At 41.6% G+C, this 72,089-nt stretch overlaps 1 protein-coding gene across 1 annotated transcript; it reads right to left on the bottom strand.

Moving 5' to 3' along the window:
• Positions 1–28,037: 28,037 nt before the first annotated feature.
• atox1 (antioxidant 1 copper chaperone) lies at positions 28,038–56,299 on the bottom strand. The gene is made up of 4 exons (XM_059990505.1): positions 56,189–56,299; positions 55,423–55,498; positions 49,350–49,505; positions 28,038–28,374 (listed from the first exon to the last, which is right to left on the bottom strand). The coding sequence occupies exons 1-3, from the start codon at positions 56,192–56,194 to the stop codon at positions 49,381–49,383; spliced, it is 207 nt and encodes a 68-aa protein (XP_059846488.1). The 5' UTR covers positions 56,195–56,299; the 3' UTR covers positions 28,038–28,374; positions 49,350–49,380.
• Positions 56,300–72,089: the final 15,790 nt, after the last annotated feature.

Below are 72,089 nucleotides of genomic sequence, written 5' to 3'. Positions count from 1 at the left end.
CCCCTCTACTTCAATGTCAGTATTTCAAAAAACACAGAACACAGAAGAGTACAGGCCCCTCAGCCCATGAAGTTGGGCTGACCTTTTAACGTATTTCATAATCAATCTAACCCCTCCCTCCCTTCCTCCCTCCCACAAAGTCCTCCATTTTCCTTTCAAAGTTCAAAGTTCAAACTAAATTTATGATTAAGCTGCATATGTGTCACCATATACTACTGTGAGATATATTTTCTTGTGGGCATTTATAGAAAATACAAAGAAACACAATAGATTCAATGAAAACCCACACTCAACAAAATGGACATACACCCAGTGTGCAAAAGACAAATTGTGCAAATACAAAAGAGAAAAATGCACAATAAATAAATAACTAGATAGATAGATAGATAGATTAATAAATCAATGTAGAGACCATGAGTTTTAGAATCCTTGAAATTGATTCCATAGGTTGTGGAATCAGTTCAGTGTTTAGGTAAGTGAAGTTATCCACCTTGGTTCAAGAGCCTGGTGGTTGAGGGATAATAACTGTTCCTGAACCTGGTGGTGTGGAATCAGAGGCTCCTGTCCTTCCTTCCTGATAGCACAAGTGTGAAGACAGCATAGCTTGGGTGGTGGGGATCCTTGATGATGGATGCCGCTTTCTTGCAGCAGCACTCCTCATAGATTTGCTCAATGGCGGGAAGGACTTTACTTGTGATGGACTGGGCTGTATCCATTACTTTTGTTAGGTTTCTTGTTCAAGAGCATTGATGTTTCCGTACCAGGTCATGATGCAACTAGTCAGGATACTCTCCACTGTGCATCTATAGTAGTTTGAGAAAAGTTTTAGATGAAATGCTGAAACTTCGCAAACTTCTAAGAAAGTAAAAGTGCTTTAGTGCCTTCTTTGTAGTGGCACTTATGTACCTGACCTAGGACAGTTCCTCAGAAATGATAACACCAAGGAATTCAAAGTTGCTGACCCTCTCCACCTCTGATCCTCTGAGGAGGACTGGCTCATCGATGTCCGGTTTCGTCCTCTTGTAGTCAGTTGGTTTTGCTGTGAGAGGTTGTTTTTGTGGCATCCATGTGTCAATCTAAAGGTCTCCTAATGTCCCTAATGTAGCTGCATCTACTCCACCCTTGGCAGTGTGTCCCATGCACTTGCCACTCTCTGTATATTAAAAAAAACCTGCCTCTAACATTCCCCCCCCCCACACTTCCACCACTCACCGTAAAAGTACATCCTCTCATATTTGCTGTTGCCACCCTTTGCAAAATGACACTGGCTGTCTACGCTATTTATGCCTCTTACTAGCTTATGCACCTCTTTCAAATATCCTCTCAACTTCTTCCGTCCAGAGGGAAAAAACCCTAGATTGTTCAACCTTTCCTCAGAAGACAGGTTCTAGAAAGGACTAGAGTGGATGTGGAGAGGATATTTCCTATGGTGGGGGTCAATCACCAGAGGGCACAGCCTCAGAATAGAAAAACGTCCATTTAGAACTGAGATGAGGAGGAATTTCTTTAGCCAGAGGGTAGTGAATCTGTGGAATTCATTGCCACAGACAGCTGTGGAGGTGAAGTCATTGGTTATATTTAAAGTAGAGACTGATAAGTTCTTGATTAGTAAAGGTGTCAAAGGTTGCAGGGGGCAAGCAAATGGGCTTGGAGGAACAATAAATCGACCATGATGGAATGGCGGAGGAGACTCAATCGGCCGAATGGCCCGATCCTTTTCCTATGACTTACGGTTTCATATTCTCTAATCAAGACAGGATCTTGGTAAATCTCCTCTGCACCCTCTCTGAAGCTTCTACATCCTTCCTATGATGAAGTGACCAGAATGTTCCATTCATGACTTTCTAGTCTATTCCACCATCCCCACCAACCACTCCCCTTCTGACAGCAATTTCCCGTGTAACTGCAGGAGATGTGACAAGCCTCATTTGACCTCTTCCCATCCCACCATTCAATATCCCAAAGAGTCCTTCCATGTAAAACATCGATTCATATGCTCTGCTTCCAATCAAGTGCACTGTATTTCGCCCTCATTTATCACACTCTAGCTTCACTCCATCAGTGATATTCCCTTTGTCCTATTTGATACTAACTTTCCCAAATTCCTCCGTGACTTAAAAAGACTTGTTTTCTAGTTCTGACATGTTAACTCTGTCTGGATGCTGTAAGATCTGTTGAACGCTTCCAGCATTTTATGTTTTTATTCAGAGCAGTAATTGATGTTGCAGGGTGTGCGTGTGGGCAGATAAAGAACCATGAATCGGAAACATCGTGGATATAGAGTGAGAGGAAGCTAGAAAAATACGGAGAGTGAGGCCAGTGGAGGGATTTGAGAACAAGGATGAGAATTTTAAAATCAGAATTTGGCAGACCTCTAGCTAACTGCCACAGTATTAAGACTATAAGTTAGGGCAGCTGTCTTTTAGAAAGCATAAATTTATAGAGAGCAGCAGATTGGAGATTGATTCAAAAAGCATTGGAAGAGTGGATCCTGCAAGTAACAAAGACCCAGATGTAGGTTTAATCACAGAGTCAAGCAGAGCAAAGAATGGTTGAGGAAGGAACTTTTGATTAAAATCAGAGGTTATGGATGTGATAACTTGTATTCAACCTCAAAGAGTTGACCATAGCATTGTCCTTTTCAGTTGGAATTAACTCAGAAGTTCCATAATTAAGTGCTTTGAGAAACCAGCAATAGCCCTCTCAGAACTACACCAGCCCCCTGAACAATCTAGACTCCCCTTCAATTTGCGTACAAGAAACAGGATCTACAGAGACCACCACCTCTCTAACAGTAGACTTAGCTCTCGATCTCTTTAATAATAAGAATGCATATGTTAAACACAAGAGATTCCGTAGGTGTGGAACATCCAGAGCAACCCACAAAATCCTGTGGAACCAGCAGGTCAGGCAGTATCTATGACGGGGAATAAATAGTTGACGCTTTGGAGAGAGATCTTTCATTAGGATATGCCAACATACAGTATATCAGCAAGATATTCATTGAATATAGCTCAATTTCAACACCATAATTTCTATTATTTCCATTTCTAAACTCTGGAATCTTTGAAGCCCCCATTTGCAACTGTCTTCTAGATTTTCTGACCAGCAGACTTCAGTCAATTAGAATTGATTAAAATTAGTCATAACATTTCAATCGCAACTCGATCTCTAAGTTTGCTGATGGCACCACTGTTATGGATTGGATCAACAACAAAGATGAGACAGTGTGCAGAAAAGGGATCATTGACCTTGTCTCACGGTAGCATAGCTGTTAGTGTAATGTTGTAACAGTGCCAGCAACCCAGGTTCAATCCTGTCACTGTCTATAAAGGGTTTGTATCTTCTCCCCCGACTGCATGGACTTTCTCCAGATGCTCTGGATCCCTCCCATATCCCAAAGAAGTATGTTAGTAGGTTAACTGGTCATATGCTTGTAATTGTGTGGTATGGGCTTGTTGTGCTAGAAGAATTATCACCATGCTGTATCCCTAAATAAAATAATAAAAAAAAGTGTCAGAACAACAACCTAGCATTTAACGTCACCAAGATGAAAGAAGTGGTTCTTGACCTAAGGAAGTGGGGGTGCAGGTTCATTTGGAGTGGGGAGTGACATTGAGCACAACCCTGTCCTCTACAATGGAGATGTTCAACATCTTTAAGCTCCCAAATATCAATATCACTAGCAATCTCACCTGGTCCTTTTGAACTGGTGTATGGATCAAGACCATACATCAGTGTATGTATTTTTTTAGGCATCTGAAAAGGTTTGGCTTATCCATGAGGATTCAGTCCAACTTCTACCGACGTGTCAGAGATATTGCATCTCAGCCTGGTATGGCAACTGCACTACTCTGGACTGGAAGGTGTTGTAAACTCTGCCCAATCCACACAAGTTCATCACTTCTTCCCATCCCGTCTATAACTAAGACCAATATATCATCAAGGATGCCTGCCAATCTGGCCATTTCCTTTGTTCTTTTTTACCTTCTGGGAGAAGCTTCAGGAGTTTGAAATTTCAGATGACCAGTCTCAAGAAGAACATCTTCCTCCACTGCTGTCAGACTCCCACAGACGCTGTTAAACTTCTCCAGCAGATTGTTTCTTGCTTGAGTTTCAATCATCCACACTCCCAAATGAAAGAAGGACACATTTAGACAGAGACATAAAGATTTTCACTCCTCACGAATATGAAGGATGTAAGTAATAAAGTCAATTCAATTCAACTCATTTATCCATGCATTACAGTTCAATAACTTTACTTCAGTATAGATATCACAACTTCCAGCTGCTATTTAAGAGTGACAAGATTGAAATTATTATTGAGTAAAGTGGATGGTGGATAATTGACTGTAAATTTTAAACTTCATTGAAAAGAAACTCAGACAGAGTAAAGATAGGTATCTCTTTATGATTTTCCATTTTGCTTCACTGCTGAACAACTTTGTGCCTTGACCTTTATTTTATACAGTTGATGCATCAGCTGGTAGTAATTGGCAATAGTTCAAGTGCAGTACAGTCATCGGCAACATAAGGAGCACAAGCTGTGTTCAAAATTCGCAGTGCCAGCTGTAGCTCAGAAGGTACTTTCTCTGCCTTCGGCTGAGAAGGTTACACGTTTGAGTCTCGCTCCTGAGATGAGGAGCGTAAAATTAAGACTGATACTCCAGTGTAATACTATTATTTGCCTTCTCACAGGAATGTAAAACAAAACATGGTCACAATAGATTCTGCAGATCCTAGAAATCTTAAGAACACAAACAAAGTAGTGGAGGAACTCGGGCAGAATGTATGGAGAAGAATAAACAGTCAATGTTTTAGGGCCAAGGTTCTTCAGCAGGGCTGGGAAGGAAGGGGGAAGAAAGTAGAATAAGAAGTTGTGGGGAGGGATAGGAGTGCAGGCTTGGAGGTGACAGATGAAGCCGGGTGAAGGGGGGAGATGGGTGGGTAAAGGATGGAGATTTAAAGTAAGAAGCTGGGAGGTGATAAGCGTAACAGGCTGAAGAAGAAGGAGTCTGAAAGGAGAGGACAGTGGACTATGGGAGAAAGTTAAGGAGGAGGGAGGTAATGGCTGGTAAGGAAGTGAGAACGGGTAAAAGGGAAGACAGAATAGGGAATAGAAAAATAGAGAAGGGGAAAGGGGAGAATTGGAAATTATAGAAATCGATGTTCATGCTATCAGGTTGGAGGATATCCAGATTTAATACGAAGTGTTGCTTCTCTGGTGTGAGTGTGGCCTCATCGTGGCAGTAGAGGAGGCCATTAACTGCGATGTTGGAAAGGGAATGCGAAATAAAATTGAAATTGGTGGCCACTCAAAACTGTGGCAGATGGAGTGAAGGTGCTTAACAAATCAGACCCCCAAACTAGATCATATCTCACTGATGCACTAGGGTACAAAACATGGTATTATTTTGAGTAGGCGTGGGGAGATGCAGAGGTGGCAAAGGAACTGCATGCACATTTTGCATCAGTCTTCACAGTGGAAGATATCTGCATTATACTGGATATTCAAGAGTGTCAGGGAAGTGAAGTACGTGCAGTGAAAATTACGACTGAGAAGGTGCTCAGGAAGCTTAATGGTCTGAGGGTGGATAAATCTCCTGGACCTGATGGAATTCACCCTTGGGTTCTGAAGGAAGTAGCTGGAGAGACTGCAGAGGCCTTAACAATGATCTTTCAAGAATCGATAGATTCTGGTTGTACCGGATGACTGGAATATTGCAAATGTTACTCTGCTATTTAAGAAGGGTGGGAGGCAGCAAAAAGGAAACAATAGACCTGTTAGTTTGACAACAGTGGTTCGGAAGTTGTTGGAATCGATTGTTAGGGATGAGATTACAGAGTACTTGAAGGCACATGACAAGACAGGCCTGAAAGAAAGGTTTCCTGAAAGGAAGATCATGCCTGACTAACCTACTGCAAGTACAACAGGTTATTAAGAAGGCAAACGGAATGCTGGCCTTCATTGCTAGAGGGATTGAACTCAAGAGCAGGGAGGTCATGTTGCAACTATACAGGGTACTGGTGAGGCCGCACCTGGAATACTGTGTGCAGTTCTGGTCTCCATACTTGTGGAAGGATATACTGGCTTTGGAGGCAGTGCAGAGGAGGCTTACCAGGTTGATTTCAGAGATGAAGGGGTTAACCTATGAGGAGAGATTGAGTCGCCTGGGACTATACTCTCTGAAATTCCAAAGAATGAGGAGAGATCTTAGAGAAACCTACAAAATTTTGAAAGGGATAGATAAGATAGAAGTAGGAAAGTTGTTTCCATTGGTGGGTGAGAATAGAACTAGGGGACATTACCTCAAGATTCAGGGGAAAAGATTTAGGACAGAGATGAGGAGAAACTGTTTTTCCCAGAGAGTGGTGTATCTGTGGAATTCTCTGCCCAGGGTAGCAGTTGAGGCTTCTTCACTAAATATACTTAAGATACGGTTAGATAGATTTTTACATAGCAGGGGAATTAAGGGTTATGGGGAAAAGACAGGTAGATGGAGCTGAGTTTACGGACAGATTAGCCATGATCTTATTAAATGGCGGGTTAGGCTCGATGGGCCTACTCTTGCTTTTATTTCTTATGTTCTTATGTTACTGCAATTTTTTGAGGAAATTACAAGCAGGGTAGAGAAAGGAGATGCAGTAGATGTGGTGTACTTGGATTTTCAGAAGACAAGATGCTGCACATGAGGCTGCTTAGCAAGATAAAATTCCATAGAATAACGGGGTAGTTACTAGCATGGGTGGAGCATTGGCTGATCGGCAGAAAACAGAGAGTGGGAATAAAGGAATCCTATTCTGTCTGGTTGCCAGTTACCAGTGGAGTTACACAGGGGTTGGTGATGCAACTGCTGCTTTTTACGATATATTACAATGATTTGGACTATGGGATTACTGATTCAAGGCTAAATTTGCTGATAATACAAAGATAGGTGGAGGAGTGGGTAGTGTTGATGAAACAGAGAGGCTTAGATAGTTTAGGTGAAAGGGCAAAGAAGTGGCAATGAAATACAACGTTGGAAAGTGTCTGGTCATGCACTTTGGTGGAAGAGAAATAAACGGGCAGACTACTACATAGGTGGGGAGAGAATTCAAAATGCGGAGTTGTAAAGGAACATGGGAGTCCTTGTTCAGGATACCTTAAAGGTTAACCTCCAGGTTGAGTCGGTGGTGAAGAAGGCAAATGCAATGTTAGCAATGATCTCTAGAGTAATAGAATATAAGAGTAGGGATGTGATGTTGAGCATGAGGCACTCGTGTGACCACACTTGGAGTATGGTGTACAACTTTGGGCTCCTTATTTTAGAAAGGATATACTGACATTGGAGAGGGATCAGAAAAGATTCACGAGAATGATTCCAGCAATGAAAGGATTACCTTATGAGGAACGTCTTGCAGCTTTTGGGCTGTATTCCCTGGAGATCATGAGAAAGAGTTGGGGATCTCATAGAAACATTACAAATGTTAAAAGGCCTGAACAGAATAGAAATGGCAAAGTTATTTCCCACGGTGGTGCGGACTAAGACAAGAGGGCACGACTTCAGGATTGAAGGACGTCCATTTAGAACACAGATGCAGAGAAATTACTTTAGTCAGAGGGTGGTAAATCTGTGGAATTTGTTGCCAAGAGTGGCTGTGGAGGCCAAGTCAATGGTTGCATTTGGGGCAGATTAGCCAGGGCATCAAAGGGTATGGGGTGAAGGCAGGGGAGTGGAGATGAGTGGAAGAATTGGATCAGCACATGATTGAATGGTGGAGCATACTCGGGCCAAATGGCCTACTTTTGCTCCTATGTCTTATGGTTTTAAGGTCTTTTGATCTGAAACCTGGTTGCCAATGGAGATAATCTGTAAACAAGTATTTCAGGGTATTCTGAAAGGAACATGTAAGGTTGAATTCAACTTCTCTCACTGAGAAGTTTCATTAATAAAAACATTTGACTTTATTTTGACTTGCAATTCTCTCGAGCTTTTGTAATTCCATGACCTGAGGTGAGCCAGCTACTGCACACTCAAACCTGCCTGCTCTTTAAATCAGCTTTGATTGGAATTGTTCATTGAATTACAACATGTCAAATCAAGTGAATCTCTGTCAGCAAAGAACATTTTGGATTTAATCATAGAATGATGCACCCTCTAGTGGATGGAGACTTCCATAACAGAAGATGATAATATTTACAGTACAGTATCTGGTTAATTACAACATTTCTGATGCTCTTTTACAAAGCTGTCGTTATTCGGTACATTGGCCTCTGGCAGAATTTATTTTAATGATTAATTAATAACCTATCAATCTGACTGAATTATAACTGTATCTCCAATTATTGATAACCAACTATAACAAATGACTTTAATTTGTCATATTTTTATGATACAGCATGGTAACAGGCTGCTCTGGCCTGACAAGCTCAACATGCCCAATTATACCCATGTGACCAATTAACCTGCTAAATCATACACCTTTGGAATGTGGGAAGAAACTGGAGTGTCCAGAGGAATCCCATGCAGTCACCAGGAGAACGTACAAACTCGTTTCAGACAGTGCTGGGGATTGAACTTGTGTCACTGTAAAGCATTGTGCTACTTTACTGTGCTGCCCATCTGCACCTTTTGCTTTCACTTCAGTACTATATACATGCTTTCTTACTGCAACAAAGTCAGAGCCTTTTGTCCGTGCAAGGGAGATGGTGTTAATGACTAGCTGTATCACATTGTGCCCTCAACGAGAAAATCCCTAAGGGACTTACAAAAGATGAAGGGGCTCTCTGAAATATGAGTTATTAAAAAGGGTAACTGAAAGACATATTACATTGTAGAAGAAAGAAAATTTGTCATACATTAAGTAAGATATATTACATTCTGTATAATGTTGAATCCTTTAACTTCAGATAACTTGATTTCACTGTGTATCAGTCATCCATCTTTGATATTGGTTCATATTGTCTATTATTCTCTCCTTTTCTTTTTTTCCTCTCTGGAACTGGAGGACATGCCCAACCTGACCTGCCAGGCATGTCTCCTTGCTCTGCAATTTGCAGCCCCTTTATTCTTTCACCTATGTTCATTATGTTCTCGAGCTGCTACCATTCAGTTATTGGGCCGATAACCTTGTTTACTGCTCATCTCCCTGGTCATCTTCATTTCAGCTCTATTAGTGATGTCCCACTCCATCACTCTTCCTGTAGCTTCTTAGTCTCTTTCCCAGGTCCAGTGAAGGGTCATAAACCTGAAGCATTAACTCTGTTTTTCCTCCCACAGATGCACCCTGAACTGTTGAGTACATATGTTTTCCAGCTTCTGTAGTTTCTTCACGATACATTAAAGAGATAGATAGAAGGTAAGTTTTAAAGGAAAGTGTTAGTCTTTAGAGAAGGAATTCCAGTCTGTCTGCTCCAAGTGGGGCATGAAAGTGAAAGGAACTTGCATTTCTAGGGAAGTCCTGATGAAGAGTCTCAGCTCAAAATGCTGAATGTTTATTCCTCTCCATAGATGCTGACTGTCCTGCTGAGTTCCTCCAGCATTTTGTGCATATTACAGTCTAGTTCAGGGGTCGGTAACCCACGGCTCTGGAGCCGCATGCGACTCTTTCATCTCTGTGCTGCGGCTCCCTATGGCTTTGGAAAATAAATGATGATTATTTAATTAAAATGTATTTTATGTTAGTTTGTTAGTTTTTGAAATGTAATTCTAAATTTGAAGATTATGGTGATCTTGTACAATTTAAATAAAACGTGTTTTTTGTCGCTATTAATATACGTCACCACGGCCAATGCCTGACACCCGCCAGTGCGCGATTTCTTTAATTTTTCGATCCAAGGTAGGCTAACTATGGAGAATTCTAAAAAAAAAGTGACTGAAGAAAACAGAACGTTTAATGATACGTGGGCAGATTCATTTGCTTTCACTGCTGACGAGACTGGTTTACCGGTATGCTTAATATGCAATGAGAAACTAGCAAACAACAAAAAGTCAAAAGTCGCAAGACATTTCCAGAATAAACACGCAGCCTTTGCTCAAAAATATCTGGATGGAGATGAGAGAAAAAAAGCCATTTCGGAACTGATGCGGAAGGTTGATCTGAGCAAAAATCATTTCAAGAAGTGGATGATGTCTGGAAAATCAACAACATATGCTAGTTTTGTTGCCGCTCAGGAAATAGTCAGGCACGGGAAGCAGTTTACAGATGGTGAATATATATAAGAATCTTTCATTAAGATTTCAGAACATCTATTCACGGACTTTAAAAACAAGAGTGAAATTGTGCAGAAAATCAGGGAGATGCCCCTCTCTGCAAAGACTGTCAAAGACAGAACCATAAAAATGGCAGAAGACATCAGAAGACAGTAAATTAAAGACATCAATTTAGCTGTGGCCTACTCGATTGCCTGTGACGAGTCTAAAGACAAAGGTGATATTGAACAAATAGCGCTGTTCTGCTGGTATGTAAACTCTGCCGGGCCACAGGAAGAAATGATTGAGTTGATACCTCTAAAAGGCCAAACACAGGGGGAGGACATCTGTGAGGCTGTCTTGAATTGTTTAAGAGCCAAAATAATAAAGACTACCCACCTGGTGTCAGTAGCTACTGATGGGGCACCAAGTATGACAGGAGCGCACAAGGGATTTGTGGCTTTACTGCAGAAGTTGCTGGACAGAAAGCTACTGACTTTTCACTGCATCTTGCACCGAGGCACTGTGCGCTCAAACATTTCCTCTGGAATGCACAGAAGTAATGGATGTTGTCATTCAGATTGTCAATAAAATAATGGCAAAAAGTTTAAATCACCATCAATTCTGATTGTTACTGGACGAGCTGGAAAGCGCATATTCTGATCTCCCGCTGCACAACAAAGTCTGGTGGCTGTCAAGAGGGGAGGTGCTGAAACGCTTTGTCGCGTGTCTGGAAGAAGTGAAAACTTCCCTGGGCAGCAAAGGGCTCACCTTTCCTGAGCTGGAACAGCCAGAGTGGCTGGAAAAGCTACACTTCATGGTAGACATGACAGCGCACGTGAACACGCTGAACACAGCTCTTCAGGGGAAAGGACGCACAGCCCTGCACATGTTGGAGGATGTTTTGGCATTCCAGCGCAAGTTGACAGTGCTTGCCAGAGATTTACAGAAAGGCACATTGTCTCACTTCCCCAATTTGAGAGAGTTCAAACAAGCTCACGACATGATAAATTCGGAGTATTTACATTCTGTAATCATCGCAATGCAAACATTGTTTGGGAAACGCTTCTGTGAGTTCAAAGAGGTAAAAAACACATTATCCTTCCCGGTCACTCCCCTAAGCATCGATCCATCCCTACTGAATACGACTGCATTGGCAGCTGTGAGTCAACCTGATCTTGAGATGGAACTGGCCGACATAGCCGACAAAGACATACGGGTGTCCAAGTTTAGATGCTTGACAGCAGACCTTGAAGATGTTGCCCGTCAGAAGGCCGTTCTTGCTCAGAATCACAAATGGAGTGATATTGAAAACCTCCTTAAACCGGACAAACGTGTTCGAAACATGGAATGCTATCCCCGACATTTATGTAAACATTAAAAAGTATGCGCTTGGAGTCCTGTCAATCTTTGGATCCACATATGTGTGTGAGCAAGTGTTCTCCAACATGAATTTTATTAAAAACAAACATCGTGCACACCTCACAGATGACAGCTTGCGATCCTGTGTAAAGATGAAGGTGATGTCATACAGCCCTGATGTGCAGACGCTGAGCACTGAGGTCCAGGAGCAGAAATCCCATTAACCAAGTATGATATATATTTTAATTGCCTATTATTTTTCAGGTTGACAGCTGGCTGACGTTATTTTTGGTTTGCTGCTGGCAGACAATTTAAGTTCGGCGTTTTTCATAAATACAAGAAGGACTCAAATAGACATTGATTATTTTACTTAAAAGTAAACTTCAACCCACTGTCTTTTTTTCGGAGTTCAAAATGTTTTTGTTGCATGCAGAAATGTAATTTCGTCTTCTCTGCAGGAGTTCATCGATTTCATAAATGCAACACATTATAGTTTGTTTATACATAGCATAAAGGCAAAAAAATGTTGTACGCAGTGTTATTTTATTTTAAATGTCAAACGGGTTTTGTGGCTCCCAGTGTTTTCTTTTCTGTGGGAGACGGGTCCAAATGGCTCTTTCAGTGGTAAAGGTTGCCGACCCCTGGTCTAGGTAATGTTGCTGAAGAAGTGATTGGACAAATACACATATTCACATGGATGAATGTTTGATCTGTTGGATGTTGCAACTTATCTTTTAGCTGTTCATCCTTTACCGATTACATTCCTTATCACAAATTGTAGCTTCTTGACATGTCATGCTCTAAGTTAACTTCAGAACTATCTGTACAACTTCAATTTATGCATATTTATTTCAATGTGGGAGATTTGATAGAGGTATACAAAATGATAATGGGTATAGATAGGGTAAACATAAGCAGGCTTTTTCCACTGAGGTTGGGTGGGGCTACAATTAGAGGTCATGGTTTAAGGGTGAAAGGTGAAATGTTTAATGGGAACTTCTTCACTCTGAGGGTGGTGAGAGCTTCCTGCACAAGTGAAAGATGCTGAGTCAGTTTCAACATTTAAGAGAAATTTGGATAGGTACATGGATGGGAGGGTATTGAGTGCTATTGTCCAGGTGCAGGTTGATGGGACTAGGCAAGTTAACTCTAACCCTACCCTTAGATCAGGGGTCCGCAACGTTTACCACTGAAAGAGCCAATATGGACCCATTTCTCACAGAAAAGAAAACGCTGGGAGCCACAAAACCCGTTTGACATTTAAAATGAAATAACACTGCATACAACGGTTTTTTTGCCTTTATGCTATGTATAAACAAACTATAATGTGTTGCATTTATGAAATTGATGAACTCCTACAGAGAAAACAAAATTACATTTCTGCATGCAACAAAAACATTTTGAACTCCAAAAAAAAGACGTTGGGTTGAAGGTTACTCCATAGTTAACCTACCTTGGATCGAAGAATTAAAAGAAAGCGCGCACTGGCGGGTGTCAGGCATTGGCAGTGGTGATGTATATTAATAGCGATAAAAAACACGTTGTAGCAGTGTAGCGCTACACGCAGCGCTAAAATAAAGACACTGCAGTCAAAGGTAACTTTATTCGAACTAAACAGCCTTGATTTAAAGCCTCCCTCAACCCGTCACCGTGGGCGCGGATGCTCCAAAAGACACGTATTCACAACCCCCCGTAGGCTATCTCCCTTAGCCGGAACGGTGGCTAATTGTGAGCCAGTTCGGATGTGCCAGGAAATGGGGTCTCCACAACGTTTTTAGATTGTACAAGATCACCATAATCTTCAAATTTCGAATTACATTTCAAAAACTAACAAACTACGGGGAGCAGCAGCACAGAGATGAAAGATTCGCATGCGGCTCCGGAGCCGCGGGTTGCCGACCCTTGCCTTAGATGGTCCAAAGGGCCTGTTTCTGTGCTGTCATGCTGTATGACTCTAATGTATTTTTGTGTGCCTTTTATGTCATACTCATATTTTAACCTGTCTTATTTTTAAATAATTCTTGGTTCTTTAGAATTATTAAAAGTTGTGTTTTTTTGTTGTCATGTTGTGCCAACACAACACGGTGAATTCCTAACATGTGTAAATGTATATGGCGAATAAAGTTGTGTTTTCTCTGTTCTGACTACACCCTGTGACCCAGGAAAGCTCCGTACTCAGTTGCAGAGCTGGCACGTTAGTAATGAGCAGAATGGAAAATGTGTGTTTCTTAGTATTTCAATAAATAAATTAACATGCACAAGCAATCCTAGTTTATTCTATTTGTTACAATCAACCTCAGATCTAACAACATATCTACTTCAGCTTCAAGTCAACAAAATGATTTACTTAACAATGAATTCACTCAAATCTACATACATCACACTTCATTGTGAAGTCTCTCAGTTCTGCTTTCTTTCTTGGCAACACAGTGATTGATGATACCATCTCAAATAGCTGCTCTCTGCCTGTGCTGCTGTCAGTCCCAGTTGCTGGACTGCAATAATAAGTTCATATTCTCTTCAAGTGCAGCAAAACTGCTTACTTTGCCTTTCTACCGTTCTTCAGTTTTTTTTCTTTTTCTCTCTCTGGTTCCTCATTTTCAGCTTAGATTCACAATCATGATGCAGATATACTGTCAGAATATATTTCATAATTTTTATTGCAACTACGGCATACTCTATGTTTAAAGTTTTCAGTATTGCTGCTACAAGTCACACTGCTCTTAGGCTGATATCCATCCAAATACCAGTGCTGTGAAAAATTACATTGAATTATTAAAGAAGGTAATGCTGAAAATACTCAGCCGGCCAATCACCATTTATGGAGAGAGAAAAGTTAGAAGAAAGAGAAAAGTTGCAAGAGAATGGAGTAATGGAGAGATCGATTAAATATTCACAGTGGAAGACACTAGCAGTATGGTGGAAGTTCCAGGTGTCGGGGGCATGAAGTGTGTTGTCATAAGTAGAGGGAAGATTCTTAGGAAACTGAAAGGTCTGAAGGTAAAGTCACCTGGACCAGATGGTGTACCCCCAGAGTTCTGAAACGAGTGGATGAAGAGATCATAGAGACATTAGTAATTATCTTTCATTCTGGAATGAAAAATTGCAAATGTTGCTCCACTCTTCAAGGGAAAGAGACAGAAGAAAGGAAATTATAGGCCAGTTAGTCTGACTTCAGTTGTTGGGAAGATGTTGGAGTCAATTATTAAGGATGGGGTCTCAGGGTACTTGAAGGCACATGATAAAATAGGCCACAGTCAACATGGTTTCCTCAAGGGAAAATCTTGCCTGACAAAGCTGTTGGAATGCTTTGAAGAAGTTACAAGTGGGATAGACAAAGGAAAATTGTGTACTTTGATTTTCAGAAGGCCTTTGACAATGTGCCACACATGAGGATGCTTAACAAGCTACAAGGCCATGGCATTACAGGAAAGATTCTAACATGGATAAAGCAGTGGCTGATAGGCAGGAGGCAAAGAGTGGGAAAAAAGGGAGCCTTTTCTGACTGTTGGTCAGTAACCATGGTACTCCAAAATGGTTTGTGCTGGGACTGATTCTTTTTACATTATATGTCAATGATTTGAATGATGGAATTGATAGCTTTGTTGCAAAGTTTGCATATGATATAAAGATAGATGGAGGGCCAGGTAGTTTTGAGGAAGGAGGAGGGGCTACAGGAGGACTTAGACAGATTGGGATAATGGGCAAAGAAATGGCACATGGAATACAGTGCCAGTAAGTGTACAGTCATGTACTTTGGAAGAAGAAATGAAAGGGTTGACTATTTTCTAAATGGAGAGAAAATACAAAAAAAGTGTGGAGCAAAGAGACTTGGGGGTTCTTATGTAGGATTTCCCAAAGGTTAATTTGCAGGTTGATTCTGTTAGCATTCATTTCAAGAGTACTAGAGAATAAAAGCAAGAATGTCATTTTGGAAATTTATAAGGCACTGGAGTACTATGAGCAATTTTGGGCTCCTTATAGAAACATATAACATATTAAACCTATAGCATAATACAGGCCCTTTGGCCCACAATGCTGTGCCAAACATGTCCATCTTGAAAAGGATGTGCTGAACCTCGAGAGGGTTTAAAGTAGATTCACAAAAATGATTCCAGGATTGAATGGCTTGTCATATGAAGAGCACCTGATGGCTCTGGGCTGTATTCACTAGAATTCAGAAAAATGAGGGGTGACCTCATTGAAACCTACCAAATGGTAAAAGGCTTTGATAAAGAGGATATGGGGAGGATATTTCCTATGGTGGGTGAGTCTAAGACCAGAGTACACAGCCTCAGAGCAGAGGAGCATCCTTTTAGAATGGAGATTAGGAGAAATTTCTTTAGCCAGGGAGTGGTGAATTTATGGAATTCTTTGCCACAGGCATCTATAGAGGCCAAGTCTTTAGGTATATTTAAGGGAAAGGTTGAAAGATTCTTGATTGGTCTGGGCATGAAAGGATACGGGGAGAAGGCAAGAGACTGGGGCTGAGAGGAAAATTGGATCAGCCAAGATGAAATGGCAGAGCAGACTCAATGGGCCAAATGGCCTAATTCTGCTCCTATATCTTATGGTCTTATATTTAAAGCCCAAGATAGATTGGACATGGAGGGGATGTTTCCTATAGTAAAGGAGTCTAGGACCAGAGGATACAGCCTCAGTAATGAAGGATGACCCTTTAGAACAGAAATGAGGTTACTCTTTAGCCAGCGTATGGTGAATCTGTGGAATTCATAACCACAAATGGCTATGGAGGCCAAGTCATTGGGTATATTTAAAGCAGAGGCCAATATGTTCTTGATTAGTCACAGCATCAAAAGTTACTGGAAGAAGCCTGGAGAATGGGGTTGAGAGGAAAATAAATCAGTCATGATGGAATGGTGTAGTAGATTTGATGGACCAAGTGGCCTATTTTTAATCCAATCTCTTATGGTCATATGATCAGAGTCAATGTCTGTAAGAGGCTGCAAACACAAATGGAGGTGATGCTGTTGAGAGAGGGTGGTGAATGTTCATTAGTGGCAATTGATCTCTCTGGAGGAGAAGCAGAAAGGAGATGAATGAAAATAAAGAGGGGAGCCAAAAAGCAGTGCAGGATCTGTGAGAGACTAACTGGAGGATCAAACATGTGGATGCTGTCATGGTTTCTCCTGCCCCACAAATGACCAGGAGGCGCAGAAGATTCTTCAAGAAGGGTTAAACTTTAATTTGCAAATCAAAGCTAGTCATTGAGCTAGTCGCTGATTGCCCACTGATCCTTGGACATAGCATGTTTTATAGCAATCTCCTGGTTTAGTTGTATTAGCATATCCAATTGGTCTACAGTTGAGTGTCACACATACATCCGCCACTATTGTTTCTACCCATTGACTTAATCATGTTCTAATCTACATCTCTTAGCTACCTCTCATTAACACACCATTGTCTTCTACATTCTCTTAGCTACCTCTCATTAACATACCATTGCCTTCTACATTCTTAAGATTTCATTCCCCTACTAAATTGGGTACATGCATAGCAAATAGCAAGTTTCAAAGCTGACTAGTTTTGGTTACACAACAAACAATCTCAACTTTCATACTTCAATAATGCCCAGCAAGATTTAATATACTTTGCCACAATTAAGTCTGCTTCTTTTAATCCCGCATTTTGAATTCCACATGCTATCCTGTCATGGATAAAACAAGTGAAAGTAAAGGTACATTTATTATCAAAGTAAATGTATAGAGTATATAACCCTGAGATTCGTCTTCCTGCAGACATGCATGAAACAAAGAAACACCATGGAACCTGTTTAAAGAAAACATTGAAAACCCAATGCACAAATGACAAAAAAGTCTTTCATATCTCTGTTACCATTTGCAGTCAGCATAGAAGATAGATTACAGCACATTATCAGCCCTTCAGTCCACGATGTAATGCAGACACTCTAACCTACTCCAAGATCAGTCTAACCCTTCCCTTCCACAAAGCCCTTTTTTATATCATCCAAATGCCTGTTTCTTAAATGTACCGAATGCTCCTGCCTCTATCAACACTCATGATATGCTCCATGCACCCACATCTCTGTGTAAAAAAAACCTACCTTTGACATCCCCCTATACTTTCCTCCAAAAGAAAGACATAAAAGAAGAGAAAGTAATAGTTACTGAACTGTTTGAAGGATGCTGCCCGTCACATTGTTCACTGACACCATCTTCTTCCAGATCATACTGCAAGTAATCCAGGACCTATTTTTGTCAAATTTCACCAGTCATCTTTTTCCTCCTGCAGTCCTTGCAGAATTTCTCAAAGGTAAGTCAATGTCCCAATCAACTGAAGTCTATATATCATGTCCTTAAAACAATATATTATGCTTGGCAATACCAGCTCTTGCTTTAAAAAATTGTATGCTTTATTATTTCTTCAGGGCTCTTGGTGAGTCATCTGTTTATTTTATTTCAGAGCTGTTTACTAGCCTGCAATGTGATTTCTTCATCTTGACCCAGAAATGTTTGATACTCATTTGGGATAAACCGTGGATAAACTAGTGGATTTTTTTTTGTTAGCCATTTGTGCACAGGATGTGGGTGTCGCTGGCAAGACTATCACTTAATCATTCCCTAACTGCCTGGTCCCTGTGTAACACAAACATTACCTGCTATTTGTCAGCTGATGGCTGGATGTTGTCAGGGCTTCACTGCATGAAGGCAAACTAATCCATTTGCAAATTGAACTTAAGTGTATAATTATAGATGAACATCTCCACCGCTCACCTTAAGATGTAAGTCACTCATAAGGCAACTGGTTGGGCTTATGCACTGCCTTGAGGAACTCCTTTTAGTGATGTCTCAAAACATAAATTAGCACAGGTCCTTTGGCCCCCAGTGTCTGTGTCGATCATGATGCCACATAAATTAATCCCATCTCCCTGTGCATGATCCATATCCCTCCATAGTCATATGCCTGCCTAAATGCCTCTTTTGAGTCTGCTGTACCATCAGTTTGGGCTATGATGATCAACCACTGACATCACAGCCACTCCTGTGTGAGATATGACTCTATCAGGGAGAAAGTCATCTTTCCTGATTGCAAATGACTTCAAACTTGCTGCAAGTCCTTAATGTCACATTCAATCAAATAGTGCATAGGCACTGAGGGAGCTCAGGCTGTCTCACTCCTAGAATTCAGATTTGTTTCAGTAAATTTAGTTCAAGGTTGGAATGAGTTTTAGAGCCAAAAAACATTGGCAGAACCTATCCACAAATAGGCTGCACAGACTTAAGTGATGCAATGGAGCTGGAGGTAAGCGATCTTTCTAATGGAGAAAATAGGAGTTGGAAGCTCAGCTTGGCAGTAGAAAGGGCACCAAGTTCCAAAGAGTATCATTTAATTGAAAACAGTGATTGATGAGCAGTACAGAAATGGTATAAAGAATACAGTTTATGATGGGTCTACAGTTATAGAGATACTTTTAAGGTAATATTTTTGAAATGCTACACAAAATTGTAATTAACTGAAGAGCCACTGTATGAAATGATTGGGTAATTATAAGCTGTTCCAAATGTCATATAGTAGAGAACTACTATTAGAAGTGATTATGATTACCACTTCATACTTTAGTTTTTTCATAAAAGAAGTGGAAATGATCAGGTTTGACAAAAATCATGGTTTAATATACTTGCACAGCATCTCAGCTACAATTGACATGATGGTCAGGGAATCTGCTGGTTGCATTTGAACACCTCAGTGGTAAACATGAGAAGTTCTGCAGATGTTGGAAATCCAAAGCAACACACACACACAAATGCTGGAGGAACTCAGCAAGTCAGGCAGCATCTGTGGAAACAAATAAAGAGTTGACATTTTGGGCCGAGACCCTACTTCAGGACTAGAAAAGGAGGAGGAAGATGCCAGAATGAAAAGGTGCAGGGAGGGGAAGGAGGATAGCTAGAAGGTGACAGTTGAAGCTAGGTGGGTGGAAAGGTAAGGGCAGGAGAGGAAGGAACATGATAGCAGAGAGTGGACTATAGGAGCAAGGGAAGGAAGAGGGGACCTAGGGTAAGATGATAGGCAGGTGAGAAGAGTTATGAAGCCAGAGTGGGGAATATAAGTGGGGAAGGGAAGGGAATTTGTTTTTACTTAAAGGAGAAATTAATATTCATACCATGAGGTTGGAGGCTACTCAGACGAAATATAATGTGTTGTTCCTCCACCCTGATGGTGACCTCATTGTGGCATGCGAGGAGTCTATGGACTGACATGTCATCTCAATGGTATACCACTTACTTAAAGGGAATGTAAGAACATTCAAATATAGTGGATGCAATATTCAAATAAACTGTGAATGGATATTTGAAAATCAATGGGGAATAGAAGCTAATACCAGTAGCTAAGACCTGTACATCAGTATTTGGCCGGGGAAAAATTGTAACAGGAATTAGCCAGCAGGGGAGAAATTTCGTAGACATTGACTCATGGAGAACTAAGGTCCTTGGCAAGAACACATGTTATCCTTACTTTAGCCAGTAAAGAATTTCTTTATTCTCGTTTGATATTAGTCCAAGTACATTTTTTCAGTACCATTTTCAGTTACAGGCACTTCCATATTATTTCATATTCCAGATGATTGTTGCTTGATCCCTTGGCATTGGAAGTTTTATTCACAACAAAATGATTTTCTGTTAATAACATCTAAACATTACTGAGTGACACTTATTCTGCTGTGTCCAGATGTGATTTCTGGCTAATAATTGTAATATGTCATAAATGTGAGTTCAGTCAAGGATAACTTGATGTTAGATCATAAGACATAAGAGCAGAATTAGACCATCTGGCTCATTCCATCACAGCTAAGTTATTATCCCTCTCAACCCCATTCTCTTACCTTTGGCACTTACTACTCAGGAACCTGTCAACCTCCGCTGTAAAAGGATTTACAAGGATGTTGCCTGGATTGAAGGGCGTGCCTTCTGAGAATAGGTTGAGTGAACTTAGCCATTTCTCCTTGGGGTGACAGAGGATGAGCAGTGACCTGATAGAGATGCATAAGATAATGAGAGGTATTGATCATGTGGATAGCCAGAGGCTTCTTTCCCCAGAGCTGAAATGGCTAACACAAGGGGGCATAGTTTTATGGTAATCGGAAGTAGGTACAGGGGGATTTGCGAAGCAAGTTTTTCACACAGAGAGTGGTGGGGTGTAGAACGCACTGCAAGTGACAGTGGTAGAGGTGAATACAATAGGGTCTTTTAAAAGACTCTTAGATAGGTACGGGAGGCTTAGAAATAAAAAAGGGCTTAAAAAAGGGCTATGTGGTAGGGAAATTCTAGGCAGTTTCTAGAGTAGGTTACATGGTTGGCACAACATTGTGAGCCAAGAAGCCTGTAATGTGTTGTAGATTTCTATGTTCTGTGTTCTAAATATACCCAATGACTTGGCCTCCACTCTGTCTTTGACAGATGCACCACTCTGGCAAAAGAAATTCCTCCCCATCTCTGTTCTAAAGGGATATTTTTCTATTCTGGTGATTGATTCTTCCACTATGGGAAGCATCCTCTCCACATCCATTCTATCTAGGCCTTTCAATATTTGATAGATTTCCATGAGATTCCCTATCACAGTTATAAATTCCATCAAGTACGGGCCCACATCCATCCAACACTCCTCATAAATTAATTATTTCATTCTTGTGAACTTCCTCTGGAAACTGCCCATTGTCAGCATATTCTTTCTTAGATAAGGGGCTCAAAACTTCTCACATTACCTGAAGTGTGGTCTGACCAATGTCTTATAAAGCCTCAGCATTACACTTTATTCTTCTTAAACCCATCACCCCTACTGGCCCATAGGCCACTGCCAGCAGCTCACCAGAATGCTCTCTCCTGGGCCAGCCTGTCAAGTTTTTCCAGGTGTAGCCATATTCTTGTTGTAGCCTTTCTCTCCCTGCAATTAAATCTTTGGAGCTTCTCTTTGTTTTTCTGTAGCACTGGTTTTTTATGAGATGCAGTAGTTAGCTCCATGCTCTTTTTGCAGCTGGGCTTGGGACTGTCAATGTTCAACATAACATCGCTGCTTTAAAATTTTAGTCCTTTTGAAATGCATCTGCCTTCCTCACCAGTGACTCAACCTTCAAGTTAATCTTTAAGGAATCCTGCACAAGGACACCCAAATCCCTTTGCACCCTTGATTTCTGAATTTGCTCCTTTTAGAGAAGTCTACCCATTTATTCCTTCTATCGAAGTGCATGACCATACACTTCACTATGCTATATTCCATCTGTCATTTCTTTGCCCATTTTTCCAATCTGTCCAAGTCCTTCTACAGACTCTTTGCTTCCTCAACACTACCTGCCGATCCACCCATCTTCATATCAAACACAAATTTGGCCACAAACCCCATCATCATATTCCAAATGCTACCTGCAATTCATTAATTCTGGATGAATGGAAACAGGAAATGCAGTGTCGCTGAAGCATGCTACTAGTAAAAATAATTCTGCTTAAATTTTAGTTGAATGTGATTTCAATTAGTTCAAACGAATGAGGTTAGTGAGCATTGCATATGCAGGAATCCCTGTAAATAATGTCAGCATTTCATAAAATAGATTCACATTACTGAGAATCTTAAAAGGGAAGGCTTTTATACATTTTTACTGAACTCCATATGTAAACACAAGCATGCTGTTGCTGGTACATTGATTATTGTGTGCAATTAATATTATGCTGTAAGTATACAAAAAGTAATTGAATTCCTGCTTGCATGTAATATCAAGCTGGACACGGTTCCTCTTTGAATTATTTTCACTAGCTGGAGTACACCAATCCCTGTAAACCAATAGCAGGTGAACCTCATGACTCTGACTGCTTCAATTACCAACAGATATTTTTTGATAAAGGATCTTCATCTGGCAATGCGTGCACTAACGACGTTCAGTGCAGATCATTTCCGTCAAATACATCAAAATTTGTGCTTTCGACAACATTGCTGAGCCAGGCATTGATGAAATCAGTTAACTGCTTGAAGAAATGTTTCACATGAACGTCAGTAACAACTTATTTTTCTCACCAACTCATAATTTGATTTACTTCCATTATCCTTTATTTCTCCAAAATTGTCATACCAAATTGCACAGCTCTCAGGAAGATGATTCAAGGAAAGAAAAACTTGAAGGCTGGGAAGGGTTGGTAGTGGGTTTGAGGAATGGTATAATGGAAGGTCAGTGAACGTGCAGTGGACCTCTGTAAATCTGAATTTACTACTGACTGGGTTCTGACTTTCCTTGGAAGATCTGCTCGAGCACATTTTCTTCAGCTGAAGAATCTTCCTTGTGGAATCCAGAAAAAAAATGCAGAGTCAAGAAAGACTGGAATTTATGTTGGATTGTTTGAGATCTAAATATCATCTAAACTAATTAGAATTGCCTTCAGCTACAATTTAAGTCTGATTTCCTAAAGCATCTCTCACAGTCAATGAAATGAAAATCAAAAAAGAAAACTGTAGATGCTGGAAATCTTAAGCAAAATAAAAATGCAGATCAGGTCACATCCATGAGAAGATAAACAGAGTCAATGTTTCAGAACTGATGAAGGGTTGACGATGTGTCACATTTGGTCTCCACAACCCTTCCCCCACCCCTTACCACCCCCGGTACAGAATTCAATAAGATTGTGGCTGAATGTCTTACTTAACCTTATGTTCTCACCCTATTCCAATTCCCTTGATTCTACTAAATCTACCCAGTTTTGAAAATACTCAATGATTGAATAATATCAAACCGCTGAGATAAACAAAAATGCCATGGTTTCCTTTGAGGCAATTCCTTAGTTCAATATAAAATATCCAGCCCGTATACTGAGGACTGGTTCCTGCTTTTCCAGTCAGGGGGACACCACCTCTCAATGTTTACCCTATTCAAGTCCTTTAAGAATTTTGTGCTTCTTGGAGCTAACTTTCTAAATCCTACAGATTACACATAGGTTCTACATGAACTACTAGAAAGAACTCATAATGTGTCTTTTTTTAAAATTTTGTGCAATAAATAATATTGTAGTTGGGTTTCAGTTATTCATATTCATAAAATTAAAAATTGAGTCAGTTCACAAAAATTTATGATGCTTAAAAAAGCTTTTGGATATGTACATGGATAAGAAATGTTTAGAGGAATACGGGCCAAACACAGGCAAATTGGATCTTGGTCTGCATGGAAAAGTTGGGTCATAAGGCCCTGTTCTGTACTGTATCATTCAATTAATCTAGAAATAGACAATGATTATAACCAAGGGGGAGGAGATATAGAAGACTGAAGACTCACAGTTATAATTCAGGAACAGGATCTTACTATTTGGCATCAAATTTCTGAATGGCCATAAGCTATAGGAGCAGAATTAGCCCATTTAGCCGATTTGACCCATTGAATCTGCTCTTCCATTTCGTCATGACCGATCTATTTCCCTCTCAGCTCCAATCTCTTGCCTTCTCCCCGTATCCCTTCATGCCTTGACTAATCAAGAATCTACTAACCTCTGCCTTAAATATACCCAATGAATTGGCCTCCACAGCCACCTGTGGCAACAAATACCACAGATTCACCACTCTCTGGCTAAAGAAATTCCTCATCTTAGTTATAATCAAGTCAAGTCAAGTCAACTTTTATTGTCATTTTGACCATAACTGCTGGTACAGTGCATAGTAAAAATGAGACAATGTTTTTCAGGACCATGGTGTTACATGACACAGTACAAAAAACTAGACTGAACTATATAATAAAAAAAACAGAGAAGGCTACACTAGACTACAGCCCTACACTGGACTGCATAAAGTGCACAAAAAAGTGCAGGCATTTACAATAAATAATAAACAGGACAGTAGGGCAAGGCGTCAGTCCAGGCTTCGGGTATTGAGGAGTCTGATAGCTTGGGGAAAGAAACTGTTACATAGTTTGGTTGTGAAAGCCTGAATGCTTCAGCGCATTTTCCCAGACGGCAGGAGGGAGAAGAGATTGTATGAGGGGTGCATGGGGTCCTTCATAATGCTGTTTCCTTTGTGGATGCAGCGTGTAGTGTAAATGTCCGTGATGGTGGGAAGAGAGACCCCGATGATCTTCTCAGCTGACCTCACTATCCGCTACAGGGTCTTGCGATCCAAGATGGTGCAATTTCTGAACCAGGCAGTGATGCAGTTGCTCAGGATGCTCTCAATACAACCTCTGTAGAATGTGATGAGGATGGGGGGTGGGAGATGGACTTTCCTCAGCCTTCACAAAAAGTAGACGCTGCTGGGCTTTCTTTACTATGGAGCTGGTGTTGAGGGACCAGGTGAGATTCTCCATCAGGTGAACACCAAGAAATTTGGTGATCTTTACGATCTCTACCGAGGAGCAGTCGATGTTCAGCGGGGAGTGATCGCTCCGTGCCCTCCTGAAGTCAACAACCATCTCTTTTGTTTTATTCACATTAAGAGACAGGTTGTTGGCTCTGCACCAGTCCGTTAGCTGCTGCACCTCCTCTCTATAAGCTGACTCATTGTTCTTGCTAATGAGACCCACCACAGTCATGTCATCGGCGAGCTGTGTGTTAAAGCACAGTCGTGGGTCAGCAGAGTGAACAGCAGTGGACTCAGCACGCAACCCTGGACATTCCTCTATTCTGAGGCTATGTCCTCTATTCTTAGACTCCCACCACAGGAAACATAGTCTCCTCATCCCCTCTGTCAAGGCCTTTCAACACTGAATAGGTTTCAAAAAGATCCCTCCTCATTCCTCTGAATTCCAGTGAGTACAGGCCCAGAGGCATCAACACTCTTCATATGATAAGCCTTTCAATCCTAGAATCATTTTCGTGAACGTCCTTTCAACCCTCTCCAATGTCAGCACATCCATTCTTAGATAAAGGGCTAAAAACTACTCACAACACTCTGTGAGGCCTCACTAGTGCGTATTAAAGCCTCAACATTACATCCTTGCTTCTATGTTCTAGTCCTCTTGAAATGAAGGCTAATGTCACATTTGTCTTCCTCACCACTGACTCAACCTGCAAATTAACCTTCAGGGAATCCTGCACAAGGACTCCCAAGTCCCTTTGCACCTTTGATCTTCCAATTTAGAAAACAGTCTACTATGCTTATATTTCATTTACTGAAGTGCACAACCTTATGCTTCCCGACACGGTACTCAAAACTCATGAAAACTATCTCATTATTCCTTTTGTGTTTCAATGATTTATTTTGAAATTTATAGTAACTTTACATTTTTACACTCTGCAAAACAACATACTTCATGTCATCTAAGTCAGTAATAAATTTGAATCTGATTCTAAATAAATTGAATGCAGTAGAACAGACAGGCCTTCATGACAGCCATATAACTAAAAGCTGCTGCACCAGCACAAACAGCTTAACAATATTTTTATTTGACTGTTATGTTATTTTTCTGATTAACCTTCCTGTTTTTTTTTTACTTCACTCTGACAGGTATTGCCAAGCTTTAGGACTTCATGGCTGGTAAAATAGAACAAGCTTCTATACATTCAGAGAACAGAGACTGTTTCACGAATTAGAAACTACATTATAATCAATTCCCAATCAAAATCTGTGTGGCATAATGCAGGAGCTTCACCAGAAAACTGCACCTAATTGTGAAAACTGTCTAAATATTCATTCTCAATGGAACACAACAAAATCCAAAAATTGCATTTAACAGACGCTTGCTTCTTTGAGTCTTAATACAAAGTTTCAATATATTTAATCAATCCTGCACATCAGGCAGTCTTTTAGTCATAGATACCATAGATTTTGTTTCTCTCTCCACAGATCCATCCTGACCTGTTCAATACTTGCAGCAGTTGTAGCTTCAATTGAGTATTTTCAGAAACTGCAATGAACTTAAGTTTTGCAACTTTTATGATAACATATTTTGCTTTGCACAGTACATAAACACTTCTCCAAGGATCGTTACCTTGTCTGAGATTCCAAGATAGATGCTGTCTGGAGTTTAGCCACTGGTAAATCTTCAATGGTGGAGTTAGAGGAAATGATGACACATCACAATGACAATGAGGGATCTCAGTTTTCTTTTATCCCGTGCCACTGGACCCTGACCCCGATCTGTCAAGGATGGTGGTGGCTGCTCATGCATCAGCCTCCCCACATTAAACAGCCATGCACAGGCATTCTCCATTAAAAGACAATCCACTAGGAGATTATACTCTACTCCAATGATCGCACTACTACTATACAAACAGGACACGGCATAAATTGAATTAGACGTGTATGTGACAAGGGCAAACAATAACTAAGGAGGTCTTTAGTCTGTGTACAAGCATCGTAGTAGTCAAAAAGTGAATGAATATGGTGTATAAGAAGTAGCTTCTAAATCTTTAAATTGAGGGATTATTTTTGGTACCCCCACTCTGCTGGAATAACAGGGGTAAATTTAATGCAATTTGTATGATTAAAAGGGCAAAAGAAAAAAACTTGCTGCAAGATCTAGGTGTCAGTCCAAATTCCTACACGAGAAGAAGCAGAAACTCTCATGAGAGGGAGACAAGTGCTTGGGTGATTATTTGAATTGCTGCAATCTACAAGGCTATGGATCAAGAGCAAAAGATCGGACAGTTCTTTCATGACCATAATCAGAACAATCAGCAGAGTGACATCCTCCTCTGTTGTAAATTGCTATAGATTATGAGATCCAGACTTATTATCATTAACTCCCTCAGCACACTGCTGCTCAAATGTCTGCAATTTTTTATGTGATGAATCTTGTTTACACACAGATTATAATACAAACACTGCAGTATTCCAATTAATGATATCAACTCCTTCACATTAGCACCTGAGCTGCATTTTTAATTAACGCAGGGGATCTTGAAGTCTTGATTAGTTTTTCTGCCAAAGTTGCATTATCAGATTAGATTTAGGTGCAATTTTCCAAAAGGCAAATGACAAAACTGAAATACAGCCAAATGCACATTTCAGCATCGGTACACTGACACTGACACTCAATGGACACTTTATTAGGTACACTTTGCTCGTTAATGCAAATATCTAACCAGCCAATCATGTAGCAACAACTCAATGCATAAAAGCACAAAGACATGGTCAAGAGTCTCAGTTGTTTAAATTCAAATGACTTTGACTGTAGAATGATTGTTGTTGCCCTTAGGGTGGTTGAGTGTCTCAGGAACTCCAGATCTCCAAGGATCTCATGCATAACATTCTCTAGAGCTTACAGAGAATGGTGAGAAAAAACAGCACATCCTGTGAGCAGCAGTTCTGCGGGTGAAAACGCCTTGCTAAAGAGAGTGGTCAAAGGAGAATGGCCAGACTGGTTCAAGCTGACAGGAAGGTGACAGTAATTCAAACAGTGGTACGCAGAAGGCAGAATATGTTGAACCTTAAAGTGGATGGCTACAGCAGCAGAAGTGCACACTGGGTTCCATTCCCGTACCTAATAAAGCAGCCACTGAGTTTAAGTACAAAGCTGCTGTCGTCATTGGGAAGGCAAAACAAAGAACAAATGCCAAGTCACTGAAATCTTCAGCAATTTTAATAATTAATGTAGTGATTAAGACAAAGGCAAGAGGCAAAGTCACAGCAGATACTTTATCAATTACTAAGACAATTATTTATTGTGGGAATGCAAAAGAAAAATTATAGATCTATTCAAACAAATTATAAATGAAGGCATTTTCAGCAATGTAACAGCCCAAACAGCACTTTGCTTTCCATTCAATTAATAATTATTGGAGTTAAAGCTTTTAATTACGTTCACAAAGAATCCAGCTGCTGTTGCCCTGTAATTTGGTTCTATTGAATCTGCTGCCAGAAGAATTCTTCCATTTCACCTGTATGGCTGGTATTTCTGAAAAGAAGAGAAATACAATCCACATTACAAAGTTCACCAACTGCTGTACCAATTCCAATTACCTTGAGAATAACACAGACGGGAGCACTTTACAGGAAAGGAGAACTGGAGGTGGTGGGGGTGAGTGAAGAATGGATAATTAGAGGACGGGGAATCAGAATGGGCAGGAGGGTGGCAGGGTTTGGAACTGGACAGCAACAGAATGTGGGGGGGGAAGGGGAGGAGAAGAGGATAATGGGAACGTCTACAATAAAAGGTGGAGAAAGCCCTCCTCACCATTGAGCACATTTACAAAGAGCATCCATCATCAAGGACCCCCATCATCCAGGTCATGCTCTCTTCTTTCTACTACCATCAGGTGGGAAATACAGGAGCCTTATGTTCCATACCACCAGTTAATAACCTACAACCATTATGTCCCTGGACTGCTGTGGATAAGTTCACTCATCACAACTGATTCCATAACCTACATATGCTTTCAATTTGCATATTTTTTTTACAAAAATGATCCTCTTTTGCACTTTTTTGTCAGTCCTTTATGTATGGTTTTTCATAAATTCTATTGTATTTCTTTATTTTCTTGTAAATGCTTGCAAGAAAATGAATCTCAAGGTAGCATATTGTAACATGTGTACTTTGTAATAGATTGAACAGAGGAATGGACAGGTAAAGAGGGTCGGTAACAGACTGGTAGGGGGTAGAGGACTGGAGGAAAGAAGCTAAAGGCAATAAAAGACAGATCAGTTGGCAAAGAACAGGCAAGGTATGTGGGTGAGGGGTTGAAACTGGGAGGGGAGAATAGATTTGGGCATGGGAGGCAAGAAAAGAAAAAGCTAATACTTTCAGTTGGGCGTTCACTTACCCCACAATCCCACTTACCCCTTGTGCAGCTCTTGCACCATTCACAATGCAGAACATTCCATCACAGTGCAGTGAGGTTATTCTGGTGTTGTACTATAAATGCTGCCTGAATGGGACTTATATTTCTGTAATTCTGTTCACTTGGAAAAGCAGCATGTTACTCAGTCCATCAAGCTACTCAATAACTGACCTAATCTTGATCTCAGCACCCACTTCTTACTCTCTCCCCACTGTGGCTCATCTCTTTGTGGTTTAATCTTTTAATATTTGCCTAGATTATAGTCAATGACTCCACATTCACAGGTCTTAATTAATTAGATACAGCACAGTAGTAACAAGCCATCCAGCCCAACAAGCCTGCACCACCCAATTACCCCATGTGATTAACTAATTTACTAATCCCTATGTTTTTGGAATTTGAGAGGAAACCAGATGCTTGGAGGAAACCCACAAGGTCACCAGCAGAACATTCAAACTCCTTCCATTCAGCAGCAGAATTGAACCTGGGTCACCGGCGCTGTAACAACACTACGCTACCGTGCTGCCCATGGTAAAAAACTTCACCGATTCACAACTCTGAAAGAAGTAATTCTGCATCTTGAGTGGGTGAGCTCTTATTTGAAAACACCGCTCCTCCATTCCCTGGGGAAACATCCTTCTCAAAATCCTTTATTTCAAATGCTGTCAGTCAATGGTTTTCACTGGAGGAAACAGACGCAGTTACAAGTTGACATGGTCCGCTATGCGTTTATCTCTTTCTCCCACAATACCTACTCTATGGAAAGGCTTAATGAAGTAATTGTCTACACATTATAAACACACACTGGTATTGATCATCATGTGCTTCAATCCTGTGATCCGTTAAATTTTCTAGGTAACTTAAACCCAGCTGTGGAGCCCCAGCTATTTACATTTTTTAAAATTAACTAAATCTGGGTCAAATATTATGAAGTGGACACTGTACGAAAACACTGTGCGCTTACTGAATACAGGGTGACTGAATACTGTACATTTACTAAGAATGTACCACAACTACCATAACAAATAATTGCTCTCCGGGTCTTTCTATTTGCTCATTCCATTGTTTACTCTCTGTTCCTTCCAGCAGCTGCAGTATATGATTAGAAAGCTTCCTGATTTCATTCCTATCACAAAGGTCTGAATTACTCAGATAACATCTTCTGTTTATTTCAGGTTTTTTAAAATTTTTAAACTTTGTCAATGCTGATATTTCTCAATTACTAAAAAGTTTTGTTGGGTAAAAGCATCAACTTTTGGTTTCAATATTAGACTGCAACTAAATTAACAGAGGAAATGAAAATACTTGCATATTTAAAACATCAAGTGAATGATTCCAGGGTCTTCACCAACCTCCAGCAACCATCAAGTTAAAGGCAGTCCCCAGGTTACAAACGAGATCCATTCCTAAGTCTGTCTTTAAGTCGAATTTGTAGGTGGTAAGTCGGAACAGGTACATACGGTTCTTATTTAGCGTCAGTTAATCATATGACTGTCTTACTATATAGTACATATTTTACCTTTCTATGCAGAGCTTTTCTTTTCCTCAGCATAAATGGCCTTGTAGCAGCTGAGGCCCTCAGTAATTGTACGGTATACTCCGGTGAACCTCTCTGTATTGGGATCTTGCTCCTCTAACTTTGCCATCCCTGCTTCAATGAGATGAAAGGCTTCAGCTAACTCTTTTGTCAAATACTTTTTCGGTTTTGGAGTTTTTAGGTCCCAGTGTACTTCCTCAAATGCTATCATCACTTTATCCTTTAAAATTGTACCGATTGTTGACCGGTTGTAGCCTAATGCTTTTCCAATAACCGATGGCGTTTCACCTCTTTCCGATCGCTTTATTATTTCTACTTTATTTTCAATTGTGATCATTTTCCTTTTCTTTGATGCATCACCAGCATTTGCATCAGATTTACACATTGGAGACAGTTACAAGGGTAAATAAAAGAAAAATTTAAGCCAAATACAAAGTTACACACTCAACACAGTGTTAACAGCAACGTGATCCGACTTAAAATGGCAGACGGCGTTCTCCTTCCTCAAGCCGACGAACCGCTGAAGCTGCACAATGTTTTCATGAGTGTCACAAAGTAGTGCGTGCGTTCGTTATTTTGAACCATTGTACTTAACTCAAACTTTATAATATAATAGGCTTTATGGCAGTCCGTTCGTAAGTATGAGTTGTCCGTTAAGTCAGACGTTTGTAACCCGGGGACTGCTTGTATTAGAATCACAAACTGATTACCTCATTTTAATATGTCCACAAATAAATGTAACTAATTATTATTCCAGGAGCAAATATTCACTTTTTGAGAGCCACATTATTACACCAAAACTCCTGGTTTAAAGTAAATAAACATGAAATTACAAAGATGTTCTGAAATGTTTATTCTGTTACATCTTAATTTTTTTTTTAATTGAATAAGATTTTAAATCTTAATCTAACCTAAAGTCAAAAACAGAAAAGAAACTGACTGCAGGAGTTTAACATTACATTTTAGCGGTGTGCTACACGCAGCGCTAAAATAACGACACGGAGTCGGTAAACTACAGTCAAAGATAACTTTATTCGAACTAAACAACCTTGCTTTTAAGCCTCCCTCAACCCGCCCCCCGTGGGCACGGATGCTCCAAAAGACTCGTACTCACAAACCCCCGTAGGCTACCTCCTTTAGCCGGAACGATGGCTAATTGTGAGCCGGTTCAGATGTGCCAGGAAATGGGTGCCCACAACATGCTATTTTAGAAGGACTGATAAACAAAATTATCCATCACTCATCTTTCATTGGGGAGAAAAATATAAACTTAGAATTGTTTCCAATTTGTCAGACGAGCATTTAGTCTCTTATCACTGATAATTAAAAAAACTGTAGATGACTCTCCTCCACAAATCAGAGAAAATGTGTTTAAAATATCCACCAGTCTAGTCCAAATCAGGTCACAACATCCTCTGTGCTAAATAGTGAAGTACCACAACCAACAAGCCACATTGAGCTTGTATGTGGTAGAAACAGAAGGAAGAGCTTTGTTGACGTGTGACTGGCTGAGGCAAGTACTATTTGATTGGAGATCCATCCACAATTTGCATGCCATACTGCCTGTAATGAAGCCAACTGAAAGCAAATTAAAGAGGCACTAGATAATGCCAAAACTGTCTCCATGCTGTACATTATGAACCGTTGCCAAACAGTGGAAAAACAGGTGTTGGTGCAAACTTCTGTGTCTCTGACTGGAAAGCACGTTGGACTAAGGAAAGACCTTGCTGCTCAGAGGAATGGTGAAAGTGACGAAATCAGTAGTCCGGCTACAACAGATTTTGTAGGCAACATATCCGAGAAAGCTTCTGATATGTTAATCAGACAGTTAATTGCAAAATGTGGATTGGTTTTAAACTGGTGTTCAGGGAGCTTCAGGAAAGTTGCAAGCTTTCAACTGTTATGAGTACAAAGAACCAGATTCTACTCCGTGTGCATTATCATTAATACATGAACTTCAAGTGGAAGACAAAAGGCTGCTTATACAAATAAATACAATGACCAATACCCAGCTAGATGAACTGAAGGCCAAACAGAAAGGAGTCAATGAAAATATGAAAAGCATTTGTCAGATGATGTTTGGATGAGGAAGTCAAGAGGAGAGATCAGATTGGAAAGGGAGCAATAGAAGGATTAATAAAATAAGCTCAATGGACCTTCCCTTGATCAAGAAACACAAACCAGGAAAAGAAAAAGGAAAGAAGAGATGAGGAGAAAGAATGTGAACCCAGAAAGTGAATGGTGTGAAAGAGAGCAGGAACGTGAGAAAGAAGATTCAGAGGGAGAAAAGGAGAAGAAAATTTTCAAGAGCTGTCAAAACCACTTCCTACAGTCTCAGAGTCAACTCATAAACCACTACAGAGGAGGCTCCAGAAACTGAGATTGTTTTCGCAGCCACAAATGTCACCTGACAAGCAGAGGCATCCTCCTTGTCATGAAAGACATTATCCCACAAGAGTAAAAAAGCCTCAACTACGATGAAATCTTTTGTCATGAATGGGTCAATTTAAAATTTACTACGCTGTGGATGTCTATATATAGTAGTTATATTATATGCCGTACTGTGTAAATAGTTGAGATACGTTCTCTATTGAGTTGATTATAGCTAAATCTTTGAAACTTTACTGTCAAAGTTCACCCTAAATAGTAGTAATCTGTAAAAGCTTCAAAATGAGACATGTTCAAAGTATGTATAAATTATTCAACCTTGAGATTTGAGTAGGCCCAAAGCCTCAGGGTCAGTTCATCATGAATCATGGCAAATTGCTGCGAAGCTCACAGACATGGGGTGCATAGCACCCAGGGCAGTCTCATAGCCTCAGCACCACTGAGAGAGGAATAAACATCGTAGAACAGTGAGTGAAATTCACAGGGATAAATAGTAAAACCAAGTATCTTGCGTCTCACCAACACTAGTTTCCTCCCACAGTCCAGGATGTACTGGTCAGTATGTTAATTGGTCATTGTAAATGGCCAGAATCAATGAAGGATGCTTGACCATTGTGGCAGGGCTTGAAGAACTCTTATAGTTAAACCTGGAACTGACTCCCTGGTGACATAGGAGACACCAGGGTATCAGTTCCAGATGAGCTCAATGCTTTCTGTGCTCGCTTTGACAGTCAAAACATGGAGGAACCTCAAACTCCCACATTCCCAATGATCCTATGAATTCAGACTCTGAAACCGACCTACGAGCAGCCTTCAGGAGGGTGAACTCATGAAACGCATCCAGCCCAGATGGGGGATCTGGCCAAGTATTGAAGACCTGGCTGGTGTGTATACTAAGATCTTTAACCTTTTGCTTTAGCAGTGTGGGATACCCATCTGCTTCAAGCAGTCTTCAATTATACCAAAGCCCAAGAAGAGGGTGGTGTCCTGCCTCAATGACTTCCACAGTGATGAAGTGTTTTGAGATGTTGGTGATGAAGCATATCAACTCCTGCCAAAGAAGCGACTTAGATCCGCTCCAATTTGCCTAACAGTGTAAAAGGTTCACAGCAGATACCATCTCATTGGCACTTCACTCTACTTTGGAAAATTTGGACAGCAAAGATGCACACATCACAATGCTCTTTAATCAACTACAGCTCAGCAATCAATACCATCATACCCTCAAAATAATCAATAAAGCTTCAAAGCCTTGGCCTCAGAACAACCCGGTGCAATTGGATCCTTAATTTCCTCACCTGCAAACCCCAGTCAGTCCAGAGTGGCAACGTCATTTCCATGATCTCCATCAGCATAGATGCACCAGAACGTTGCTTGTTTAGTCCCCTGCTCTACTCACCTTACACTTATGACTGTGTGGCTAAGCACAGATCCAATGACATATTCAAACTTGCTGATGGCACCATTGTTGTAAGCCAAATCAGACGTGATGAGGAGTCAGCATATGGGACTGAGATTAAATATCTGACTGAATAGTGTCAACACAACAACCTTTTCCTCAATGTCAGCAAGACCAAGGAGATGATTATAGAATTCAGGAGAGGGAAACCAAGGGTCCATTAGCCATTCCTCATCGGAGGATCAGAGGTGGAGAAGGCTAGCAAATTCCTAGGTATTACTATTTCAAAGGATCTGTTCTATGTCCAGCAAGCAAGGGCAATTATGAAGAAAGCTTGGAAAAATTATGAAGAAAATCCCTCTACTTTCCTAGGAGTTTTGTGGAGAGTCAGTATGACATCTAAAGCTTTGCCAAACTTCTGTAGGTATGAAATGGAGAGTATATTGACTGGATGCATCACAGGCTGGTATAGAACAAACAAAGCCTCTTAATAGAAAATCCTTCAAGAAGTAGTGGATACAGCCCAGTCCATCATGTGTAAACCCCTCCCAACCGCTGAGCACATCTTCATTATATAATGTTTAGGATAGCAGTAACCATCATCAGGGACCACCCACCCCACCACAACCACTACCCAGAACATGTTCTTTTCTCACTGCTGCCATCAGGAAGAAGGTACGAGAGCCTCAGGACTCACATCACCAGGTTCAAGAACAGTTACTACCCCTCAACCATCAGGCTCTTGAACCAAATGCCATAACTTCACTCAATTTCATTTGCCCCATCAATGAAATGTTCCCACAAATAAATGGACTCACTTTCAAGTACTCTTTATCTCATGTTATTGATTTTTATTCCTCATTTATTATTATCATAATTCCTTTATTTTTGTATTTGCACTGTGTGTTGTCTTCCACACCCTTGAAGAATGCCCCAAGTTGGGAGGTCTTTCACTGATTCTGTTATGCTTATGAAATCCACCCAGGTTCCTCGGGCTGTATAAGTCTAGGGAACGTACACTCCGATCCCGCCAAACCTATGAGATTGGGATGGCTCTCCCACGCCAAACCCTGGTTTATGTGGATGCTGTGTAATTTGCGACCCTTTTACAACTTAGTGCCAAGAAATAGCAGATAGCACAATGTATACGATGAAAGGAATTATATTTAGGAATTGTAACTTAATTAAAGGGTTAGTACAGAAAGAAAAAAAGGGGCACAGTATAATTAAACAGCCAAATGTGCACAAGTTGGAGCTCAACTCTTCCAAAAGTCATATTCTCTGATCCTCCATAGCCTCAGCACCTTGCTCCATCGAATCACAGTCCCCCACTGGGCCAAATCTTACAACTAGGTCTCTCCAGCGACATCTCTCTGCATCTCCCGCCGAACTGACTCCAGCTCACACCAGTGTCAGGCACAAAAACCCACTCCCCTGATTGGACGGCTCACATTCCAAAGCACCCATCATCTCTAACCATAACCGAAACACTGCTTCTACAGAAAGAGCATTACGTTAGCAGTGAAACCTTTTCCAGGGTGTTACACAGTCACCCCAACAAAATTAGTCATGTCCTCATGACTTTGAGACAATTCATGACCCCTTCATAAATAGCAAAGTCTCACGAAAACTTTGTGATATCAGCTCCTCAAACTCAGGTTTAAATGGCAGTGACTTATCTCACCAAGGACATAGGTGCCACACTGTTCCCCGGGTGCAACATGAGTTAGTTTGTCAGAGGGTTTCCTGTCTTTTGAGACCTCCTTACCCCATCATTTACTTCTTCAGCTTCAGACACTCCATGGGCCCTTTCCTGTCTCCCTGGGGAGGCTCATGCCTCCCGACAACTCAGGTCCCCTCGGTACTTGGCTGAGCTCGGCTTCAGGCTGCAGAGTCCTCTTACTAGGTGTAGGGTCCGTATCAAGCTCTGAGTCACCAGCCCCTGAGGTGAAGATGGTTCTGATGGAGAACCATGATAGGTCCAACCCCATCCTCTGGTTTCACCCAAATAACTGGTACATTTGGCATCTGACTCTCCAGTACATAGGGTGTAACAACCCAGCAGTCAACTAACTTATGCTTTTCAGGTAGCCCCAAATTCTTTATGAGGACTTGATCTCTAGGCATTATTGAGAGAACCTAACCTTTTGATCCTACCTCCTCTTATTTCCTTGATTCTGCTTGGTAGCAGAGACTTCAGCCAGTTCATAAGCCCTTTGCAGCTTCAGATACTTCAGATAGGTCTTCTGTTGTAGATCTGCCATGCCAGTCCCAAAACAGATCAACGGGCACTCTCGCTTCACACCTGAACATCAGATAATATGGCAAGTACCTGGTATCTTCATTCTGTGTATAGTTGTAGCAGTGGACCAGTTGCCCAATATGTGGATTCCACTTGTTCCTCTTACTGATCTCCAAGGTTCCGAGCATGTCTAGCAAGGTCTGGTTAAACCTCTCAGGCTGGGGAACACCTTGCAGGTGATAAGGCGTAGTCCTCTACTTCAACTCCAAGCATGCTCAGTAACTCATATGAGCCTACTCTTGAAATTTCGTCCCTGATTACTATGTATCTGCCTGGGGAGGCCAGAATAAACAAAATACTTCTCCCATAACACTTTGGCCACTGTGGATGCCCTCTGATCCTTGGTAGGAAAGACTCGTGCATATCTGGTGTAGTGATCCATAATAACAAAGACATTCGCCATGTTGCTGGCATCAGGCTCTATTGATAAGAAATCCAGCCACACCCCATCAAGTGGCTCCGCACTCTACGAGTGGGATAACAGAGCAGCCCTCGTAGGCAACATCTTCCTCCGTATACATCGAATGCACGACTTGTAGTACTCTTCCACCTCCGGCTTCATTCGGGGCCAGCAGAACCAATCTCCGAGTCTTGTCAACCCTCAAATGACTGGAATCATCATGAAGTGACTTCAGCACAATCCTCTGATACTTCTCACACAGAACCAGCTGGACCACCAAGGCCTGTCTGGAGGCAACATGACCCGCTATAGAGTCAGGTTCCTCAACTCCAACCTGGGCCACTCTCTCAGTAGTAGAGACACTGCAGAGAGTTTCATCTTGTCTGCCTGGGGTCACATCTCCTTTTGTAACCGCCGACCAAACAATATCTATGCACAGGTCATCTCGTTGCTGAGTGGCTGCCACATCCTCGGACTCAATTCTAGCAACTGCTTTGTCTTCAGAGCAGTCAGGTTGCAGCAAGCTTATGGATGGCATTATCAGAAGCTCCCAAATGATCAGCATCAATGTTCCAACTCCTTGACCATACTTCAGGCTGAAATCACATCAGACAATGCCACCAACCACCGATGGCCTGTGGCATCCAATTTCGCCACGGTCACAAGTTAATTGGTTGTTGTCTTCACCTCAAACTTGGCACCATATAGTCATTTAGCTTATCTACCACAGCCCATTTCAATGCCAAGAACTCCAATTTATGTGTGAGGTAGTTTCGCTCAGAGGGTGACAGACTCCGAATGACAAACGTGACAGATTTCGACCCTGTGCTCTGATCCAGAACACCCCCTAAACCAGGGGTGGGCAAACTTTTTGACTTGTGGGCCACAAAGGGTTCTAAAATTTGACAGGGGGGCCGGACCACGAGCAGATGGACGGAGTGTTTTGGTAATACACCTCATAAGAGAAAATAAAATATCATGGGATATGTAGAAAACATGTGCTTTAATTTCAATTGAAAATGAACAAATGCATTACAACAAAATATCTGTCTTTGAAGTCCCATGGTATTTAGCTATTTATTGAAATGACTTTTAAAACACTGAAAATTAAATGAATAAAATACAGCTTTTTTTAATAGTAAGTTATTATTTTAAAGCACTGAAAATTCTGTTATCCTTCCTGTAGAAGTAGTAGAAGCCAGTTCAGTTGTGTCATTTAAGGTAAAATTGGATAGGTATATGGACAGGAAAGGAGTGGAGGGTTATGGGCAGAGTGCGGGTAGGTGGGACTAGGTGAGATTAAGGGTTCGGCACGGACTAGGAGGGCCAAGATGGCCTGTTTCCGTGCTGTGATTGTTATATGGTTATATGGTTAAGATATTATCATCATCACTCTCCTCCTGACTGTCTTTATTTCAAAAACGGTAGGAGATGCAGGTCTACTTGTCCTGCTCCTTCTTATTCAATTGTCCCGTGCCAAAACTCAACAACGACCAGCACAAGGACAGAACAGTGACAGTGCGCCAATATGCGGAGCGCGTTATTTGATCTGGAGCGCATTTTTTATTTTGAGAACGTACGTGCACCTGCGCACTACTCATGTCCATCACTTAACAGAAATGACATGTAACATGTAAGGCTTATTGAAAAAAATATTTTCAAATGCATTTTTTACATAACACAACGAAGAAACTTATTTTTAATTTCAGTGGGAACAGTGTTGTTGGTCTCCCTTTTTAACCAGCGCATCAAAGTCTGGATTTAGTTTTGTTGTGGCGATTTTCAGGATGGATCTGAGGTGTTGGTTAGTTAACTTGGATCTGTGGCTGGCTTTGTTGATGTTCATGATGCTGAACGCCTGTTCACACAAATAGGTCGAGCCGAACAAAGAGTAAAGCGCAAATGTGGAGTAATACGCTGCACCTCAACAAAGGTCAATGTATATAGAGTGCGTCATCTATTGGGAAAACGCCAGAATTGCGGGGAAAAAACGTTAACAAGGTTTATTAATATAATTTCATCAAGTTCTGTGGGCCGGATTAAAAAGCTTAACGGGCCACATATGGACCCCGGGCCGTAGTTTGCCCATGCCTGCCCTAAACCCTCTCTGCTGGCATCCATATGCAGTACATATGACAATCGAGGGTCTGCAAGAGCCAGCAGAGGCGTTTTCACCAGCAACTCCTGAGAGGCCTCTTCACATTTCACATCCCATCTCACTCCAAAAGGCTCCAAAGGGCTAAGATTATCTTTACCATCCTCTCTTTCCATCCTCCTCCCTTTCTTCCCCAAGGGAGGGTAACCGCACAGAAGCTGATTTAAAGGGTAACTCATTTTAGTGTAGTGCTTTACAAACCTCTGATAGTATCAACAGAGTCCAAGGAACAAGTGCAGGGCACTCACAGTCTGGGGCCCTGGTCATGTGGTCACCGCATCTTAGACAGATCTGTAGCAACTCCATCACTTGTTCAGGGAAATCTTTAACCCTTTAGCTCTCAGGCGCACAGCACCTTCAGTCGCCTTGCTTCTTGTTCCTCCAAGGTGGACCACTCGAACACTATGAGATTATCCAGGTATACCAAGCAAATTCATATCCCCCACAGCTTTCTCCATGACACACTGGAAAGTTGCCGGGTCTCCTGATACGACCTGGGGCATCCTTTCTAACTGGAAGAATCTCAGTGGGCATACAAATGCAGTCTTCTCTTTGTCAGCCTCACTCATGGGTCAAACATTTACTCCTCAAGTCCAACATACTGAACCACTTTGTACCACTCAGGCAGGCCAAGGCATCCTCAACCCTCAGGACCATATACTGGTCAGGGACTGTACACCTGTTCAGAGTCACACACATCCGTACCTTCCCATTCTTCTTCCTGACCACTACTATTGGAGACACATAGGGGCTTCTGGACTCAGTCACGATCCCAGCTTCCTTCAGCTTCTGCAGATGCTGCTGATCGTCTTCCACCTCTACGAGCGCCAATCACCTTTGACCCTTCTCTGAACAGCGTGAACTCTTGCCACCTAGATGGTGTGGCGAGTGCTCTTGGAACAACCCACATCAAACTCTACGTACACAACGCTGGAAGAACTCAACAGGTCAGGCAGCATCCGTGAGAAAAGAGTAGCCAATGTTTCGGGCCGAGACCCTTCATCAGGAATGGGGGGGGGGGGGTGGGGAAGAGAGGGCCGAAGCCCAGTAATAGAGATAGGGGAGGGAGAAGGGCTAGAGGCGCCAGGTGGAGAACCAATCAGAGGAAGGATAAAGGGGGGGAGGGGATAAGCATGAAAGAACCACAACAAACTCATCAGTAGAAGACATCTTCCAGCTTCTCTATCAACCTCCTCTTCTAATCTCCTAGGGGGAGTTCCCAAAGTTGAATGACTCGGCAGTCAACTTTCCCTTTTTCATAGAGAGTTTCTTCCTGGCTTGTCTCAAAGGGACACTAGACATTACCATCACTGGAAAGAGGTCCACGATTGGCATCCCCCCTTCCCAAGTTACAATGGCAAGAGAGGGGAACTGGCCAAGGTTGACTGGAAAGAGACACTAGCAGGAAGGACAGCAAAGCAGCAATGGCTGGAGTTTCTGGAAAAAATGAGGGAAGTGCAAGACAGATATATTCCAAAGAAGAAGAAATTTTCCATTGGAAGAGGACACTACTGTAGTTGACAGGTCAGAGCCAAAGTAAAAGAAAAGAAGAGGGCATACAAGGAAGCCAAAGCTAGTGAGAAGTTAGAGGAAGCTTTTATAAACTTGCAGAAGAGAACTAAGAAGGTCATTAAGGAGGAAAAGATGAATTATGGAAGAAAGCTGGCGAGTAATATCAAAGAAGATTTTTTAAGTATCTAAAGGGTAAAAGAGAGCCAAGGGTAGATATAGGACTAATAAAAAACTGTTGCTGGAGATATTGCAATTAGAGACACAGAGATGACAGAGCAACTGAATGCGTATTTTACATCAGTCTTCACAGTAGAAGACATCTGAAGTATACCAGACATTCAAGAGTGTCAGGGAAGTAAAATATGTGCAGTGAAAATTATGACTGAGAAAATACTCAGGAGGCTTAATGATCTGAGGGTGGATAAATCTCCTGGACCTGATGGAATGGATCCTTGGGTTCTGAAGGAAGTAGCTGGAGAGATTGCGGAGGCATTAACACTGGAAAATTGCAAATGTTATTTTGCTATTTAAGAAGGGTGGGAGGCAGCAGAAAGAAACATTATATGCAGGGTAGACAAAGGAGATGTGGTGTACTTGAATTTTCAGAAGGCCTTTGACAAGGTGCCACACATGAATGCTTGTGGTGTTGATTATTTTGTTTTATATTTGTAACTAATGTTGCCTTTCTAAGTATTTGGTTTCATTTTTTAATCAACAGAGCCACACCATCCCTTCTGTCTACCTGCCTGTCCTTTTAATAATAGCAAAGCAAAGATATGATGTTGAGACTTTATAAAGCAATGTTGAAGCCCCACTTGGAATATCATGAGTGCAAGGATGTTGCCTGGATTGGGGAACATACCTTATGAAAATAGGTTGAGTGAACTCGGCCTTTTCTCCTTTGAGAGATGGAGAAAGAGGTGTATAAGATGATGAGAGGAATTGATCGTGTGGATAGTCAGTGACTTAATCCCAGGGCTGAAATGGTTGCCACAAGAGAACACAGGTTTAAAGTGCTGGGGAGTAGGTGCAGAGGAGATGTTAGGGGTAAGGTTTTTTACTCAGAGTGGTGAATGCGTGGAATGTGCTGCTGGCAATGGTGGTAGAGGCAGATACGATAGGGTCTTTTAAGAGACTTTTGGATAGGTACATGGAGCTTAGAAAAACAGAGGGCTATGGGTAAGCCTAGTAATTTCTAAGGTAGGGACATGTTCAGCACAACTTTGTGGGCCAAAGGACCTGTATTGCGCTGTAGGTTTTCTATGTTTCTATGAGGCCGCTTAGCAAGGTAAGAGCCCATGGAATTACAGGGCAGTTACTAGCATGGGTGGAGCATTGGCTGATCGGCAGAAAACAGAGAGTGGAAATAAAGCGATCCTATTCTGGTTGGCTAGTGGTTATCAGTGAAGTTCCACAAGGGTTGGTGTTGGAACTGCTGCTTTTTATGATGTATATCAATGATAAGGACTATGGGATTAATGGATTTGTGGCTAAGTATGCTGATTATACAAAGACAGGTGGAGGAGTGGGTAGTGTTGAGGAAACAGAGCCTGCACAGAGACTTAGATAGTTTACGTGAAAGGGCAAAGAAGTGGCAAATGAAATACAATGTTGGAAAGTGTATGATCATGCACTTTGGTGGAAGAAATAATTGGGAAGAGAATTCAAAATGCAGAGATGCAAAGGGGCCTGGGAGTCCTTGTACAGGCTACCCTAAAGGTTAACCTCCAGGTTGAGTCAATGGTGAAGAAGGTGAATGCAATGTTGGCATTCATTTCTACAGGTACAGAATATAAGAGCAGGGATGTGATGCTGAGGCTCGATAGACCACACTTGGAGCACTGTGTGCAGTTTTGGGCTCCTTATTTTAGAAAGGATATACTGATATTGGAGAGAGTTCAGAGAATATTCACGAGAATGATTCCAGGAATTAAAGGGTTATAGTATGAGGAACATCTGGTAGATTTTGGCTGTGTTCCCTGGAGTTCAGGAGAATGAGGGGAGGATCTCATAGAAACATTCTGAATGTTAAAAGGCCTGAACAGATTAGATGTGGCAGTTATTTCCCATGGTAGAGGAGTCCAGGACAAAAGGGCATGATTTCAGGATTGAAGGACATCCATTTAGAACAGAGATGCGGAAAAATTACTTTTGTCAGAGAGTGGTAAATCTGTGGAATTTGTTGCCACAAATGGCTGTGCATTTAAGGCAGAGATAGATAGGTTCTTGATTAGCCAGGGCATCAAAGGGTATGGGGAGAAGGCAGGGGAGTGGGGATGACTGGAAGAATTTGATCAGCCCATGATTGAATGGCAGAGCAGACTCAATGGGCTGAATGGCCAACTTCTGCTCCTACATCTTACAGTCTGAAGTGTTCCTGACAATCACTGTCATCCTGTTCATGTGTACAACCAAGGGCTTCTGCTGTTCGGGCCTCACCAGTACCCCAGCAGGTAAGCATGACTTCTCTTTGTGGTCTTCTGGAACATACACCGTAAAGGGCCTCGGCATCGAGCATTCCGGGAAACTTGGGGTTTCCCATCACTGTAGCTACTTCCCCAGGCTGTAACTGGTTTGGACTGGGTGTACCTTGTTTACGCTCATCATCTAGCCCAGTGAGGTCACACACTTCCTCAAAAGCAGCTCAGAACACAGAGTAAATGGAAAATGTTTTCAGAAAGCTCTCTCCAACTTTCTCCTTGCAGGCTTCCACTGGCCTCCACACAATAGGAGTATTTCTCCCCAGAAGATATGAAGCTTTGCCCTTCTCAACCAGGTCTGAACAAACCAACACTAATGTACCAAACCTCAGCTACTTTTACTTCTATCTCTGAAAACACCAGCTTCGACAAATAACTATCATACAGATAGTCATCTGTACTAAGACCCCAGATCTCTAGCGCACTGAGTGGCATCAATAGTAAATGCTTTAAATACTGGTTACGAAACGAATGGTACAGCAGACTAATTTGAGAGCCTGTGTCAAATACAGCTTGCATAAATACCCTCGTTCCATAGCGATACACTGGAGCTTGGCCTACTTAGCCTTCAGGAATAGGGTTATGCGCTTTAGGCTGTTTCTTGATATATTCATGGAAGTATGTTCCCCCCCCCCCCCAGACGCCACGCTGTTCACTCACTGGATCTCTTCTAAGTTTCCCGACATCTCTCTCTGCTTAGGTGCCATAGGCTCACTCTCCGAAGGCTTTCCTGGCCTTCACACACCCATCTGCAGTGTCCCTCTTCCCCACAGTTGAAGCAGACAATACCGGTTGTTCCCCTTCTCGCAGAACCCCGTTCAGCAGCAGCTCTCTGCTTAGTCCAACTCCTTGTCGGCTTTGCTGTTTGGGGTGGCTGCACCCGCCGATAACAACTGGAACATCTCAGTTCTAAACTCTGCCACAAACTCCTTTATCACGCCACCCCCCCCCCCCCCGAGGGTGGGCTATCAGGGATCACTTCAGCAAAGGGGGCTTCTACAGAGGACTGTACCCTGCAGACGGAGGCCTCCCTTGCCTCTGTCGCATTCTCCTCCTCTCTTACTTCTCTGATCAGCTTGACAAATGAGGGAGGGGGGCACGTCTTATGAGACATTCGGAGAACCTAAGAGATCATGTACTGTGACTGTGCATGTACACCACTTGGTCCATTTTTAACTGATTCACCTCAGCTGTTTGAATGGCCCCCTTACGCTGCAAGAAACTCAGCTGCCTTTCTAGCTGAAAAATGTAGGCGGAAAGTTTCTCCCCTTTCTCCTGAAACATGTTGTGAACTCCTACCATAGGCTCCACTGGGCTTCCCATCACACCCAAAACATTTTTTAGTGTTTGCATGTAGCCTGCAGAAGTAACCAAAGAGTCCTGTGTCTTTAAGGATCTCACTACCTCAGCAGATGGCCCCCTCACTCTCTACCAGTTGCTGTCTTTTCACATCATCAGAGCACTGCCGCTCATCCGGCATCTGAGAGGTCTGCTCCACCCAAATCTCATATTTCTTCTTGCCATACGGGGGTGAGCGTTATTTCTGAGAACATACTCAGCCTATGATAACTGGGGCTTTGCCATTTATTTGCCAAGGAGGTAAGGGCTGATACCAATTCAGAATGCTCATCACTTGTTGGAGGACTCATTATATCTTTCAAACCAAAACACTCCGTCCAATTGCTCTGCAGAAATGAGAAACTTGTCTTTCAAGTCTCTGCCCCCAACTACAGGAAACTCAGCTTTCGATTTGGTACTCTTGTCTATATTCCCCTCCTCCCGGAAAGTATAGATAGCCCACGGGTCCCAATCTCCTAGGGCCCCAATAGTACCATCAAATCCACTGCCAGTACGTCAGCACTAGCCTGAACTAAAACAAAGTCTTTGCCCGCCACTTTGTCAAACCTCAGCTCCATGATTATAACTGTTTCTAATGCTTTAACAGTACTCCAGAGTCCTAATTAACAATTCACTGGGGCTATGAATGTCTACCCCACTCAAGACACACACATTTGTTCCCAGTGATCCTGTTGATTCGCATCACCACTCAACCCCTACTGCATCCATAACCACGTATCGTAATCACTTCACTGGACAATAGTTTAATACAGGCCTAAACACACAACCCACTGCTCAGGGTAATCACACAGCATCCAACAAAATCAATCCTGGAAGAGCCCCCACAATGAAAACCCCAGGTTTCCTTGGGCTGTGCAAGTCCAGGGAATACACACCCCAGTCCTGCCAAAGCCGTGAGACTGGGACAGCTCCCGCACACCAAACCCCAGCTTGTGTGAATACTGTGCAATTTGCTACACAGTTACAACTCGGTATGAAGAAATAACAGACAGCACACTGCATATGATTAAACGAATTATATTTAAGAATCTTAACTAAAAGGTTAGTAAAGAACGAAAAAAAAACAAAAAGGGCCCTGTATAATTAAACAGTCAAATGTGCACAAGTTGGAGTTTAACTCTTCCAAAAGTCATATTCACTGAATACCACCAGGTCATATTCACTGAATACCCACCAGGTCAAATCCTGCGACTGGGTCTCTCCATCTCCAGCCAAACAACAGACTCCAGCTGACACCAGCGTCAGGCACTCAACATAAAATCCACTCCCCTGATTGGATGGCTCACATTCCAAAGCACCCCTTATCTCTAACCATAACCCATAACACTGCTTCTACAGAAAGACCACTATGTTAGCAGTGAAACCTTTTCCAGGGCGTTATGCTTACTTTCTATAGATTTATTGAATATGTCGACAAGAAAATAAATCTCAGGGTTGTAAATGGTGACATAAACAGTGCCTATAAAAAGCATTCACTCCTCTTGGAAGTTTTCGTGTTTTATTGCTTTACAACATTGAAGCACCATGAAGTTAATTTGGCTTTTTTGATATTGATCAACATAAAAACCTTTTCACGTCAAAGTGAAAACAGATCTCTACAAAGTGATCTAAATTAACTACAAATATTAAAAAATAATTGATTGCCTAAGTATTCAACCCCTTTAATATGACACACCAAATCATCAGTGGTGCAACCAATTGATTTTAGAAGTCACATAATTAGCTAAATGGAAAGCAGTCAAGGTGTTTCAACTGATTATTCTAAAAAAAACACCTGTACCTGGAAGGTCCAACTGCTGGTGAGTCAGTAACCTGGCAAAAACTACTTCATGGAGACAAAAGAACGCTTCATGCAATTCCGCAAAAAGGTTACCGAAAAGCACAAGTCAGGAGACAGATACAAGAAAATTTCCAAGTCACTGAATATCCCTTGGAACACAGTTAAGTCAATCAATGGGAAGAATACGGCACAACTGTAAATCTGCCTAGAGCAGGCCATCCTCAAAAGCTGAGTGACCATATAAGAACAGGGCCAGTGAGGGAGGCCACCAAGAGACCTATGACAGCTCTGGAGGAGTTACAAGCTTCGGTGGTTGAGATGGGAGAGTCTGCACATACAACTGTTGCCCAGGGGCTTCACCAGTTGCAATTTTATGGGAGAGTGGCAAACAGAAAGCCACTGTTGGAAAAGGCATGTGGGAGACTTTGAAGTCAGCTGGATAAAGGTTCAATGGTCTGATGAAACCAAAATTAAACTTCTTGGCCATCAGACTAAACACTATTTTGGCACAAGCCAAACACTGCATAGCATCAGAAACACACCATCCCTACTGGGAAGCACGGTGGTGGCTGCATCATGCTGTGGAGATGCTTCATAGTAGCAGGCCTTGGAAGACTTGTGAAGGTAGAGGGTAAAATGATTGCAGTAAAATACAGGAAAATCCTGGAGGAAAAACTGATGCAGTCTGCAAGAGAACTGTGACTTGGGAGAAGATTTGTTCTCCAGCAAGACAATAACCCCCAAGCATAAAGCCAAAAGCACAGAGGAATGGCTTAAAAACAAAGTTAATGTCCTGGAGTGGCCAAGTCAGAGTCCAAACCTTTATCCAATTGAGAACTTGTGGCTGGACTTGTAAAGGACTGTTCACTCACGATCCCCATGCAGAACTTGAACAGTTTTGTAAAGAAGAATGAGGAAAAATTGCAGAGTCCAGATGTGCAAAACTGATAGAGACCTCTCCACACAGATTCAGGGCTATAATTGCTGCCATAAGTTCATCTACTGAATACTGACTTGAAGGAGTTGAATACTTACGCGATCAATTATTTTGTGTTTAACATTTGTAATTAATTCAGATCACTTTGTAGAGATCTGTTTTCACTTTGACGCAAGAATCTTTTTCTGTTAATCAGTGTCAAAAAAAAAAGCCAAATTAAATCCATTGTGATTCAATATTGCAAAACAACAAAACATGAAGACTTCCAAACCGGATGAATACTTTGTATTGGCACTGTATATACTTTGATAATAAAATTTACTTTGAACTCTAAATCATCCTGTAAGTACGCTAGAGTTAAATTGGTGGGTTGCTGGGCAGTGCAGCTTAGTTGGCAAAAAACATTTTGTATGTCAGGTCTACTGCATCAGTGAGCTCTTTGGCAGAGGAGCATATTGCTGCTTGCTACAGGAAGGCATCAAATTTTGTGTGCAAAGACTACATATAGTGTAACTGTGGGCTACTGTCTTGAATGTTTCTCTTGCAATTGCAAGACCCTGTTGGACATTGATAATATAAGATCCTACAGGTCTGGTTCTCTTGTTTGGTGGCATGACAGATGGCAGGGGAGCTGTGCAGTCTCAGTTGTAGTAAGAACTAGGCCTCAAGCTGTGGGCCTGCCTGCTGCTGCAGTCCAGCAAAGGAGACATTGGAGGCAGTGTAGTGTGGTGTCCATGCTTAGTTGGGGGCTAGCATCTCCCGTCGGTGTTGCCCTGCAGTGTTTGATCGGTGGAATGACAAGCTGGATTGTGTGTTCGATTTTGTCTGCGGACTGCCAAAAATTGCACCACGAATTTGTGGAACGTGTCACTCAGGGACTTGGGCTATATATACATTTTTTTTGTGGGACTATATGTGTGCCAGCTATCTTGAATGTGTTGTATTGTGCTGTGTATGTTTTGCACCTTGGCCTCAGAGGAATGCTGTTTCATTCAGCTGTATCCATGTATAGTTGAATGATAACTACACATGAATTTGAAAAGGGCCATTCTGCATTATCTCTAAAAATCAGTAAAATATAACCTGTTATTTTTCAAAATAGGAACATGCAATTGTTGTTATTATATGTGGAATTTATGTAGAAAAATTAAGTAATATGCACATTTGATAACAATACAGATAATATCAAATGTTTCACCTGACTGGGTACTTCAACTTCATTTAAAAGTCAATTTCTTGTCACAAAGCAAATAGTTTACTGCCCTATCATTTAAAATCCAACAAGTTCATGGGTTTCATGCCAGGTATCATCGCCAGGTACATCTCTCCAGCTAATGATGCAGATGAGTTCTACTTAAAGATTTTAAATGTGCAAACTGTGAATATTTCTATAGCTGTGTGTTGCAGACTGTATAACCCAGCCTTCTCTTGTTCTTCTGTTTTCTGGACTTTTCCCCACTGCATTCTCTCTAATCCACCAAATGTGCAAAGCCATACTTTTCTAATTGATGTGCGTGTGGTGTGTGGAATGTTGGTTCAGAGTGGATTGCAACACTGATATGACAGACTGAAGCAATAATCACTGTACTTCTCTCATCATGAAATTTCACAGTATAAAGACTTTTTTTATTAATTCTTTTATCAATGCATTCAATTCTACTTTCTACCCAGAGTAAGATTAACAATGTAGTTATTAAAGAAGCAACTTGTGAAAATTATGGTTTAGAATTAAGGGTCTGCAGAATCTTGGATGAAAGTTTAGGTATCAGAAACAGCACCAAAGCTCTGAATATTTCATGTATTCTTCAACAATTTTCTCACAGAATGTATGATGTGTGATTACCTTTTCAGTTACCTTGACCACCATATGTGCTCTACTTTTTTCCAATATATTGTACATCCTTCCCCGTCTTTTTCAGATGTTCTTTCAAAGTCTCCACACTGTAGTTAGAGTCAATAAAAACTTTCTTGTTGGGGAGATCAATATCAAACTGTACATCTGCAATAAATGGAAAAAAAATTATCAAGGGAGATCATTTTAGTTCTGCCTCTTAAAGAAAAAGTTCTAAAGGAAGCAATGATCATTTCAAAATTGTCACACGTAAATCTATATAATGTAGCAGTTTCAATGAACAATATTATTAGAATTAAGGTAAATCACTCAGGAACTTAAATTGTGAAACAATATAGTGACATGCTAGAGTGCTGGGAGAAGCTGGAATGGAGGAAATACATAGTCAGTGGTCACTTAATATTAAGTATCTCCTGTACCTAAATGGCAATGGACTGTATGTTCTTGGTCTTCTGCTGTAGCCCACAGTCTTCAAGGTTTGATGTGCCATGCATTCAGAAATGCTGTTCTGCATAACACTGTTGGAACGCGTGGTTATTTGGGTTACTGTAGACTTCCTGTTAGCTTGAACCAGTCTGGTCATTCACTTCTGACCTCTCTCACTAACAAGGCATTTTTGTCCAAAGAACTGTTGTTCACTGGATTTTTTTTTGTTTCTCACACCAATAACTGTAAAGAGACTGTTGTGCATGAAAATCTGAGATCAGCCGTTTTTGAGATATTCAGACCACTCCTTCTGATACCAACAACCATTCCAGTGTCAGTCAGCTAGGTGACATTTCTTACCCCTTTTGATGTTTGGACTGAACAACAACTGAAACTCTTGACCATGATCTGTATGCCTTTATGTATTAGGTTGTTGTCATGATTGTCTGATTAGATATTTGCATTAACGAACAGGTAATCCTAATAAAGAGGTCAGCTAGTATATAAAAATATCTAACTCGACCAAGTGTGACTATTTGACCTAATTCAACACAAAAAAAGTCCAATCTCAAGAATCAATGGAACACAAGAACAGCAAAATCATGCAAAAGTGAACCTTCAAATCAACATCTGCCTAATTAGGGCACATATAGCATCTTTTCATTTTTGCCAAGCCAAATTCCAGCCATTTCCCATCAAATACAATTTTGTCATCTACCTAAGGAAATCAGAAGGAAAAAGAACACTAAGTTAAACACTGGATCAGCATATTGCAGATATAAAATGTTTGCTTTGAGGATATAGTCTGTTTATCTTTCCTAGCACGTTGATTAGACAAAACTAAATTCAATATTTGGGAGTTACACAGCAGCACATGCAGATAAAATTCCATGAGACACAGGAGGAAGGGTGAAAAGAAGGATTATGAGGCATTAATAAATTTTGCTGACTAGGGACCAGGCAACCTAGACACTGTTGCCAACTTGGGAATAAAATATGGAATGCCAGGAGTGGTTAGAAATCAGAAAGCATGGAGATCTGAGGCTGGATGATACAAAAATAAAGACCACCAAATAGTTTGAAAATGAGGATGAGTGTTTTTACAATTCAGGCAGTGCTAAACCAAGAGACAATGCTAATCATCAACCACAAAAGATAATGAATGAACAAGATTAGGTAAGAAGTGAAAAGAGATCACAGATGTTGGAACCTAGAACAAAAGAAACAGAATGCTGGAAGAACTCAGCAGGACAAGCAGCATCTGTGAAGGCAAAAGATGCAAGTTATTGCGATGCTGTATTAGGACTGAGTGCTGCAGAATTTATCTGAAATGACGACTTACACCGTTTGTTTTCACAGATGTTGCTTGACTCTCTGAATTCTTCCAACTTTGTTTTTTCATTCAGGATGTATTAAGAGTTTAGATTCAGGTTACAGAGCTTGATATGTATTCTCACATAGAACTAACAACAAAGTTACTTGTGAATTTGGAAGCCTGATACATTTACTGCACAACAGCATCTTATGAACATAAACCTGAGGAGGTTGCAACCACCTGGTTCTTTGAGCCTCATCTGCAATTTGTTAAGGACATGCCTGATCTTCTATATCAGCACCAGTTTCTAACTAGTATCTCATAGTCCTTTATTATCTTAACGTCTGTAAATCTAGCTAAGATATGAATGAACACCATGATTCAGTACCATCAGCTCTGAAGAGTAAAGATTCAAAAGGAATAACTTTTGCATTTCATTTCTAAATGCCAACATAATTTGGAAACTGTGGCCATTGCCCAAGACTCTTTAGCCAAGGGGAAATTTTCCCTGCACCTGAGCTATTAAGCCCTTTAAGAATTTAGTGAGGTTTTGATGAGAATACAGGCCCATTCCACTCAAACTTACCTCACAGTGAAAAGTCTGATCAATCTTCCTTGCACTCCCTCTATGGCAAGTACATTCTTTCATAAGAAAGGGCAATACTCCAGATGCAATCTCATCAAGAAATGTACAATGCCGTGAGATTCCCTTTACTCCTCTATTCAAATTTGCTGGTAATGCAGGCAAACATATCGTTTACTCACACAATTGTTTTCTGATTGTGCACGTTGGCCTTTAGCAATCTCTATACAATTACACGTAGGTCTCCTTAATCTTTAATCAGTTTACTTAATCTCTCACCATTTAACAAACAATCTGTTTTTCTCATATGTGCAAAAAAAAGACCATCTTCATATAATCAATCTTTTCTACCACGCCTCACCTTCTCCTACATTAATAATTAATGAATTAAATACTCATCACTCACCTCCCAAGTTTTGCAACATCACACAATCAAACTAAAAGCCAAAGTTGAGAGACTCCTAAATTCCACTCAGAACTTTGACTCTAAAGACTTCTGCATTTCAAGAAGCACTTGTGTACAAGTCACAAACTTTACACTAACTACCTGCACTGCAGCAGTGACAATTGACACTAGTAGAGTTTTCCCCAAACTAAAAACAAACCTCATATTAATTATAGATGAAAACTCATACAGTTCTAGTCAAACTTGGCTCCTTGCGAGGGAAGTTTATATACATAATTGCGTATGTGTCCAAAAATATTGAGATGTTACTTTCAATGCTTCCATAGTTACTGACCCACAAACCTATTCTTTGTAGCTTCATCAAAAACAATACCTCAGTCTGCCAACTGATACTTAATCTTGCTGTCATTCAACAGTTCTGCAATCATGGCAAATAACTGTGGGTTCAAATTCTATTCACAGACCAAAGCACAATTGAGGCTGTTATATCAGCATAAAACTGAGCTAGCACAGCACTACCACAGCTCCTGCATTTGATTTACAATTTTAAAAAGTTCCAGGTTATTCTCTGGTAAAAGCTAAAGATCACAGGCACTATTTTGAAATGCAGCAGGAAAATTATCAGTGGCCTGATCATTATCTAGTACCAACTGTTTGCTTTTTGGTGGGAGCACTCTATACACATTCTGTTATCTTTTTCCCATTCTAACAGCACTCAAACTTTACATTTTACTCAGCTGCAAGGCGCTTTGAGACATGGAGCTGGAAAGACCCTCATAGCTAGTAATGAAGGTGAAATGCAAAAAGAATGCAAAGTGATTTTACTGGGTTAAGCAGGTGGAGAAAGAACAATGAAAATAAAAATTAATTATTCACTTTAATAATGAGTGGAAAAATAAAGTAAAACAAATAATATGACTGGGAAATTTTCTGGTCGACTTAAAGTTACATACTACTATAATAAAATGTCTCGTGTAGCCAGTATGCTTCTAGAGTAAGGAGGAATAAAGCATTGATGAGTTTTGGTGGAGCGGAGTAGCTAGAGCCCCAGGGAAATTTACTGTATTTTAAAATGGTGAAAAGGTCGCAAACAGCAGTGTATTGAGGAACCTTGGTGTTATGGTGCATAAAACAGAAACATACAGGTAGGTATATCAAGCAATTAGAAAGGCAAGTGCTACAATGTTCTATGATGCAGTAGTGCAAAAGAAAGGATGTCTTGCTGACATTGGTAAGTCGACATTTTGATTACTGTGTAGCTTTTGACTGTCTCAAAGGCTCGTACTCTGTCGCTTTGCGCCACGGAAACCAGCATAAGCACTGACCGATGAGCACCTGATGAGCCTATGAGACTCCGGACAGACTTTAACTAACAACGTAAGCCTCTTACACGATCCACAATAGCGCACAAAAATTTAACATACTTATGTTTGTGATTTTCTGCTACTGTAACCATTCACTTCAAGGTTCAATGAGTTGTGCCTTCAGAAATGCTTTTCTGCACACTACAATTGTAATGTCTGGTTATTTGAGTTACTGTTGCCTTCCCATCAGCTTGAACCAATCTGACCATTCTCCTCTAATGTTTCTCTAATATTAACAAGGCATTTTCACCCACAGAACTGCTGCTCTCTGGATGCTTTTTAAGTTTCTCGCACTACTGTCTGCAAATTCTAGAGACTGTTGTGTGTGAAAATTCTAGGAGATTAGCAGTTTCTGAGATACTCAAACCACTCCATCTGGCACCAATAATCACTCCATGACCCAAGTCACTTTGATCACATTTCTTCCCCTATTCTGATTTTTGATCTGAACAACAACTGAACTGCTTGACTATGTTCACATGATTTCATGCATTGAGTTGCTGCCATATGATTGGCTGATTAGACACTCACATTAACAAGGTGTACAGTGTACCTAATAAAGTGGCCACTGAGTGTATCTACAGTATTTCTTGTTTTAAAACAGGGAAGTCACGACTTGCATCAAAATGAAAACAGGAAAATAGTATAGGCTTTGTTCTCAAATGAAGAAAGATTATATATAGTAGAGTAAATGGTGATGATCAGACCTTTCTTCACTAATAGCCTTGACGTTAAAAGCTGTCAGTGCTCGCTGGCCAAGACATTAGGGAGTCAATCAAACAATCAGGACTGTGTGCAAGGAGAATGCAAAACTCACTCAGTCAGCTAATGAAAGAAAGGAAGTTGCTGCAATAAGAAATGTGGGTTATTCAGCACATAGGGGTGATTAATTTATAAGCACTTAAATAACAAAAGCATGGGAAAAGATAAACTTGGAAAATTGTGAAATGACAAGCTCAACAGTGAAGCAGATATCAATAGATCTTTACATATTAAAAGAAAAACAAAAGATAAAGAGTGGTGCAGGAAGAATAAATTATCCGTGATTGTTCTGAATGCCAGAGCAAGCATGAATTTACCCCAGCTTTTTTCTTATGCAGTGAAGCTGAAATTTAGGATTGATATGAAGAAATTTTTCTTAACCTAAGTAATCAACATGTAAAATCGACTCCGGCGTAAATAAATAGGAGTCTTAAGATGGCTACAAGAGTATGCTAGCTGATTACATCACTGTCTGGTATGGGAACATCCAATTCCCAAAGCCTCCAAAACGTGGTGGATACAGTCCAGACCATGACAGGCAAAGCCCTCCCCATCAATTAGCAAGTCTACAAGGAACGATGCCACAAGAAAGCAGCATCCACCATCAAGGGCCCCACCATCCAGGTCTTGCTCATCTCGTTGAGCCACTGGGAAGTATGGGAGCCTTGGGTCCCACACCACCATGTCCAGGAACAGTTCGACCATCAGGCTCCGAATCAGCGTAGATAACTTCACGCAACTCTGGGCTGACTGCACAACCTAGGGACTCACTTTAAAGCACTCTACAGTTCACATTCTCAGTACTATATACACTATTTTTCTGTATTTGCAGTTTGTCTTCTTGGCTATTTGCCAGTCCCTGTGTGAAATTTTTCACTGATTCTATTGTTTTTAACCATTCTACTGTGAATGCCTGCAGGAAATGAATTTCATGGAAGTATATGGTAACTTATACACACTTAGATAATAAATTTACTTTGAACTTTGAGTGGCATATTAATGTTACTGACAAGATGGGCCAACTGGTGTCACTTCTTATTAAGGCTGAATTAGTTCATGATTTTTATAGTTTTCTCTACAAATAAGTTTTGAACAGTAATCTTGATTCAGAGCTTAACATCCAAAGCAAAATATTTGAATATGAACAAGACTAAAGTATAATCTTCTCTGTTTGAATCAGCTTTCAAGAGTCAAAATCTTCAGCTCACCTCCTAGTTTATTCAGCACTCGAGTCACTGCATTAGAGCAGCCTTCACATGTCATATCCACGAAGAATTCGTGCTTCTGCAGAAGATTAAATGAATATTTAATAATCACTTTTTTCAAATTACTCATTGGGTTTCTTTAAAGGGCAATATCTGACTGTTGGGTGGTTAAATTAAATTTTTAAATTATATAAAAGATGAGATCAGAAATCTCCATATACAACACACACAAAATGCCAGAAGAACTCATCAAGCCAGGCAGCATCTATGGAAAAGAACAAACAGTTGACGTTCGGGGCCGAGACCTTTCATCAGGACTGCAAGTTTCTCTCTGTATGCTATTTCAAGCTGAAGACACAAGACCTTAGGTGCCTGAAGAGGGCCACTGCAAAATAATCAAAACAATTCATGCTATATTTCATCTGGTAATCCTGATCAAAGTCCCTGGTGCTCAGACAATGAAAGTGACACCAATCCTAGACTGCCACACGTATGGAAGTTAATGACCACTGACTAAGATTAAGAATGCCAAGTCAACCGACTCTACAACTGGACTCTCCCGAGGAATGCCAGATGCAGTTAAAAACTACTACAACAGAATTACGCCAAGTGTTGTCAGCTGTCCGAGGCAGTAGTTTAGGTGGTGCACTCTGGAAATATCCAGGAGAGTCACAGACGCCGGATCCTCAGCCTACTCCCCGGGCACGACAGGCTCACTTCCACCCAACCCTTCCCACAGACACGACTGGTCGACCGGCGCTTCCCTCACCGACATCCCCGCTCCGCTCCGCCGCTCTCAGCCGCCGGGATCCGCCGCGCAAGTGCGGACGCGGTTCACGTGAGAGGTCAGGAGGCCGCCGCTCCGGACTCCGGCGCCTAGGGGGAGCTAGAGGTTCGTATCGGACGGCAAGCGAAAGGGAGCCGCGTCAGCGTTCGCCATCTTCCTCAATCTCTCCTCGTGGCTCTGGATCTTTTGTCATTGACTCCCTGGAGCCGGGTGCTTCTGTTCCGGAAAATTCCTACAGTCTGGAATGCTCATGGTTCGGCGCCAGAACTGATGCTTCCCCCTCGAAACTCAACGGGATCCTGGTTCCTATTTAAACTTGAAACATAACAGCTGCATTATAAATTTATAGTAACAGACATCCCACCCTGCAAAAACTCATTTCAGGGAAGTAGCACCACCACCACCCTCCCTGTCGACCTCCAAGGGTCTACAGGGCATTTGATTATGAAACAACAATATATTTGATCACATATTGAAACTTTACACACATACTGTATATACATATAGATATAGATATAGATATATATATATATTCCTTGTTGAGTATTTTGTTGGCAGTCTCGATGCTAATAGCCAAATGCTAATGCAAATAGCTTTTCTATTTCTTTTGTAAACTTTCCTTGTACTGTGATGTGGCTTGCTTGGCAGATTTGAGCATTTTGCCAGAAGTCTCAATCTCATAGCAGTCTGTGTCAATGAATTTGTTAATTTTGCAAGACACCAGATTCACAAGTGTTTTGTGAGACTGCTGACTTTGAATTCTGTAGTAATGTGACACACTATGTTGAATGCCCTTTCTACATCACAATTAGAATTTGGCACCACCAAAAGCAGCAGTTCGTCAAATGAAATTGAGAGTTCCTTAGCAGCAGTTTTGGAACAAATGTTGATCAGGTGTCTTGGACAGCCAACGCTGTAAATATGAAGGGCCTGTGCTTTCACTTAACCCACCATGGGCAATAGAAACATCACTGTTGCAAACAGTGCAGTGAGCAACACTCCTCATTATTTTTGACCCCTATTAGGCAGGGATACACTTTAGTGTAGTCTGGGGTGATTACGTTTTATATTTTCCTTTTTGGAACACTTTGCCATGGCACTGCAAGACACTGAACTAAACTGATGGACAATGAAAGGGAGAGAGAGGTTGACTGTAAAGCCCGCCCACAGAGAAAACTGACAGGTCTACTTAGCACAAAGAGAGACCAATCATATTTGCTCTCTACCACCCCCCCCCCCCCCCCCGCTCGCTCTCAAAAAAATCGATTTCCAGGATATTGTATATAATTTGTGGGTATCAGGGAGCCGCTATCAATATGTGGAAGACTCCTGGAACTGAGAGGTGGGTGTCTGTTACAATATACCATGTACAGATCCTCCCAGGTTTATTGCCTGAACCGAGATCTCAAACGGCAAAAACCCTGATGCAGCCAGCAGATCCATCCCACCTTAAAGTTATTGAGAAATATACCTGACATAACCACTATATATACCTGAAATATAATCACTATGTATTAGCTATTTACTATACAATGTAATCATTTCTAGATACTGAATATTACTATGTATTATTTTACTAGACACATTTTGTTATGTGTTGTTTTCACTAGATACTTTGTACTCTGTTAGGGGCATATTATGGCACTTACAGAACACCTGTTTAGCAGCACTATTAGCTGAGATGTATCCCATGTATTACACTCAGCCTTTGTTTAGTACGAGATAACGGTGGCGGACAGGATGCTGCGAGCAGGAATGTAATGTGAGGGAGGTTGTCTGGAAAACATAATCTTGGCCACGAATAAGGTATGCCGATGAAACCGGAATGTAACTGAGATTAGAAATTACTATAAAGAATGCTGTACACCGGAGCTCGGTGGGCTTTCGATGACAAATTCATTGATTGCCTCAGCCTTTGTTTGCAAATAAAGGTTTAAATTTCTTGAAGAATTGTCTGCGTCTCCTGGTCATTTCAAGTAACCACGACAAAGGTAGATAGGGACTGTTGTAATCTGGGAAGAACCTGAAACAGCCTGATTAATGAATTAGTGTTTAATGAATAATAGCCCAAAAAATCCATTGTTTTAGCACCACCAAAGTCCAGAGCATGCCAGATTATCAGTGTTACAGAAATTGCAGAGGGTTGTGAACACAGCCTGGTCCATCATGAAAACCAGTCCTCCCCTCCATTGATTCCATTTCCTTGGGAAAGCCGCCAACAAAATCAAAGATTTCGCCCACCCCAGTCATTCTCGCTTTCCCCTCTCTCCCCCCCCCCCCATTGTGCATTCCATTAGTATGTAGACTTTGCAAGGAGAGAGGTGAACACGTTGGACCTGGTTTACACAAACATCCCCGATGCATACCAAGTGGAGCCCCGCCCCCACCTCGGATACTCAGACCGCATCTCTGTTCTGCTAATCCCAGCATACAGACCGCTCGTCAGACGCTCCAGACCAGTTCAGAAGCAGGTGAAAACCTGGCCAGCAGGAGCCATCTCTGCTCTTCAAGACTGCTTTGATCACACTGACTGGCACACGTTCAGGGAGGCTGCAACCGATGGCGACTCTACCAACTTAGAGGAGTAGACAGCATCAGTGACCAGCTACATCAGCAAGTGCATTGATGATGTTACTCTGTCCAAGACCATCACTATACGTGCCAACCAGAAGCCATGGATGACCGCAGAGGTGCGTGCACTGCTGAGGTCCCGTGACTCCTCCTTCAGAGCAGGCAGCAAGGCAGCTCTAACAACAGCAAAGGCCAAACTTTCCCGAGCCATCAGAGGGGCAAAGCGTGCACATGCCCAGCTAATCCACAGCCACTTCCAGGACAACGGTGTCACGAGGCGCATATGGAAGGGCATCCAGGACATCACCGACTACAAGACAACATCACCTGACTGTGCAGGTGATGCTTCATTCCCAGATGTGCTAAACAACTTCTACACTTATTTTGAGGCGGAAAATGATGTGGCGGCGAGGAAGTTCACCCCTCCTACAAATGACCAGGTGCTGTGTCTCACCATGGCCGATGAGAGAGCCCTGTGCAGGGTCAACCCATGGAAGGCTGCTGGACCAGACAATATTCCTGGTAGAATGCTCAGAGGATGTGCAGACCAACTAACAGATGTTCTCACTGACATCTTCAACATCTCCCTGAACAGCGCCATTGTTCCAATGTGCTTCAAGGCCGCCACCATCGACCCCGTGCCGAAGAAGTCTTCAGTGTCCTGCATCAATAACTACCGTCTCGTTGCACTCACATCCATCATTATGAAGTGTTTCGAGAGGCTCGTCATGAGGCACATCAAGACCCTGATAGTCCCCTCACTGGACCCCCTGCAGTTTGCGTACCGTCCCAACCGCTCAACAGACAACGCTATTGCCATCATCCTCCACCTGGCCCTAACACACCTGGACAAAAAAGACACGTACGTTCGGATGCTGTTCATAGACTTCAGTTCAGCATTCAACACCATCATCCCTCAGAAACTGATTGGAAAGCTGAGCCTACTGGGCCTGAACACATCCCTCTGCAACTGGATCCTAGACTTCCTGACTGGGAGACCTCAGTCAGTCCGGATCAGAAGCAGCATCTCCAACACCATCACACTGAGCACGGGGGCTCCCCAGGGCTGCGTGCTCAGTCCACTGCTGTTCACTCTGCTGACCCATGACTGTGCTGCAACACACAGCTCAAACCACATCATCAAGTTCACCGATGACACGACCGTGGTGGGTCTCATCAGCAAGAATGATGAGTCAGCTTACAGAGAGGAGGTACGGCAGCAAATGGACTGGTGCAGAGCCAACAACCTGTCTCTGAATGTGAACAAAACAAATGAGGTGGTTTACACGAGGAAACCTGCAGATACTGGAAATTCAAACAACACACAAAATGCTGGTGGAACACAGCAGGCCAGGCAGCATCTATAGGGAGAAGCACTGTCGACGTTTCGGGCTGAGACCCTTTGTCAGGAGGTGGTTGTCGACTTCAGGAGGGCACGGAGCGATGAATCCCCGCTGAACATTGACGGATCCTTGGTAGAGATCGTTAAGAGCACCAAATTTCTTGGTGTTCACCTGGCGGAGAATCTCACCTGGTCCCTCAGCACCAGCTTCATAGCAAAGAAAGCCCAGCAACGTCTCTACTTTCTGTGAAGGCTGAGGAAAGTCCATCTCCCACCCCCCCATCCTCATCACATTCTACAGGGGTTGTATTGAGAGCATCCTGAGCAGCTGCATCACTGCCTGGTTCGGAAATTGCACCATCTCGGATTGCAAGACCCTGCAGCAGATAGTGAGGTCAGGTGAGAAGATCATCGGGGTCTCTCTTCCCACCATCACGGACATTTACACTACACGCCGCATTCGCAAAGCAAACAACATTATGAGGGACCCCAGAGACCCCTCATTCAATCTCTTCTCCCTCCTGCCATCTGGGAAAAGGCACCAGACTATGTAAGAGTTTCTTCCCCCAAGCCATCAGACTCCTCAATATCCAGAGTCTGGACTGACATCAACTTACTGCCCTCCACTGTGTCTATTGTCTTGTTCATTATTTATTGTAGTGCCTGCACTGTTTTGTGAACTTTATGCAGTCCTGGGAAGGTCTGTAGTCTAGTGTAGTTTTTTTCTGTTGTTTTTATGTAGTTCAGTGTAGTTTTTGTACTGATTCATGTAGCAACATGGTCCTCTCTTTTTTGCTGTATACTGTACCAGCAGTTATGGTCAAAATAAAATGTGACTTGTACTTGACTTGAGAAGATAACAAAGTCTTGAAAACACATACCACCAGGCTCCAGGACAGCTTCATTCATGGTGTTATAAGACTCAACAAGCAACCGATGTGCAAAAGAAGACAAACTATGCAAATAAAATTAAGCCCATAGGTTGTGGAATCAATTCAGTGTTGAGGTAAATGAAGTTATCCGAGCTAGTTCAGGAGAATGACATTTATATCATAATAGCTCTTCCTGAACCTGGTGGTTGTGGTTTGAAGCTCTTGTACCTCCTTCCTGATGGCAGCAGCAAGAAGAGAGCATGGCCAGGTTAATAGGGGTCCTTGATGATGGATCCTGTCTTCTTTTGGAGGTCCTCCTTGTAAATGTGCTCAATGACGTCAAAAGCTTTTCCTGTTACGGACTAGGCTGCATCCAGTACTTTTTGTGAGCTCAGTGGCCCCATGTTATTTTAAACATAATCCACACAGGAGATGAGTAGGCCTGATATCTTTTCAATGCTTTTTTTCTGCCAACTTGCCTGTTTATAAATCGGTGGATCTCATATACTACTTAGCAACTTTTTAAAATCTGCCTGGATGGTTCTGGGCACGTTGGAGACCACAAGTAGCTGTGCACTTGTGTCGCCTGCAGGGGGCAGCAGAGACTTACTGTTTTACCAATTGACAGTCGCTGATTCTGCACTGGTAGAACTTAGCCGAGTTCCTTCAGAGTACCAGTGACTGTATAGACTTTCAATATGCATAGTCGGATTCTCAGCGTACATTGTGTGAATCATTCTCAACCAGTGCTGTAACTCTGGATGCAAGTGCCCATTACTGCAAGTTCAAGTTTATTCTCATAGGCATACATGTATACAGGATATTTTTCCAGTAGCAGCACAGTCAAAATCGTTGCATAAACTTAAATTAACATAAATTATACATGCCTTAGACAACAAAATAAACAACACAAACAAAATGTTGGAGGAACTCAGCAAGTCAGTCAGCATCTATTAAGGAGAATAAACAGCCAATGTTTCAGTCCGAGATCCTTCATCACTTGCATGGACCTTCCTCATATCCATATACGTGCCCGTCTTGCTGAGTTTCTCCAGCACTTTGTGTGTATTGCTGAAGATTTCCAGCATCTGCTGAATCTTTTGTGTTTGAACTAAAAATTGATACAACATTAATGCAAGCTAAGGGAAAGATTATTCAAGTCAAAATTGCATTCTTCAGGTTTATTCAAGCAACTGATGGCAGTGAATCATCCTAAGGGCAGGTTGTGTTGAAGCAGAGAGTCTACAAAGGATTTGGACAGATTTAAAGAATGAGCAAAGAAGTGGCAGGTGAATATAGCGTAGGGAAGTGTACAGTCATGCACCTTGGTAGAAGGAATAAAGACATGGACTATGTTCTGAATGTGGAGTGAATTCAAAAATCAGAGGTGCAAAGGGACTTGGGAGTCCTCATGCAAGATTCCCAAAAGGTTAACTTGCAGGTTGAGTTACAATAATCAACACTATTGCAATGTTAGCATTCATTTAAAGACAACTGGAATATAAAAGCAAGGATGTAATACTGAGATCTAATATAGCATTGGCCAGGCCGCACTTGGAGTATTGTGAGCAGCTTTGGGCTCTTTATCTGAGAAAAGATATTCTGGCATTGGAAAGGGACCAGAAGAGGTTCATGAGAAAGATCCCAGGAATGAAAGGAGCATTTATTGGCTCTGTGCCTGAACTCCCTTGAGTTTAGAAGTATTGTGGGGAGGGGGGGCGGCGGAATTTCCTTGAAACCTACAGAGTGGATGTGGAAAGGATGTTTTCTATAGTGGAGGACTGTGACCAGAGGGCACAGCCTCAGAATATAAGGTTGTCCTAAGATGTACTAGCAGAATTAGACCATTCAGCCCACTGGGTCTGCTCCACCATTCTATCATGGTTGATTTATTATATCTCTCAATCACATTCTTCTGCCTTCTCCCCGTAACCTTTGACTCCTTAACTAATCAAGAACCTATCAAAGGATGCTTTAAAGTTACTCAATGATGGCCTCCACAGATGTCTGTGGCAATGAATTCCATAGTCTCACCACCTTCTGGCTAAAGAAATTTCTCCTCATCTCTGTTCTAAATGGACACCCCTCTATTCTGAGGCTGTGCGCTTTGATTCTAGACTCATCCACAATAGGAAGTATCCTCTCCACATCCACTCATCTAGGCCTTTCAAGATTCCAATAGGTTTCAGTGAGATCCCACTCATTCAACTAAACACCAGCAAATGCAGGCTCAGAGCCATCAAACACTCCTCACACGTTAACCCCTTAATTCCTGAAATTATTCTTGTGAACCTCCTCTGAACCCACTCCAATGCCAGCACGTCTTTTCTTTGATAAACTGCTCATAATACTCCAAGTGCAGTCTGACTAATGCCTTTTAAAGCCTTAGCATTACATCATTATTCATATTCCAGTCCTTGCTGGAATATATTGAATGCTAATATTGCTTTCCTTACCACTGAATCAACCTGCAAGTTAACCTGCAAGAACTCTGTATCTTCAGAACAGAGATAAAGAGGAACAACCTTAGCCAGAGGGTGGTGAATCTGTAGAAATCATTCCCACAGTCAGCTGTGAAGGTCAAGCTACTGGGAACTTTAAAGTGGAGTGTGACAGGTCCTTGATTATTCAGGGTGTCAAAGGTTACGGGGAGAAAGCTGGACACTGGGGTTGAAAGGGATAATAAATCAGTCATGACGGAATGGCAGGGCAGACGATGAGCTGAATCTGCTCCTATTTATTACGGTCTTAGGTTCCTGTCTTTTTATCATCAACAAATTTACAGACATCCCTTCAATGCCTTTATTCAAATAATGAATACAAAAATAAAACATTGAGATTCCAGCACTGATCCCTGTAACTCAACAGTTATTATATCTTGATATCCATTTATGTTCACCTTTGGTTTCTTGTCAGCGCACCCACATATTTTTCTCCCACCAGCAGCTGTTCCTCAGTTATCAGTAGATAACGGGGAATAGATCACGGCTGCTGGTGTGATAAGAAATTTAGGTGTTGAAGTTGAAAGAAAGGATGGCATTCACGAGATCAGTATGTTTCAAAGTGTTGTGGGCAACTCAGTATTCAGTTGCCCCTCAATTTACCCTCATGATGGAGCACATTTGCTCCTTCTACCGCCACAGGCATGATGTCCCAGTGGCGACCCATGCTAATTCTACTACCCATTCCAATTCCATCATGTCGATCCATGGCCTCTTCTGCTGTTGTGGGAAGGACACACTCAGGTTAAAGGAGCAACACCTCATATCCCATCTGGGTAGTCTCTTACCTGATGACATGTGCATTCCCCTTTCTGGCTCTCCTCTTACCCCTTCCCTTCTTCTCACCTGCCCATTACCTCTCGCTGGTTCCCCACCTTTTCCCTTTCTCCCATAGTCCACACTCTCCTATCAGATTCCTTCTCTTCAATTTCTCTCATCATCCAAGGGTTCTCTATTCTCCTCAGCTTTGTCCTTCACTCTAACAGGAATATGCAGACCTTGAACCCTCACTATCTCACTTTTAAAAAGCCTCCCACTTGTCTGTGGTCCCTTTCCTGAAAACAACCTTCTCCAATCAACCTTTGCAAACTCCTGCCTCATACCATCAAAAGACATCATCCCAATTTAGAACTTGAACCCCTGGACTAGTTCTATCTCCTTCCAGAACTATTTCAATACTAGTAGAACAAAGGACCCTATTACCTCAGTTACTTACCCCAAGAATAGGTAAAGCTATGCCCACTCCCTAGTAGGGCCTCAATCTATTACCAAGGAAACTTTCCTGAACATACAGTACTTAACAAATTCCACTATATCTATACCCTTAATTGTACGTCAATTCCAATCTGTCAGAAAAGCTAAAATCCCCTATTATGCACTCAGAGGCCACTTTATTTGTTACTCCTGTACACCTGCTTATTAATGTAAATATCTAATTAGCCAGTCATGTGGCAGCAAGTGAATGCATAAATGCATGCAGACAAGGCCAAGAGGTTCAGTTGTTGTTCAAACCAAACAGCAGAATGGGGAAGGAATGTGATCTAAGTGACTTTGGCTGTGGAATGATTGTTGGTGCCAGACGGGGTGGTTTGAGTATCTCAGAAACTGCTTGATGTACTGAGATTTTCACTTACAACCGTCTCTAGAGCTTACATCTCTGATTGCACAACGTGTCAAACCTTGAAGTGGATAGGCTATGGCAGCAGCTGACCATGAACACACCTCCTGTACCTAATAAAGTGGCCGTTGAGTGTACCGACAGCCCTGCACTATCTCCCTGCATATTTGTTCTTTTCATTCCCCATGACTATTAGGAGGTCTGTGGTACAATCCCAACAATGTGATCATACATGTTTTAATTTCTCCTAAAGACTCACGGATGATCCTTTAATAATTTAATCTCTAAATGAAGCTGTGACATTCCCTTCTGTCAATCAGCTTTGCACCAGGGAGAAAGCCGGGAGAGTGAGTTTCAAAACAAGCTTATTTTGTTTATATTATTAATCTAAACAAATAGGGCAAAAGCTAAATTGACAGTACCTCCACCCCAAGAAAAATGTTTATCACATCTGAATCCTCTGGAGAACTAGGTGATGACTTGTAAACCAGTTTTATGGTGCTTTCCATCCAGTTCTGGAGCTCTGGAATTTTTCCTATAAATTATGTCAGTTCTCTTCTCCTTTGAGATGTTGCTGTAATGAATAGTTCTAAAATATTAATGCTTTTCTTTTTTAATAGATGATATTTAACCCTCTGTGGCTCAAATTTTCTATTTCTATAACTTTCCACAAAATTAGTAAATTTTGATATAAAAAAATTCAAATAATTACGATGGGTGATTGATAATTTCGTGGCCTTGGGTAGAAGGAATCAATTTTAAAAAACCTAGCACATTCATTTTTCAATATAGTCCCCTCCTACATGTACACACTTAGTCCAGTGGTTGTGGAGCATACAGATCCTTCCTTGTAGAAGTCAGCGTCTTGGACCTTCAGAAGCGGTCTACAGCAAGGGTGATTGATAAGTTTGTGGCCTGGGGTAGAAGGAGTTGAGTTATACAGCTCTAGTTACATGCACGTGCAGTTCAACTCTTAGAGTGATAATGCAGAAAGTTTGAAGTTAGTAACATCGCCTTCTACTGTAGGCCACAAACTTATCAATCATCTCTGCTGTGGACTACTTCTGGAGGTCCAAGACGTCAACTTCTACAAAGAAGGGATCCATATGCTCCACGACCACTGGACTAAGTGTGTAAATGTAGGAGGGGACTATGTTGAAAAATAAATGTGCTAGGTTTTCTAAAATTGACTCCTTCTACCTTAGGGCTCAAACTTATCAATCACCCCTTGTCTTTTTAAGAAGGCCGAATCAAAGATGGTATGAATCAGTATATAGGAAGGAGAATGGAAATCTGGCTGACAAAACACTAGCCTCTCTCTCAATGTCAGAAAATCCGAAGAACTGATTATTGACTACAGGAGGAGGAAACCAGAGGTCTGTGAGCTAGTCCTCATTAGGGATTCAGAGGTGGAGAGGGTCAGCAACTTTAAATTCCTCAACATTATCATTTCAGAGGATCTGTATTGGTTACAACATGTAAGTGCCATTACAAAGAAGGCGCAGCTGTGCCTCTACTTTCTTAGAAGTTTATGAAGATTGGGCATGTCATCCAAAACACTGACAATTCTATAGGTGCACGGTCGAGAGTATGCTGACTGATTGCACCAATGCTCTTGAATGGAAAAGACTACAAAAAGTAGTGGATACAGCCCTATCCATTGTGGGTAAAGCTCTCCCTATCATTGAGCACATCTACAAGGACCAATGTCACAGGAAAGCATCAATCATCAAGGAACCCGCACCACCTAGGCCACGCTCTCTTCTCAGAAAGGAGATACAGGAATCTCAAGTCCTAACCACCAGGTTCAGGAACAGTTATTGCGTCTCAACCATCAGGCTCCTGAAGCAGCAGAGATAACTTGACTTACCTTAACACTGAACTGATTCCAGAAACTGTAGACCTACTTCCAAGGGCTCTACTCGTGTTCTCAATTCTTATTTATCTACTTATTTATTTATTATTTTTCTTTTTTGTATTTGCACAATTTGTTATCTTTTGCACATTGGTTGTTTGTCCATTTTTTTGTGCAGCTTTTCCACTGATTCTATTATGTTCCTTTGCATTTACTGTGAATACTGTCAAGAAACTGAATCTTAACATAGCATATGTTGACATTTATGTACTTTGATGATAAATCTTACTTTGAGTCTTTGAATTTGTTGCCTCATAACATTTGAACCAATATTTCCTCAATGCAAATTGGAGATGCAAACACTCAATAGGCCAATTACTGATAACAAGTTCAACTTTTTATGACAACCTTCTGTTAGTTATTTGAATGTACTAATGTAGTAAGATTTGGCCCAGTCTCCTCTGTTCAAGCTAAAATTTATTGTCATCTTACTGTACATATACAACCAAGTGAAACAACATTCCTTGAGACTACGGTGCACCCTCAAAACATCTAACACGCGGCACATAAATTGAAATATTACCATAAATAAGTTCAAAATGCATGCAGTACATGCAAACAGTAGAATATACAGTAAACAGCTCGCTGTCCTAGTGACAAAACCTCAGACGTGGCAGGGTTTTCATTAGCCTCACAGCCCAAGGGAAGACACTATTTCCCAGTCTGGTAGTCCTAGTCCTGATGCTTCTGTACCTCCTTCCTGACAGTAGTAGGTCAAAGAGATTACAGAATAGCTGGTGGTGATATACAACAATGTTTTGGGACCTTCTTCTGCAACGTTTCTGGTAGATGTCACAAATAGGGGGAGGAAGATTTCAGTGATCCCCTTGGCAGTTTTTACTATCCTCTGTAGGGTCTAACACTCTGATGCCACACAATGATGCAGCCAGATAGGACACTCTCAATGGTGCTCCTATAGAAAGTTGTTAGAGTACGGGCGGGGAGCCTTGTATGCGTCAATCTCCTCAGGAGACACTGCTGTGCCTCCTTGACTAGCGAGGAAGTCCAGGTTAGATCATCTGTTACGTGCGCACCATTGAACTTTGTGCTCTTCACTCTCTCCATGGCAGAGCCAGTGACATGCAATGGAGAGTATTCAGCCTATGCATTCTTGAACTCCACAATCATCTCTTTTGTCTTGTCCACATTAAGACTCAAGTTGTTGTTCTTGCTCCGTTTGACAAGACTCTCAAATTCTTTGCTGTATGCCCTCTCATTGTTGGAGCAATGGAGCATTTAAATGGTTCTGCCATCTCAAACTGACTAGGGTCTTTCCATTCAGAAGTCCAAGATCCAGTTACAGCATTATTGGACAGAACTTGGTCAAAGAGTGAGGTGTTTCTGAGTGATCTCAGAGAGTTATACAAAGAAACATTTTGAAAGGAAATGGAGAAGGCAGAGAAATTGGATCAAGGCTTGTCTTTGTAAAGTGTCTTTTCTGTCCTTTTCAGAACTTCTAAAAGCACATCAGAACAATTTTAAGTCAAGACTGTGATGCAGGGAAGATGGCAGACTACTTGGATACAACCCAGCATTCTACAGTCCTAAATTCCAATACACTTTCACTCAGCCCATGATATTCAATCTTATTTAATGAGATATGCCATGGAATAGGCCCTCTAGCCCTTTGAGTAGCGATCTTGATGCCAATTTACACTAAATGTCCTCCTCCCTTGCTTCATTCTTATCCCTCCACTCCCTTCATAGACACGTGTCTGTCTAAAAGCCTATCAAACTCCACCAAACTATCTGCTTTCACTACTACCACAGTGACCCACTCCAGGCACCAGACACAAAAAAACCCTACTTCCCCCTTCTAAAATTAAAAGTGTGTCCTCCGGTGTTCGTCATATGTATCCTGTGGGAGAAACTTCTAACTATCTACACTATCTAAACCGCTCATAATTTAAAAAACCTTTAACTTGTCTTCCCTGAGCCACTGGCACCCTAGGATAGGGATTCCCAACCTTTTTTTTGTGCCATAGACCCCTACCATTAACCGACGGTCTGTGGGCCCCAGGTTGGGAATCCCTGGATTAGGGATAACAATTCAAGTTTGTTTAGCCTTTCCTGGTAGCTCGTAATCTAGGCAGCATCACACTAAAATTCTTCTGCACTCTTTCCGCAGTCTCCACATCCTCTCTATGATGGGGAGACTTGATCTGCACATGAAAAGTCAAGTGTGGTCTGACTAATGCTCCATATTGCTGCAGCTTGACATCCTTACTCTTACACTCAGCTCTCTTACCAACAAAAGCAAGAATTCCAGACACCTTCTGTACCACTGTATCGATTTATGCAACCACTTTTAGTGAACTATGTACATGGATTCTAAGATCCTGTTAAACATCAAAGTTTCTTTATATTTTACACTAACTGTGTACTTTGTCCTTTCATTTGATCCCTCAAAGTGCAACACCTCGTACCTACCCATCCAACAGCCACTGCTTTGCACATATCTGTGACTGATCTATATCCCACTGTATTCTTTGATAGGCCAAAACACTATTCTCAGCTCCACCAGTCGTGGTGTCATCCATAAACTTGCTAATCCACCTATCTACATTTTCATTCAAATCATTGATATATCACAAACAATAGAGGTCCCAGCACTGATCGTTGTCTCACGCCACTGGTCATGGACCTACAGCCAAAATAATAGCCTTCCATCCCTATTCTCTGTCTTTTACAGGCAAGCCAGATCTGAATCCAAACTTGCAAATAGACAACAGACAATAGACAATAGGTGCAGGAGTAGGCCATTTGGCCCTTCAAGCCAGCACCACCATTCAATGTGATCATGGCTGATCATCCACAATCAGTACCCCGTTCCTGCCTTCTCTCCATATCCCTTGACTCCGCTATCTTTAAGAGTTTTATCTAACTCTTTCTTGAAAGCATCCAGAGAATTGGCCTCCACTGCCTTCTGAGGCAGAGCATTCCACAGATCCACAACTCTCTGGGTGAAAAAGTTTTTCCTCAACTCCGATCTAAATGGCCTATGACTTATTCTTAAACTGTGGCCTCTGGTTCTGGACTCCCCCAACATCGGGAACATGTTTCCTGCCTCTAGCATGTCCAATCTGTTAATAATCTTATATGTTTCAATCAGATCCCCTCTCATCTTTCTGAATTCCAAATCATCTTAGATCCCATACATCTTTATCTCCTGAATTAATCTACAATGAGAAACCTTATTAGATACCTTACTAGAGTCCATGCAGATAATGTCCTCTTCCTTGCCCTCATCAAAGCACCTTTATCACCTCCTCAAAACTTTCAGTCACGGTTTGTAAGGCATGACCTACCTGCACAAAATCATTCAGGCTGTCCCTAAACAGACCATATCTTTCCAAATGGGCATAAATCCTTTCCCTCAGTATCCTCTACAGTATCTTCACTGCTAGTGAGTGAGGTTCACCGGCCTTTCATAACTTGATTATCCCTACTGACCTTCTTGAACATTTGCTACTGTCCAGTAATCCTGGACCTTGCCTGTTAGTGAGGATACAATTCTTGTCAAAACCTCAGCAATGTCCTCAGAAGCTTCTTTCAGTATTTGGGACATATGCCATCAGGTTCCAGAGATTTGTCCACTTAATACTTTTCAAAAAACATTACATCCTATTTTATCTTAAAATGTCCCAGCACATTAGTGTTCCGCATTCTGATTTGACTATCTTCCAGTCCTTCTCTGTAAATACTTATTTCGAACCTTGGCCACTGCTCTGACTTTTATTTCTTCCTTTCTTTATCCTTGAGTGGACTTACCCTCTCCTCGGTTATTCTCTTAAGTACACTGTATAAAAATAAAATGCTGTGGGATTATCTTAGACCTTGTTCACTAAAGGTATTCTATTGCCTGCTTGTGCACTATCCTGCTATATTTAGCTTCTCAAACTTTACATTTAGTTCCTTTTGCCTTCCTGACTAAATTTAGGATCTCTCAGGTCATCCAAGGCTCCCTTAGCTTACCATCCGTGTCCTTACTCCTTACTGGAACGCGACAATCCTGATCTCTGATCAGTTGGCCTTTAAACAGCTCCCATGTGTCAGAAATGGACTTGCCTGCCAACAGCTGCTCCCAGTCAACACCCCTTAGCTAGTGTCTTATCCTGTTGTAATTTGCCCTCCTTCAATTTAGTACCTTCATGCAAAATCCAATTTTATCCTTACTCATAATTGCCTTAAAACATAATGAGTTGTTGCTACTGTTTCCAAATTTTCACCCAAAGCTGGGTCCAGTATGTTCCCTCCTCCAAATGGATTCTCCACATAGTGTTGCAAGAATCCTCTTGGATGCACTGAAGAAATCCCACACCATCTAAGCTTTTTGTATTAAGCAAGCCCCAGTCAATCCCGAGGAACTTATAGTACCCCAATATGACAACCGTTTTGATTCTGCACCTTTCCATTATCTGTCTACATATCTGTTCCTCCACTTCCTGGTGGCTACTGAGAAGCCTATAGTGTAATCCCATCAGTGTAAATGTGCCTGTCCTGTTTCTGAACTCTATCCAATTTACCTCTATGTATGAGCTCACCAGGATGTCCTCTGTGAGTTTCTTTGTAACAATCTCCCTTATTAGTAGTGCAACCCTGCTACCCCTTTTACTCTGCCCCCTCTAATATGCCTAAAGCATGAAGCCCAGGAACGTTGACCTGCCAGTTTTGTCCTTCATGTAACCAGATCTCTATAATGGCAGCAACGTCATAATTTCATGTACTGATCCAGACTCTAAGTTCATCCCCCTTTCCATAATAATCCTAGCATTGAAAGAAACATGTTTCAGCCCATCGTTTTCACCATATTTATTTGCCTGTCTATTGTTGTTGATAATGGAACATGATAGTGGCCAGATGGTCTGTTAAGAAAAGTTGACTTAGGATAAATATTGCTCAAGACGTGAGGAGAAAGTTTCCTTCTCTCCTTTGAAGTGGTTATCTGGGTTTGATGACATCTCACTGAGAGAGTAGGCAGAGTAGTTTCAGATGATTACTTAAACAGCGTTCTTGCTTGACCTAAATTCTGTAATGATCTACTGCACTTAACAGACTTCCAAA

This window comes from Hypanus sabinus, chromosome 15, assembly GCF_030144855.1.
Source record: "Hypanus sabinus isolate sHypSab1 chromosome 15, sHypSab1.hap1, whole genome shotgun sequence".
Lineage (NCBI taxonomy): Eukaryota > Metazoa > Chordata > Chondrichthyes > Myliobatiformes > Dasyatidae > Hypanus > Hypanus sabinus.
The sequence above is the reverse complement of the archived record's forward strand: the minus strand, read 5'-3'. Positions and strand labels throughout refer to the sequence as shown.

Coding starts and splice junctions, on each gene's coding strand:
- atox1 (XM_059990505.1), bottom strand. Junction 49,506..55,422: donor AGTGCTGAATAAACTAGGAG/GTGAGCTGAAGA, acceptor CATTTATTGCAG/ATGTACAGTTTGATATTGAT.